The sequence below is a fragment of the Castor canadensis genome, chromosome 2 (genome assembly GCF_047511655.1).
Source record: "Castor canadensis chromosome 2, mCasCan1.hap1v2, whole genome shotgun sequence".
Lineage (NCBI taxonomy): Eukaryota > Metazoa > Chordata > Mammalia > Rodentia > Castoridae > Castor > Castor canadensis.
In genome coordinates this window covers 131901309-131968443 of record NC_133387.1, presented here as the reverse complement: position 1 = coordinate 131968443, position 67135 = coordinate 131901309, and the positions used below count along the sequence as shown (strand labels likewise).

Sequence of the window (67135 nt, the reverse complement as noted above, 5' to 3'; positions counted from 1 at the left end):
CTCCCTGACATGAAGAGAGACCACGCACCTTCGGGGAAAGTCACGTGCGGCCCACCTTGCACATCCCGGCAGGCCAGCATACACTCTTCTTCTCGAAGGTAGTTGTTTTTGTTGCCCAGGCAACCTCCATAAATAAACCTCTTGCAGATCTGCTCTGCAGGATCATAGTACCAGCGCGGGAAGGAGCCCCGGCAGCGGCCCACCTTGCTGGAGGCAAGGCAATAGTCTAGGGGAAAGACAGTTTGTGAGGGGCCTGTGTGGTCCATCACTGGAGTGGGGTGGGCGTGGAGTGCTCCAGGCACCTCCTGCCCACCCCCTCCCTCACCTTCTGTTTGCTTGGTGGACAGCACAGTGATAGTGACGTTGGCTGGGCTCTCTAGCTGGTCTGGACCAGTCTCTGTCATCTGGAACAGGTAGGTGCCTTCCTTGAGTCCCCACAGCTCCACCTGGTCCGGATTTTTCCTCTACACACAGGACTGGCCATAAGGCTTATGTAACGACCTTCCTCCAGACCCCCCAATGCCCTTGGGGTACCCCAGGTCCTCCCAGCCGTCCCCCTGGGAAGAGCACAGGGATTTGGTATTAAATGCACTCTCACCTTCTAGCCACCTGCAGTCACTGGTTGGCCTATGGCCCCAGGGAAGCAGTCCCCAGTAGGCAGAGAGGATAAGGAGTCAGGGAGCCAGCCCAGTGTCTCACCTCTATCCTGACGTCTGTGTCACCCTGCAGTAGGTGCCAGTCTATGTTGTTCACATCCTTCAGCACCAGGGGTTCCTGTGGTTGTACCTTCAAGTCTATGCCCACCCAGGACCTGGGGATCTGGGACCCTGGGGGAAGGTAAGGTCAAGTCAACCCTCAGTGAATGGGCCAGGCTCTCCCGAGGAAGTGTGGGGTGACAATATGCATGACACCTAGGCCAACCTGGGACTCAGCAGCCTGCCTGGGACACAGGGGCTAATGACAACACCAGCACCTTTTTCTCTATTCAAAGACATCATGTCTGTGGTATATGAAGACATTTTTAGCCAGGCACCCATGGCTTACGCCAGTAATCCTAGCTACTCAGGAGGCAGAGATCAGGAGGACTGTGGTTCAAAGCTACCATGGGCAAACAGTTTATGAAACCCTATCTCAAAAATACCCAATACAAGAAAAAAAAAAAAAGGGCTGGTAGAATGGATCAAGATATAGGCCCTGAGTTCAAACCCCAGTACTGCCAAAAAAAAAAAAAAAAGACATTTTTATGCTGTAAAATCCTCTTTCTGAAGCAAATTACTGAACAGCATGTGCTATTTGATCTCACCAAGGAAAAAAGTTTGTATGCGTGTGTGTGCGTGCATGTGCATGTGTAGGAGTGAACTTGTTCTATTTTCTATAAGCAAATACTTGTGCTAATGACTTAAAAATGACAATTTTTAAAACCAAAAAAGGAAATGTGATTAAAACTCATCACCCCTCACTCTGTGGCCTAGATCATGCTGAGAAGCCATCTAGACAGAACCATTAAGCAGTGTCCCCAGGGAATAATGCAGGAGGCCTTGGTGCCCCAGGGTTAGTGGCCACGGAAACAAGGGCATCTCTGTCACCTGCACAGACTCTGCCTCCAGTTACAAGGGGTCCCCAGGGAACCCTGATGGCTAAGGCTTCCTCCATCTGAGGGTTAGGAATCAGGTGAGAGACATAGATACAAAGCAGGATTCCTGCCTGTAGTGGGAAGAATGGTGGCCCTCCCAAAACATGTATCCACGGAACCCCCCTGGAATCTATGAATGTGACCTTATTTGAAATGGGTCTTTGCAGAGTTTATGTAAAGGATTTCCAGAACATGCTGGATTAGGTGGTTAGGCCCTAAATCCAGTGACAAGTGTCCTTGTAAGAAACAGAAGAGGACTGGGGATGTAGCACAGTGGTAGAGCACTGGCCTAGAATGTGCAAGGACCTGGGTTCCATCCCCAGCACTGAAAAAAGTAAAATAAATGAAATAAAATACAAGGAACAGACAGCCAGGCATGGTGGCATACAACTATAATCCTGGCAAATGGGAAGCTGAGGCAGAGGATAAGGAGTCCAAAGTCAGCCTGGGGCTACATAGCAAGACTGTCTCAAAAAACAAAAACAAACAAAATAACAACAGAAGACAGAATGAAAAAGAAAGGCAGAGATTGGAGCCATAGCCAAGGGACACCTTGAGCCCCCAGAAGTTGGAAGAGGTGAAGAAGGATCTTCCCCTGGTGGCACTTTTTTTTCTTTGCAATGCTGAGGTTTGAACTCAGGACTTCAAGATTCCTTTACCACTTGGGCCACACCTCCAGCCCTCCTGGTGACACTTTGATATTGGATTTCTGGCTTCCAGCCCTGGAACAGAATAAAGTTCTGTTGTTCTAAGCTTCCAGTTTGTAGCAGTTATAATTGGAGCCCTGGAAGTGAATACAGAGCCCGGTGGGGATTACAGTCCAGCTGGGCAGAAGCAGTATATGCCCAAGACAAGGCAGAGGGTGCCAAAGAAGGCAGAGGGTGCCAAAGGAGGCAGAGACCACGCATGGCAAGCGAGGGAGGAACGGAAAGCTTTCTGAAGTAGGGAGGAAGATTTTTATGTCATTTTTATTTATTTGGTTTGGGGAAAAATGTGGGGTGTTGCTATGTGTAGACGGTAGAAAACACGGACATAAAATCAAGGATGTAGGGATTTGCAAGGCTAGTTTGGTGCACAGTAAGGAGACTAGCCAGGCTGGGACAAACCTCAAAGCACCCTGGATGCCAGGCCAGAAGGGAGTGTGGACCCAGCGGGAGTGACATTCAATAGTAAATAACTGGTGGTACAGGAAGGAGACAGACAATGGCCATGAGCAGTGGAGCAGAGTCCTGGAGGCTCTGGGCACAGCAGACATTGACCTCGAGATGCTGATCAAGGTCCAGGAGTCCTAAGGGAGAGGCCCAGAGTGCTGCTGTTCCGGGCACAACTGTTTACATTTCTGTTTGGAAGGGTTTCCATTCAGTGAGAGGCTGGCTGGTGGACCAGGGCAGGGATTCAGGGCAGATACAGCAGGAGGGGTCTGAGTCACAGGGAAGCCAAGAGAACAAAAAGGAGGATGTGAGACACACAGGGGGGCAGTGCTCACACTTCTCAGGGGAGGCTCTGGGAACTGGGGAGGAAGAGGCAGAGCAGGGGCAGAAGAGAAACTGGGTTTACAGGGAACATGTGGGTTCTTCACAAGAAGCTGAATTTGAAGCAAGGAACCAGTGGGCAGTGGGAGCCAGATGTAATCACTGTGGAGAGACCAGGGCTGGGGACAAACCAGGACATGTGTTTACTAACAAAGCCTCCACTCTGCTGGGTGCCGTCTGTGTGTGCTAGGCACTACAGTGAGTACTCTGCCTGTGTCATTGACATCAGAGGCCATACCTGCAGTCTGCAGGGTGAATTCAGTCCACCGTCTGGCATATTATTAAGTGGATAGACAAAAACTACACCAAAAAAAAAAAAAAAAAAAAAGCTTTTGGACGGCTAGGCTTGACCCCTAACCCTCCAAAAAAAACCATTTGTGTCTGTAAGTTGGACACAACACCACAGCATCAGTGCTGTGTTCACATAGTATCTGTGCCCACTCTGATGTTACAGTAGTAATACAGTCATGACAGAGACTACGGCACACAAAGCCTAAAATATTTATTATTTCGACCTTTATAGAAAAAGTCTGTGGGCTCTTGCTATCATTTACCTTCATAAGCAGCCTGCCACACCTGCACTCATTTCAGACAAGAAGAAGGGTCATGGTTAAGTTTCTAAACAGCAGAGCTGGGATTTGAACTCAGGCCTATCTGACTCCACAGCTTTCCAAAATACCAAACTGCAGTTTTGTTTTGCTTTTTTGGGTGGGGGGAGCAGTACTGGGGTTTGAACTCAGGGTCTTGTGCTTGGCTAGGCAGCCATGCCCCCAGCCCTACAGGTGTGACTCCAGTTGCTTTTATAATCTTGGGCTTTTTGTTTTTTAGCCTAGGCAATAAATATATGATATAAAATCTGAAAGGGACAAAAGATTAATGAATACCAGGCTACTTGGGAGGCAGAGAAAGAAGGATCATGATTTGAGACCAGCCCAGGCAAAAAAAAAAAAAAAAAAAAAATTAGCAAGACTATCTCAAAAAGGGTGTGGTCTGTATCCCAGCTACTGAGGAGATAGAGGTAGGAGGATCCCAGTCTGAGGTCAGTCTGGTCAAAAGCAGGAGACTCTATCTGAAAAAGTAAAATCGAAAGGACCAGGAACACGGTTCAAGTGATAAGAATGCTTGCGTAGAAAGTGCATGGTCCTGAGTTCAATCCCTAACACTGAGAAAAAAAGTCAAAAAGGGTAGTTCCCACTTCTCTTTTATCACCATGTTCCTTCCCCCAAAAGTATCCACTTTTACCAGTTTGTGTGTGTGTGTGTGTGTGTGTGTGTGTGTGTGTGTATTATCAAGAGACATTTCATGGCATTTGAATTCATGGCATTCCTTCCTTCTTCCCTATACCATGCCACCTTAGGGTTTATTGTCATTAAAACAGCATCCCAGTATTCAGTTAGAGGATTTGTTGATAGACACCAAGATTGTTTCCAGGTCTTCACTGTTAGAAAACTGCTACAGTGAGTAAGTGACTGGTAAGCTGTTGCACACATGGATAAATTGAGCCTCAAGATGAATGAATTCCTACTGCCTTCCATAGATATGGCCCCATTGTCTTCCACGAGGCTCTACAGTTATGGCAAGTGTAAGAGTGAATGCACAGGGTGCTGGTGGCTCACCCCTGTAATCTTAGCTACTCAGGGGTTAAAACCACAGTCCCACCAAAAGCAAAAACAAAAACAAGTATAAGAATGAACACAAAGCAAGAGAAGATAAAGAGGTAAAGGACAGCTGGAAGGAGGCTGAGTCACAGGAGTCCTCTTTGATTAGGCAGAGAAAGTACAACCACTCATGAAGATGCTCACAGAAACCAAGCACTCATGCCTGTAATCCTAGCTCTTCAGGAAGGAGAGACTAGGAGGATCAAGGTTCAAAGCCAGCCTGGGCAAATAGGTCATGAGACCCTATCTCAAAAATATCCAACACAAAAAAGGGCTGGTAGTAGAGTGCCTGCCTAGCAGACATGAAGCCCCAAGTTCAAATCCCAGTACTGCCAAAAAAAAAAAAAAAGAAAAAAGATGATCATAGAGATGAGACCAGGACAGGACACCTGGGACAGCAAAAGGGATGGGAGAGGTGAGGTTTCATAGAGGAATATAGCACAAGGTACAGGGACCTCCAAAACTGAGAAAATGGAAACTGGATTCCAGGAATTTAGGGCAAGGAGGACACGGAAAGCAGGAATGGAAAGCAGTTGTCTGAAAGTGACCATGGCTCAGGGTCTTGCCTGATGATCAGGTGAGGACCGTGAGAGGTGAGCCAAAGGGCAGTAGGCTTGAAGGAGCCTCTTCCTCCCTCCTTGCATTGAAAGGGGGAAAGTGGACAGACTACTTAACAGTCTACCTAGCATACAGACAGTGAGCCCCTCATTCAGCCCCGTAGGTGCAAGTGGTGGACAGGGTGATGCATCAGACCTGGGGCTCAATCAAGATCCCCCTCCCCCCAGCTCTGTCCTCATTAAGCTCCAGGCTCCAGGACCAAGGGGCAGATGCCCTGCCCTACCACACCCTTCATCCTACCCCCAGGAGAGCAAAGGGCTAGAAAGGCAATAAAACCAGCCTCCTCCCCAGGCTGCCAGGACATCTCCAGGGAAACCAACTCCACCTCCTAAACCACTCTGCCATAGGAAGGAGGGGGGAGGGCAGGAACTGGGGGACAGGAGGAACAAGGTGCTTGGCCTCCAGCTGCAGGAATCTAGACTAGACTGGCCTGGCCACAGGCTGAGAAAAGGGAACAAAGCAACCTGGGTAGGATTTCTCTGTCCAACACAAGAATGAAAGGCCACCCACCTAACCTTGCCTGCTCTCCCCAACCCTCATCTGCTAGACTTGACTGAGAGTAGACCCCAACAGATACACACACACACACACACACACACACACACACACACACACGCACGCACGCACACACACACAGCTTCCCCCACTTCCAAAAGCACTGGAGCACCCTGAGATGGCCTAGAATGGCCTGGGGCTCACACGTGGCCTAAGTCCTACCCAGCTCCTTAAATGCCCCAGGAAATCCCCACTCCACCCTATTTTGTGCCAAATGGGCCAGTTCTGGGGGTTTCCAGAAGAGGCAGGCTGGACCCAAGGCCAGGTGGCCCTGATCTAGCTCAGCTCCCTGACCAAAGTCTCAGGGTCTGGCCTGGAGTGGGGCTCCCATGGGGATTCTGTCAGGGCAGGAAGGGCACAAGCAGTCAATTAGAGTCATCACCACCTACACTACCTGCTGTTTCCTTGTAGAACTGGCTCCAGCCCTGGCCCAGCAGGGCTCCTGTGGCCCTGCCTAGCTCACAGACAGCATCCACCACTTTCTAGAATCCCATTCTCACCTCTCCTCAGAGACACCAGAGAGCTACTGGAAGGCTAGGGACAAGAGAGGACCCTTAGTCTGGAAGAAGTACTAGCCCAGGAAAAGGCAGAGAGGAAAGTCTCTTCTCTACTTTACAACCTGAGACCACCAAAGCCCCAGCCAGCTCTGACCCCTGGACTCCTTATGCTTTGCTTCTGTTATTTGCTGGCTGTCTTGGGTCGGACTGCCAGGTTTCTACCAGAATGGTGGTCCTTTTGGAGGCTCCCTCTGTGGTGAGTCTCAGGTTTATCATTTATAATAGGCATTAATCCTGGGCAGATTATTTAACACAGGGGGCTGAGTTTCCTAATTTAAAAAGCAGGTGACTACCAATAGTGTCCTAAGAGACTGCTGACCTGAGGACTGACAGGATGGGTGTGTGGCACAGCAATCAGAAAACTCTAGAGTGCTGGCAGAGGTTTTTTCTTGTGACCCACTCCTACCCTGGAGCCCCACCAGGCCAGAACGGCGGGTAAAGAGAATGAGGGGTAAAGAGAATGAGGTCGAGGCTCTAAGTGGTCCTGATCCCAGCTGACTGCTGGGTCCTAGGAGGAACTAGAAGCCCTCACTTTGGCTTGATCCCTAGAAGTAAACAAAGTGAGCAGACAGCTCAGCTACCAGATCCAAGCAGGGAGAGCCCTGCCTGGCTCACGTGCACTACCTGCGCACCTGTCTGGACAGCTGACATCCCTCACCTACCAGGTACACATACCAGCTGGTTGACTCACCCAGCAACTCTCCTCACCCCCCATCCAGAGCCTCTAGGACTGTGCCCACAACACTGCCCCTCTCCTTGGGGGTCAACCCCATCCTGGGTTTGTGCCTATTATTGTTCTTATTTTTGGTAGGGCTGGTGTTTGAACTTGGGGCCTTGTGCTTGTGAAGCAGGAGCTTCACTGCTTGAGCCACACCACCAGTCCCCCATCCTGGGTTTGATCTGCAGTCTCTGTGGTCTGGCTGTGTCATCATGTGCCCCCCCCACCCCAAACCACACAGGGCCCTGGGCGTTGGGCTGTCTCCCTTCCCTACTCATATCCCCTTTCCTTTGTTTACTGTTCATACTGCCTACCTGGAAGGAGTCGGGTGGAATTTGACTCTTCCCTAACTTCTTTCTGATCCTCTCTCCCCCAACCCCCCGCTCCTCCCACTACCCGCCACCTCCAACCAGCACCATTCATCCCGGCATCCTCCTGCTCACCTCCAAAGCCCTGGGTCCGCAGCTCGCGGTAGGAGTGGTAAACCTCCCGCGTGAGGTAGTTGATGAAGCCATCCCTGGGCGCGAACTTGCACACGAAGTTTTTCTCGTACAGGCAGTTGATGAGGAAGCAGGCGTTGACGGCGTCCTCGCCGCCGTCCGGCTGCAGCTCCACAAGCGCCAGGTTGCAGCTCTGGGTGGTGCAGCAGGCGCGCACGCAGTCCCAGCCGCGGCGCACGGTCGGGGAGCCCAGGAAGGTGGCCCCGTTGCTGACCGACGCCTCGGTGTCCAGTACGAAGGCAGGTACCCCGGTGGTAAAGCGGTCCAGGCAGGCGGCTGCCCCGGGAGGGCCAGGAGGTGGAGGCGGCAACCCGGTCTCGGTGCCCTGGAGACCGAGCGCGCACAGGAGCCACACGGCGACCGCAGGGGTACGGGCTTGGGCGAGGCGGGCGCCGGCCATCGTCCTCCCAGGGCCGTCGCCCTCCTCCCCAGGGGGATCACCTTCACAGTGCGGGCCTCTGGGATCCTATGGTGCTTGTGATCTGAGAGAGGAGGGGTGGGGACAGGGAAGACACACCTGATCAGCCAGGGAGCCTTCGAGGGAGGCGGGCCGACTGGGAGGAAGTGGGGGGGAGGGGAGCACCCCGGAGTGGAAAGGGGCGCGCGGCCGACCCTCCCGGACACACTCTAGTGACTTGGATGAACCGCTAAGGAGCTCACGTACCCGGACACACGCAGGAGCGCAGAACAAACGGCTAAGCATGCTCCAAGGCCTCTCCGCCTAGCGCTCCCGGGCCCCGGTTACCTGCGCAGGTGAATGGGGTGGGGCCGGGCCTGCCAAGGATCCGGCTTGAGCCGCGGTTTCCGCCGGCTGCCGGGTGCGCTGGGGATCTGCCACCTTCTTCCCCCTAGTTTCTGGTGAAACTGAGTCAGCGCGGCCGGGGCGGGACCGACATTAACCCCTGCGCCGCCAGCCCCGCCCACGCCCGCTGCGCCTGCACCCGTCCAGCCCAGCCCAACTTCCGTCCCGCCCCGCCCCGCCGCCGCCGCCGCCGCCGCTGCCGCAGCCTATAGCCCCGGGGCGCTCCGGGGGGTCAGGAGGCGCCAAGCCTCCGCCTAGTGCCCTCCGGGCAACGCTGAGCGGGCTCCGCAGGCTCCGGCCTCCGGGGGGCCCCTGCGCCCCACAGGTGCATCCAGACACGCCAGGTCGGGCGCTCGGCGCCGGCTGCCTCCGGCTTCCCTTTCTGGTTGGAACCAGCATTCCATGCCCCAGGCCCTTGGGAGGGGGTTGGAGAAAGAAGCGAGGGAAAACCTGATGCACGCGATATCAACAGCGATGTCGGTAGCCAGCCCTCTGGACACTTTTTTTTTGTCTCCGCGCGGGAAAAGAACCCAAAAGCTGGGTGGCTACACGTAGGATCTGCCGGCCCTGAGATCTGCTGGCATCTGAGTTGTGCGCCGTAGTGGTGCATTCTGGCAGAGTGAGAAACCGAGGCGATTCCCTCGTGCAGGCTTCCTTTCTGTTTGTATCGGTTTCCTTTCTTAACCTCTCATCGGTGCCCCCGCCCCCTTTCCCTGGAGCTTAGGTTTCTCTCCTCTCCCACAAAGGGAGTGAGTGCTTTTGGTCAGAGGCTGACCACTCTTCCAGTGACATGTCATCCTTGGCCGCTTGGAAGTTCCAGCTCGTGGAAATAGCTCAGTTAATGCCCTGCACACAACCATTGGTGGACTCCGTAAAGACTCTTAGCTCTTCTTGCGTGAAATACTCTTTAAAAGACTATTCTCTACACAGGATTAGTCCCATTAACGCTACCCTCTCCGTCAAGAAAAACGATTCCACTCCTTTTCATGATGTCTTTAAAAAAAAAAAAAAATCCTGATCTCCTGGGGGCAGGTGGCTCACATGCCTGTAATCCTAGCTACTGCAGAGGCAGAGATCAGGAGGATGGCAGTTCAAAGCCAGCCAGGGCGAATAGTTTGTGAGATCCTATCTCGAAAATACCCAACACAAAAAAGGGCTGATGGAGTGGCTAAAGTGGTAGCGTGCCTGCCTAGTAAGTGTGAGTTCAAATCAAACCCCAGTACCACCAAAAAACAAAAAAAAAACCAACCCTGATCCATTGGGAATATCATTCTCCATTTCTCTGCCCCTGGCATAGAGGCAGCCATGATGGCTTGCTGGAAAAAGCACATACTGTCCCAAGTTCCCTCTCCTGCCTTCGCCAAGTGTTTATACATGAATGAACCCTAATACAGGAGAATATCATCTTATGGTGACATTTCATTGCATCCATTATACACCACGTTACAGACACCTGCATTTGTCGGGTATGGGGAATGTCCAGTCCCCCTTCCTAAGCACTTCTACACATGGCCCAATGTAATCAAGTTGGACCAAAGAATAGGTACTGTCCTCATCCCCATGGTACAGGTGAGCCGACTCAAAAGAGGTGAGCTGCAGCAATGAAGTGGCTGAGCAGGCATGGGAGCCCAGGCCGACCAAGGTCATTGCTTCAGGACCTAAACACTGGGCTCCTTGGTACTTGCGGTTCTGACTTCACCTAGAAGTTCCTGTCTCACCTTAGACTCCACTTGCCAGAAACACAAACTCCTTCCCTTGTCCTGGTGCATGCTGTTGTGTTTTGAGTATGGTTTGGGTCCTCTGAAATGCATGTTGAAATTTGATTGTTGTTGTGGCGGTGTTGAGAGGTGGGGCCTTTAAGAAGTGATTAGGTCATTAAGATGGATTAATGCCTTTCTCAGGGACTGGGTTCTTTCTGGAAGGACTGGATTAGTTACCATGAGAGCAGGTTGTTGCAGAATGAGGCTGCCTCTTCTGTACACACCCACTTGCTCTTCTACTTTTCTGCTTTTTTTTTTTTTTTTTGAGGTATTGGGGTTTGAACTCAGGGTCTACACCTTGAGCCACTCCACCAACTCTTTTTGTGATTTTTTTTTTCGAGATAGGGTCTCTTGAACTATTTGCCCAGACTGGCTTCGAACCTCGATTCTCCTGATCTCTGCCTCCTGAGTAGCTAGGATTACAGGTGTGAGCCACCGACACCCAGCTCTGCCATTATTTTGATGCTGTGTGAGGCCCCTCTCAGATGTAGGTGCCAGATCTTGGACTTCCAGTCTCCAGAACCACCAGCTAAATAAACTTTTTAAAAAATTTTTTAAGTTATTTAGTCTCAGGTGATCTGTTATAACAACAAAAATTGCTCTTATCATTTTTTCTTGTCTATTCTCACTGCTGCCCATGCTTAGGTTCTGTGCCAGCTTCCCAGTAGACTTCAGGCCACCTGCACCCAGCCATGAGGTTCCTTCTTCCAGCTCCCCCTTAGTCTGCTCTTCACCTCTTCAGACCCTCAGTGGTCCCCAACAGGCGCCCCTGGCAGAGTGCACAGAGCCAGCCATTGCTGCACAGATTTATGAAGTTAATTTGTGGAGTGGTACAGTGACAGCTGTCAGGGCACCAGTTAAAGTCTTCCTCTTCCATATGGAAAAGTGAGGCCTGGAATGTATTCATTTAGAGACCCAGAGCCAGGGCCAGTCCTGGGGCTTTTCACTGCCAACTGTGGGCCCTTTCCACGATTCTGAGCTGCCTTCCTACAAAGCATGTTCACACCATACTGTTTCCAGTTCCATGTTGCTAACCAAGGGGAGCTGCCCTTGAGTAGGTTTCTCAGGCCATGGAGCCCTCCTTCCCTCGGTGAGCTTTGGGACCAGTGGGGCTGTGTTCTATGTCACAGGCTTCATTCCTATCAGCAGTGGATGGTTTGGTGAGACTATTCCATCCTCAACACCACTCCTAAAGACAAAATACTGACTTCCTTCTATGGAGGAGTTCCTGTAGGAAGGAATGGTCTACAAAAATGGTGGCCAACAGTACCTTGTTCTCCTGTGTGCACACGCTGTTCCTCCCACCTAAAGGTGACTCTGTTTTCCTTCCTTTGAATCTGTAGCTTGCTTTGACCAATAGGATACAGCATAGGGGGTGCCAGGTGACTAACACTTGGCCTTAGACATCTGTGGTTTCCATTTTCCCATCTAGGAGCCAGTTATGATGTAAAGTTTGAGTACCTCACAGCAGAGAAAAGAATCAAGAGAGGAGGGTCGGGAGAAGCCGGTCGTGGTGGCTCACGCCTGTAATCCTATCTGCTCAGGAGGCAGAGGATCATGGTTTGAAGCCAGCATGGGCAAATAGTTTGCAAGACCCTATCTCAAAAAGCTCATCCCCAAAACAGGCAATACGTATATGGGCTGGTCTCCTGGCTCAAGTGAACAGCTCCTGCCTAGCAAGCATGAGGCCCTGAGTTCAAACCCCAGTGCCACCAAAAGAAAAAAAAAAATTTGTGAGCTAAATAAACTTCTCACTTTATAAGTTACCTAGTCTCAGATGTTTTGTTGTAACAACAGAAAATAGGCTAAAATGTGTATGGCAGGTTATGGGGAATTTTTTTTTTTCCAGTACTAGGGTTTGAACTCAGAGCCTACACCATGAGCCACTCCATCAACCCTTTTTGTGATGGGTTTTTTCAAGACAGGGTCTCAATAACTATTTTTCTGGGCTGGCTTTGAACTGTGATCCTCCTGATCTCTGCCTCTGTCACTAAGATTACAGGCGTGAGCCACTGGCTCCCAGGTATGGGGAATTTTTTATGTTTTAAAAAATTTTAAAAAGTTTCTAAACTCTTTTATAATAAAAAAAAAGTTTTAAACATGAAAGAAAAGTCATTTAAAGAAATCCTGGTTCTACTGAGTCTGCCTATTGCATTTGATCCCGGCCCTGGACCTGTGCCAGGCCAGGAAAGCAGGGCAGACACCTCCCCTCCATCCAGTCCTGTGCCCTCCTTGTCTCCCTGCCCTGATGTGGCCCTATGGTTCTGGTGGCTTTTTCCTTCCATCTTATCTCAGGTCTTGGGCAAATTTACTGATAGATGGTGACATGCAAGGGCAGGGAGGAGATGTGTGTCAGCACTGAGGTGGAGGAATGCCAGTAAGGAACCTGACGGCCACAACTTCATTTGCAGGCCATTGGGCTTTCCAGCATCCGTGCCAAGAGCTCCTGAAGACTCTCTCTGTCCCTAGTTTACAGGTGAAAAGCTTGGGGCAGGAGTCACACTTCTTGATGTGGGCAGCACCACCTCTCCAGGTAAGCACTTTAGCAATGGCTGCCTACCTGGTCTCTTCCAACCCTCCTATGCCCTCCGATTCTCTGTCCATACGACAGCCAGGGAATTGCTTGGAATCTAAATCCTAACATGCCAACCCACCCATCCACCAAGGTTAAGACTCTTCAGTGACTGCTCAGTGCCTTAGGATGGAGACAAAACTCCTCAACAAGGCTCACACAGGTCTCCACCTGGGTACGTCCACCTCTTCTGCCTCGTGGCTTGCTCCTCTCTCTGTTCCAGCTCCATTAACCTTCTTTTAGTCCCCTGTACTCAGCCACAGGGCCTTTGCATATGCTCTGGCTCCTTTCTTTTTTTGTTTTTTCTTTTTAGCATAGACATAGGAAAGTTTATTAAGGAAAAGAAGGAACACTTTTGTGGGAAGGAAGGGTTCTGAGTAGGTTGTCCTGCTCTGCCTTCTGACAGGCTCTTTCCTGCTGACCCCTGTGCCTAGTTACTCTGACTAAACCTTCAGAATTCAACTCAAATATTTTCATTCACTAGGAAACACCCTCATTAGACATTGTTAGACAACTCCCTACCTTTTCTTCAAATCGCTACATGTATTTGTAGCTTTACATTTACTCCCACGGTAGACTATAAATTTCATGATGGCAGAGACTATCTTGCCCTCTTGTCATTTTTGTTCTTACAGTACTGGGATTTGAACTCAAGGTCTCATGCTTGTTAGACAGGTACTCTACCACTTGAGCTGCTCTGCCAGCCTTTTTTTTTTTTGCATTGGTAGTTTTTGGGATGGGGCGCTTGAACTGTTTGCCCAGGCTGGCCTAGAACCTCAATCCTCCTGAACTCTGCCTCCTGAGTAGCTAGAATTACTGAAGTCAGTAATGCCTAGCATATCACCTCATTTAATTCTGCCAGTGACCCCATTTTCCAGATGAGAAGTAAGACCCAAAGTGATCATGGAACTTAGCAAAGATTACAGAACCAATGCAGAGCAAAGCTGAATTTCAGCTCAATCCTGTGAGTCTGGGCTTTTTAAGGCTACCACCCTGGCCTCTGGCCCTCAAGCACCTGACCTCTCTTGTCAACCTGGGACCTAAAATTCCATTATCAAAGACTCCTGGGACTAAGGACTTCCCTAGCCTTTTTTTCTTTCTTTTTTTCTTTGAGACAGGGCCTCTCTCTGTAGCCTAGACTGCCCGGGAACTCAGAATTCTCCTGCTTCTGGTGCTGGGACTACAGTTCTGTATCACCTCACCCAGCGCTAGCTGTTTTTTGCTCTTTTTCTTTCTTTCATTGTTTTTTTTGTGTGTGGGGGTGTCAGGTTTTACTGTGCAGCCCAGGCTAGCCTGGAACTTACTATGTGGCCCAGGCTGGCCCTCAAACTCATGATCTTTGTCCTTAGCTCCAGGTGCTGGGAATACAGATGTGCACCACCACACCTGGCTTACACTGACCTTTTTCTACAGTTAGGAATTAACATTGCATGCTGAAACTCGACTTCTTAAAGGGAACCACTACAAGACCTAAAGGGAAATATATAAACAAGAATTGGGATGTGGAAAGGGAAGGGAACAAGGAAGTTAGTGCTAGATTTTTTTCCTTTTCTTTTCTTTTCTTTTTTTTTTTTTTAGCATTACTCAGGTCCTATACCTTGAGCCACTCCACCAGCCGTCTTTTTTTGTGATTGCTTTTTTTTTTTTTCTAGATAGGGTCTCACAAACTGTTTGCCCGAACTAGCTTCAAACCATCATCCTCCTGATCTCTGCCTCTTGAGTAGCTAGGTATGACCCACTGATCTAAACCAGATTGTTCTCCTGGCTTCCTCCCTTTTCCCCTTCATTAAGCTAACTGGAACAGCAAGGTTTTCATCAGAGCAAAACAGTAATCTTCCTACCCTAATCTCTAGGATGGAACAGAGAATCTGTTGTGGAATTGAATTTGAAAGATGCCCAGCTAAAAAATTTAGAAATTTTTGTATAACAGACTAAAAAAACAATAAAAGCTGGGTGTGGTGGTGCATGCCTGTAATCCCAGCACTGGGGAGACAGCAGAGACCAAGGCCAGCTTGAGCTACAGTGAAACACTGTCATGAAAAAAAAATTAAAAATTAAAAAAAATATAAATAAATTAAAATGCCAAACCAAAAAAAAATCCATCCTCCCTTTAGAATGCAAGTATGCTCACACCTAGGTTAATTTAAGTTGGGTGGACAGGTTTCCTCAGTGTCAGGAAAGAGCTGAATCAGAGCAGGGTCATGTGACAATAAACATGGCTTCCTGAGCACTTGGCTGTGGGGACCAGGCACTGTGGAGCAGGCTTGATAAATTTGCCTTTACAAGCACGCAGGCCAGGCTGATGGCCGCTCCCATTCAGACACTAGGGGCACCTAGGCATCATAGGTAACCAGCCTCCAACCACCGACCATGTCACGCTCTGAGGAGGAACCCTGCCAGCCAGGGACCTGCACCTGCTCCAGGGAGGTGGGATGCAGGAGGGCCTCAGGTGAGTACTTCAGTCTGTTTTGGAGCTGGCCATGGGACACGATGGGAGCCCCACACCTCTCAGGACTCAGGGCTCCCATCCTTCCTCTTCCTGGGGCCATGGCAGCCTCTTGACCTTTGCTTGTCTGCAATTTATGTCCCTGTGGGCCCCAGCAGCTGCTGAAAGGGCGGTTGGGGCATGGCTCTGGAGTGCCACTCTCTGGCTAAGAAAAACCAGGGGACTGGCATTTCCCAGCAGTAGACAAAGGCCTGTTGATCTTTGACCCTCACCCCTCCCAGGGAGCCCTGGCCCTCCCACCTCCCTTCTCCCTGCTGGCCTCTCCCTCTGTTCTCTGTCCCCTCTGCTCTTGCCTGCTCCTTGCCCGCACCGATCCTTCCATGCTGTCCCCAAGCCCTACTCCCTGCCCACCTCCCAGCCCCGACACAGAGAGCCCAGGCAAGAAGGTCCAGTGGGCTTCTGAGAAGAGAAGGAGGACGTCATCCATAGACTCAGAGTCAAGGGCACATGCCGACCCCTCCAAGGTTCCCAGGTCCCGGAGACCCATCCGGCTGACAGTGAAGTATGACCGGAGTCAGCTCCAGCGCTGGCTGGAGATGGAGCAGTGGGTGGATGCCCAGGTGCAGGAGCTCTTCCAGGTAAGTAGCACAGGGTGGGGAGCGAAGAAGGGATCTGGGGCCCAGCTGGGTACTGGGAGCCTCCTGGACACGCTCCCCCAGGGAGAGATCTTTTCCTGTAGGTGGAAGGGAGAAGGTCTTGACTGTGCCTCTAACTCTCTTTGTAATCTGGGCAAGGCCTTTTAACATTCTCAGACTCAGTTTCCTCATCAGTAAAATGGGGCTACCAATGCCTGTTATATCTCTTTGGTAGGACTTTGTAAAGCTCAAATGACACAGGCTCCTTTGCTTTATCTTATGTGTTTATTTTATTGAGACAGGGTTTTATTATTTAGCCCATGCTGGCCTTGAACTCTCAATCCTCCTGCCTCAGTCTCCCAAGTGCTGGGATTATAAGTATGTGCCACCACATTTGGCATTTTATGTCTTAATTAACTCTTTTCAACACACATACAGGTATAGAACTACATTGTCCAAAACTGTACTTATCAGCTATGTGTAGCTATTAACTTTAAATGAATTAAAATTAAATGAAAAAAAAATCCAGGTCCCCAGTCATACTAGCCACATTTCAAATGCTAACTAGCCCTGTGTACCATTTGTCTGCATAGATGTGGACCATCTCCACCCTCTTGGAATGGTCAGTGCTGGGCCAGAGAGTAAGAACAACACTGGTGAACACTAGTACCATAATCCCACCTGGCTTTGACCCTGGCTCTGATTGACTCTTCCTATCCCCTACCCTGGGAAAAGGATGGGACCCCTGGCCCTTGGAAGTATCACTTCCTTACTTAGATACCTCCAACTCTGGATCCAAGAGTTTTAGCAACCACTGCTTTCAACAGAATAACATTCTGCTGGGTGCCAGTGGCCATGCCTGTAATCCTAGCTACTTGGGAGACTGAGATCCAGAGGATTGCAGTTCCAGGCCAGTCTGGGCAAATAGTTCAGGAGACCCCATCTCCAAAATAACCAGACCAAAATGGACTGGAGGTGTGGCTCAAGCGGTAGAGCACCTACTTTGTGAAGCTCTGAGTTCAAACTTCAGTCCCACCAACAAATAAACAAAAATACCCATTTTGAGCTCTTTGCTATATACTAGGCACAACACCAAGCGCAGACTGCATTATTTCATTGAGGTTTCTCCAACTCCTCTAGATATGTACTTTTTTTTTTTCAGTACTGGGGCTTGAACTCAGGACCTACACCTTGGACCACTCCACCAGCTGTTTTTTGTGATTTGTTTTTTTTAAAGATAAGATCTTTTGAACTATTTTCCTGGGCTGGCTTCAAACCTCGATCCTCCTCATCTCTGCCTCCTAAGTAGCAATGATTATAGGTGTGAGCCACCAACACCTGGCTAAGTGTATATTGTTTTTACAGCTGTGGAATAGAAGCTTAGATGTTGGTGACTTGTCCAAGGTCACACAACTAGGAAGCCATGGGACCAGGAGCTCAGCTGTACCTTTGGCTTCAGAGCTTGGGCACTATGAGGGCAGTCAATGGTTCTCGACACCTGAAATACTTAAGAAAAAGCCCCCTATGCCCTGCTCCACCCCAAGTGGAGCCCAGGCACTGAACAGGGGTTTTTGTTGTTGCTGTTACTTGTTTTGGGTTTTTTTCTTTTTTTTTGCTGGGGTACTGGGGGTTTGAACTCAGGGCCTCCTGCTAGCTAGGCAAGTGATCTACCATTTAAGCCACATCCCCAGTCCCAGCTCAGTTGTTAAAAGCTCCACACTTGTTTCTAATGAGTGGCTGGGCTGAGAACCATAGACCAGGAAGAGGATCATACCTTATCCTGCAAGATGTGGTGTTTGGTTTTCTTCCTTCTTGACTCAGGCTGTATCTTTTCTTTTGAGGCAGCAAGGGCCTGTGATGCCTGTAGGTGAGGGCTGTCAGCCATCCTGTGGTCAGGGAGTGAAGAATGATAGATGGGGCCCAGTCAGTCTTGAAGCTCACGGGTCAGTTTGGTCTGGGTGTTGATCCTATCCCCTGAAGCCCTCTAAGTCCAGTTGTGGAGGGTAGAGAGCTGTTGCCCAAGCTAGAGAGGTAAACTCTCTGGCCTCTGTCTGATCTGACCTTGCAGGGAACCTCTGCCACCCTTCATGACTTCCAGCACTTTCCAAAAGTTCAGTTTCAATTTCAGGTTGTTTGTTGTGCACTTGTACAAACAGTCTCATATTTCAAACTCCTCAGTGAAAATTCTGCCAGACACCAAAGAAAGACAGTAGCCAAAGAACTTAGTTTTGCAAGATGAAGGTGAAAGTGGGGGAAAACGTACAATAATGAGCTCATAACACTGAAAAAAAACAAGACATGTGGGAGGACCACTCCCAGGCAATGACCAGAATCAAATGCCTGGCCTGTAGTTGCCATGGAAATTGTCCAAAGGTGCCAGGTAGCAGTTCCTCTCCCAATTCCTGCTCTTTTCAACAGGAAGCAGCTAAGTGCCTGGGAAACCCAGGTGGCTGGACATCTTGGGCAGAAGTCAAGGCTGTGGAGTGTCCAGCTCCCCCTCATAGAGGCTCCTACCCACCAGGACACTATCCCACATGCTGCCTTGGAGGGCACTAGGAATGGGTGTAGGTTATAGGGTTGTGTCACTTGTTTGGTTTAATGCAACTCAGTCTGCCTTTGTTGCATGACCTTTCTTCCTGGGTGTGCAGCCTGGCTTGGGGTCTTTGGAGGAACCAAGTCTGGGGATACAAACAGGGCTCTAGAGCTCCCTTTTCCAGCTGTAGCTTGTGGATTTGGCTTCTAGGCAGGACTTAAGCACCCATGCATCTTTCTAATCTTAAGGAGACCCTTACTTAACAAGGTCCTTCCTCTACTTACTGCTCCTGTTTCTTATCTCCCCCTAGCCAAACACCTCAAAGGATTTGTCCACACTTACTTCTTTTTCTTTTTCTTTTTTTGTAGTACTGGGGTTTGAACTCAGGACTTTGTGCTTGCTAGGTAGACGCTCTACCACTTTGGCCCTCATCCCTTTTTACTTTCATTATTTTTATGACTGGACTTCAATTCTCCTATTTATACTTCCCATGTAGCTGGGATGACAGGTATGCACAACCACACTAGGCTTTTTATTGGTCAAAATAGGGTCCCCCAACTTTTCACCCGGGCTGACCTTAAACCTTGATCCACGCCCCCAGACCCCCATCTCAGTGACCTCAGTAGCTAGGATTATAAGCCTGAGCCACTGAGTGCCTGGCTCTCACTTTTTTTTAAGCTGAAATCTGGCTTCTGCTCCTACACTCTGTCAAGAGCACTCGCTGAGGTCCCCAATCACAACCTTGGGGCTAAATGTAATGTACATTTCAGCAGGGGGCATTATTGACTACTCCAGAATTTTGAAACATTCTTTTCCTGGGGGCAGCTGGCATTTTGACATAGCCATTTTAATATGGTGACATATTTATTTATTTATTTTTGCAGGGCTTGAACTCAGGGCCTACACCCTGAGCCACTCCACCAGCTCTTTTTTGTGAAGGGTTTTTTTCGAGATAGGGTCTCAAAAACTGTTTGCCTGGGCTGGCTTCAAACCCCTATCCTCCTGATCTCTGCCTCCTGAGTAGCTAGGATCACAGGCGTGAGCCACCGGTGCCCGGCTTTCTTCTTATTATTTAAATTGAGACAGGGTCTTGCTATATAGCCAGAACTGGCCTTGAACTCCTGATCCTTCTGCCTCAGCTTCCTACTGCTGGGACTACAGGTGTGAACCACCATGCTTAACCTTTATTTAGCTCTTTCTTGTCTTCCATTTCTCTCATTACTGCGTTCATGTTTTCCTTATCTGCTAATTCCATCATCTCTGATTCTGCTTCTATCGACTGACTTTTTCTCCTGGGTAAGGTCTTCTGCTTTTTAGCATGATTAATGACTTATTTTTGATTTTGGGAACTGAATCCAGGGAAAGCAATGTACCACTGAGCTACACCCCCAGCCCAACTAGAGTTATGTTGTTGTTTTCAATACTGGAGCTTGAACTCAGGGCCACACACTTGCTGGGCAAGTGCTCCTAACTACTTGAGCTGTGCCCCAGTCCATTGGCCTTTTAGTTTGTTTTGCAGATACGATCTCCCATTAACTTTGCCCAGGCAGGCCTCAAACTGTAATCCTCCTATCTTTGCCTTTTGGGAAGCTGGGATTACAGGCATGTGACATCATGGCTGGCCCCAATTAGAGATTTTTTCCTTTGGATGATACTGGGGTTTTTGAACTCAGGTCCTCACATTTGCTAGGCAGGTGCTCTACCACTTGAGCCACTCCACCAGCTCTGTTTTGTGTAGACTATTTTCGAGATAGGGTCTCACAAACTATTTTGAACCATGACCCTCCTGATCGCTCCCTTCTGAGTAGCTAGGATTACAGGTATGAGCCATCAGTGCCAGGCCAAATTAGAGATTTTTGACTGGATACTGGACATTGTGAATTTTATGTTTAGTAACTAGACTTTAAAAATCTTCCTTTAGCCGGGCGCTGGTTATAGCCTCTTAAAGTTAACGATGCTAATTTAGCAATATATATTTAAGGTTCCTCCATGTCTTTTCATGGCTTGAAGCTCATGTTGTTAGCATTCTGAGGAAAATATCATTGTCTGGATGTACCAAAGTTTAGTCATTCACCTGCTAAAATTTAGTTGCTTCCAAGAATTGGCAAAACTATTATAAAAAGCTATAATAAAATACCTGTGTGCAATTTTTTTGTTTGAGACATGTCCAGGCTGGCTTCAAACTTGGGATTCTCTTGCCTCTGCCTCTCAAGAAGCTGAGACTACAGGTGTACACCACAGTACCTGGCTATATTCAGGTTTTGGTGTGGATGTTTTCAGCTCATTTGTGTAGAAACCAAGGATTTTATGCTATCTATTCAGTTTTGTGAGAACCTGTCAAGTTGTCTTCCCACATGGTTGTACTACATCCCTGTTGGGGTGGGTGAGAGCTCATTTCTTCACATTCTCCCTGGCATTTTGTTTGGATTTCTTGCCAGGCTAGTAGGTGTAGCTGTGCTACATTGTTTTAATTTGTGGTTCCCTAATGACATATGGTGCTGAGTGTCTTTTCAGATGCTTACTTGCCATCTGTAGATCTCCGGTGGCAAGGTGTTTGTTCATATCTTTTGCCTATTGTTTTAACTGCAATGTTCATCTTTTTTGGTGGGGTGGGCTGTACTGGGGTTTGAACTCAGGGCCTCATGCTTGCTGGCAGGCGTTCTACAGTTTGAGCCACTCTGCCAGCCCATTTCTGTGTTGGGTTTTTTTGAGATAGGGTCTCTTGAACAATTTGCCCAGGCTGGGTTCAAACCTCGATCCTCCTGACCTTTGCCTCCCAAGTACTAGGATTGTAGGCATGAGCCACTGGTGCCTGGCTAATGTTCATCTACTTTTTGTCTTTTTTTTTTTTTTTTTGCAGTACTGGGGTTTGAACTCAGGGCCTACACTTTAAGCCACTGAACCAGCCCTATTTTTGTGAGGGGTTCCTCACAACCCTATTTTTGAGATAGGGTCTCGAGAACTATTTGCCCAGGCTGGCTTTGAACCATGATCCTGAACTCTGCCTCCTGAGTAGCTAGGATTTCAGGTGTGAGTCATTGGTGCCCAGCTACCTCTTCTTATTGTTGACTTTCTTTGAGCTGAGTGTGGTGGTACACACCTGTAATCCCACACTGGGGAAACTGATGTAGGAGGACTGAGAGTTTGCAGCCAGCCTGGGCTATATAAAAACTGTCAACAACAACAAAAATATTTTTTTGTACATTTTGAATAACAGCTACTTATCACAAACGTTTATCAGAGAAATCCTTAAGAAATACTTTTTCCCAGGCTGGGCTTTAACTTGCTATCCTGAGTCTCTGCCTCCCAAGTACAGGGATCACAGGCGTGTACTACCAGGCCTGGCTTTCAAAACAGCTTTATTGAGATATGATTCACATATCATACAATTCACCCACCTAAAGTGTACAACTCAGTATTTTTCAGTACCTTACAGGCTTGTGCAACCATTACCACAGTCTAACTTTTGAACATTTTATTCCCCCCAAAATACCATACAGACTTAGAGTCATATCATATCCTACGTCCACCACCACCACTTCTAGCCCCAGGCAACCACTAAACTTCACTCTCTACAGATTTACTCATTCTGGGTGCTCACACATTGACTTATGGACAATATGTGGTCTTTCATAACTGACTTCTTTCACTAACAGATTTTCAAGGTGAATCCATGTTGTATGAGAGTTGGTCCTTCATTCCTGTTTCCTGTTTATTGCTGGATAATATTGTATGGCTATATAACATTTTATTTGTTCATTTCATCAGCTGACACACATTTGTTTTCACTCTTTGTTGTGAATAATGTTGCCATGAACATTCGTGTGTAAGACTTTCGTTTTGTCTCTTGGGAGTAGACCTAGATGTGGAATTGCTGGTTCAGATGGTAACTCTACGTTTAACATTTTAAGGATCTGCCAAATTAACATTTTAAGAATCTGTGTTCCAGCTGCACCAATTTACATTCCTAACAAATATGTGAATACATACGCACGCACATACCACACACATATAAAGCCTTGACATTAAAGTTTTTTGTGTTTTTTTTTCAGCACTGGGGTTTGAACTCAGGGCCTTGTGCTTGCTAAGCAGGTATGCTACCATTTGAACCATACCTGTAGTTCACAGATACTCTTTTTAAAGAACTCTAACACTTTCAGGTAGAACATAGTTTAGTAAATGTCTGTCAAATAGAAAAATGAATGAGCATTCTGAGTAGGCTGAGAAAGACTGAACATGGGAAATGAGAAGAGGTTGGAGATAGGCATGTCCCTGACAGGTACCTTTCCTCTAGCGCTAGTGGGTCAGACCCATCTGAACCCCATGTTATTGCCAATAGGATCAACCAACCCCCTCTGAGCCTGAGATTGACCTGGAGGCTCTCATGGAACTGTCCACAGAGGAACAGAAGACTCAGCTGGAGGTAGGATGGAGGCTGGGCATAGGGCTTGGGAATTGGAAGTTCGACTTGGACCAAGAGGAATCCAGGAACCTGGGATCTGTCTCTTTGGGTGCTATGGGAAGAACCAACTCAGAGGGGTGAATTCTTGGGAGACTGAATGGGGCTTGTGGGCAAGTGCTACGGCTCAGGGAATCCACTCTCTGCTCTTTTTTACCTAGGCCATTCTCCAAAACTGCCCCCGCCCCACAGAGGTAAGGAATGTTCTGATGGGCTGGGGGTAAGAGGATCCCAGAGCAGGAGACCATTAATGAAGAGGGTATTAGAAAGGAACCAATGGCCCTGAATCCTTCTAGGCTGGCTCTGGGAGGGTGGGATCAGAGGAAGATTAGGGAGGGCAGAATGGTGGGTGGGCCGACATCATGCCTTGACCTCATTTCTGTGTCTCCCTCAGCCTTTTATCTCTGAGCTGCTCAGTCAACTGAAGAAACTCCGGAGACTCAGCAGGCCTCAGAAATAAGCCTGGAGAGACTCTTCAGCAGCCTCGGCACTGCCAGGCCTCCCTGACCCCTGGATCCTGGCTGAGAGGGAAACAGCTCCTTGGAACAGAGACAAGGAATGCGGAGATGAGGAAGGACATTTATATATCCCTAGTTTATGTTCAGTGACAGCTAGGTCCTTTCAGCTGGGCTCTCTGGGAGCCAGTCATGGCTGATGCCCGATGTTTTCCTTGGCAGCCAAGTGGATAAAATTTTTAGGAGCCCCGGCTAAGTAGAGTGTGGAGCATATCTGTGTCGAGGGATAGGGGGAGGGAGAGGGCGAAATGATACCCTGGAAGATCAACATCCTAAGTCACTGGGCTGTACCCACATACATCACCCATCCATCCATCATCCATCCATCCAACTATCTGAACAGATACTGGTAATTCAAAGATGAAGGTTGCTAAGGCTCAGAGGCCATCTGGCTAACACACATAGCATTCTGGCATCACAAACAAGAGGGGCCCAAGTGGCAAAGAATAGTTTTGAATCCCTAAGAGGAGGTAGTAGGAAACATAATAGGATCTGGAGGCATCTGGGGTTAATTCCCTCTCCACTCACACCTGATGCAGGTATCATCAGGTGGTGATCGGGAGTTGATTCCAGTTAGGGACAAGAGAAAAAAGCAGGTTATGCAGAGAAGTATAAGGGATATAGGCTGAGAGGCCCAGGGTCTGGTCAGAGGAAGTTGTTAGAAGAGGCTGGGTCTGAATGGTGGGCAGGTTGGGACAGGCCCTGGGAGAAGGTGTCCTTTGTGAGTAAGGCAGGAAGTTGAGTATGCATGGTTTTTTCATGTATCATCAGAGTACTAGAGAGGCTGTGAAATTCAACATGGAGGAGTCCAGTGGTTCAGCTGGGTTGAACGGGAAGCATGGTTCAGCTGAATGAATATTCATGTTTACTGTGTATGAGGCTACGAGGATGGGTGTAACTGTTCCTGTTTAGAAAAGCTTACAGGATAGCTACCTGTCTCCTCTTTCCACAGGACTGTGCTTATAGCCTACTCTGCTCTTACCACTTGTCACAGAGCCCAGGCTCAGGGATCATAGGGTTCTAGAACTAACAGATGATGGGGATCTGGGGTTAATATACACAAAGACCCAGGCTCAATTTCTAGCACTGCCAAAGAGACAGAGAGAGTGACAGATGCTGTGGCTCAATGAATCAACATACTTTATTAGATCCACTACTGTCAGGGGACGACCCTGGGCCCTGGAGCCAGCCTGCAGAGCTCATCCTTAGATTCCTTCTGGTCTTCTCCATGTTGCCTGTCACTTTCAGTCTGGGCCTATCAGAAGGACCCCCTACTACTTCCATCCTGGCTCCTCTGGTCATCCTCTGGAAAGGAATCTTTTCTCCTTTCAGGGACACTGAGGCTCAGGAAGTGGGGGGATCCATCACCATGAGAGCCTGATCTGCTGTCCCACTGGATGCCCTGAGATTAAATCCAGAGATGGGAGTCTCATCCTGAAGGTTCTGTCTTCCCAGGAAGACTACAGTTTCTTCAGTGCTCTCGGCCAGCCCATGGCGGGTGGTAAGCCAATGTTTGGTGCTCTTTAAGTTCAAAGGCATCATGGCCTTCCCTATGGAGCAAAGAGAAACAGGTCAGGAATCCCAGGCAGTCCTTGAACTCTCCCACAGAACGTTCTACCTGCACGCACTGGAAGCACCGGGCACAGTAGAGGTCTCCATCGCAGCCAGCACAGCGCAGGGAGGCATCCTCATTGCAGATGCAGCACCAAGGAAGCTCCTCATCCTCAGCCTCAAGCCTGGGAGCCACAGCTTGGGCCTTCAGGAGCACAGAGGAATGCAGGAAGTAAAGTATCTCCCAGGCAGGAAGGAAGGCTGGGGGAAGTCTGGGGCTGTGAATCTGGGGCTTTTCTTACCACAGGCTCTGCCCTGCAGGGTTGGGCCCTGGGTGGGGGAGCTGGCTCCACAGGGATGTTAAAGCCACTTGCCTCATCCAGGGCAGCTTCTTCAGTGAGCTGTGGACAGGAAGAAAAGATACCACTCCCTGCTCTAATCCCAGGCTTCCTTCTCCAGTATTTCTGTGCTTTGTGGCCTCAGCATTTCACCTTTTCTTTCTTTACCCTGCTGGTAGCTGCAGATTACCCATCTCAAGGGACCAGGGGGCACTTCTGGGACACAGGGATAGTGGGGCCCCAACTAGAACAGGAGCTACAGAATAACTGCCCATCCAGCCCTAGAGTAGAGACCAGGTGAACAGAGCCAGGCAGGTATACAGCAATTAGGCAGAGGCAGGACAAGGGTGGATGGTGGGTAACCCAGGCTCACCTGCTGCATGACTCTCTGGATGGCTGCCTCTTCATCCTCATCATCATCACTGTCTGGGAGACAATAATCCTGTAGAGTCACTTGAATGAGGGACAGATGGGAACAGGGGAAGGAGGAGTGAGAGTGAGAGATTTCACTGAATGCTGTCCTCTTTTCTCCCATAATGGTTCATTTCCCAGGAGTGCTTGTTCAGATCTGAGAAGCCTCATTAGCCACTCTGATAGGCCCTGCTGCTCCCTGCCCCAATTCTACCAGAATGGGCCATCACTGAAGCAGCCCTGAGGAGCAGAGGGCAGGAAAAGAAGCCTCAGACTGGGGACTGAAGGTCCCCTGCCTCGTGATGGCTGCCTCTGATTGCTCTTCCACTGCTTTGCTCATGCCTCAGGGTTCTGGGCAGGGCTTGACAGATCTCTAGACCCAGTGGCTCCCACCAATTCACTCAGCCTTGGCAAGGAGAATGTGGCCTGGTGTGGGGGAGGCCCTTGCCAATGGACATGAACAAGCCAGTGGCTCCACATTTACCTGTGTTGGGGTCCTGTCCACGCAGCACGGCCAGTTGCTTGGCGAGGGCCAGAATCCGTTCTTGCCTGGTGTTTTCCTCCTGTAGCTGGACTGCTGCCTCAGCTAGCAGCCTGCTCTTCTCCTCCTCCAGGGACTGGCTGGCCTGCCTCTGGGAATTCCTATGCTGATTCCCTGTACCACCCTGGTTGAGGTCATTCTGAGGGGAGGCAGCTGGAAGGAAAAAAGCAGTCAGGAAAGCAGAGGCATTCCAAGATCTTACCCCAGATGCTGCTGAGCCCATTTCTCAACTTTTTTTTTTTTTGGGAGGGAATGACAATGATGACTGGGGTTTGATCTTTGGGCTTTGCGCTTACAGAGCAGGTGCTGTGCTCCATTGCTTGAGCCACATCTTGTCCACTTTGGTCTTTTTTTTTTTTTGCGGTAGTGGAGTTTGAACTCAGAGCCTACACCTTGAGCCACTCCACCAGCCCTTTTTTGTGATTTTTTTTTTGAGATAGGGTCTCTTGAACTATTCGCGTGAGCTGGCTTCAAACCATGATCCTCTTGATCTCTGCCTCCTGAGTTGCTAGGATTACAGGTGTGAGCCACTGGTGCCCGGCAATTGTTTTTAATTAAATTAATTATTTTTTGGCAGTACTGGGATTTGAACTCAGGGCCTCACACTTGCTAGGTAGGTACTCTTACCGCTTGAGCCACTCCACCAGCCCTTATTTGTGACGGGGTTTTTTGAGATAGGGTCTCCTGAACTATTTGCCCTGGGCTGGCTTCGAACCACAATCCTCCTGATCTCTGACTCCTGAGTAGCTAGGATTCTGCCTGGTTGTTTTAAAATTTTAAATAGCCTCTTCTTCCTTGCCATCATCATCACTGCAGAGAACATTCACAGGCACAGTCCCAAGCGCTTATGGGATTAATTCATTTACTCCTCATGACTTCCCCATGAGGTAGGTTTTACCATATATACCTCCATTTTACACATGAGAAAAGTGACATTTAGACAGGTCAAGTAACTTGCCCAGGTCATACAGCTAGGACATGGTAGAACTGAGAATCACCCATCTGGTTCTCAAGCCAATGCACTTAACCACTAGGCCTACACTAGCTCCCTTTGGAGTAAGCACTCAGTAGATGGTGGCTCTTTAATATTGACCATTCTCTGACTTATATTCAGCTCCCCAAAGGGTAGACAGTGGAGCCTCTATTACTGGAGTAGTGAAATGGAGTGATTACCTGGGCGTTCTGATTCCAAGCTTTCATCAATAGCCACCTCAGCTGTCAGCTCTGTTAGCAGATCCTGTGTCTGCTGAGCCATGGTCCTGTTGTCTGGTGTCTGGGGTGCCTGTCCAGAGAGGGAACCTCAGGGGGAGTAGGGGTGTGGGGAAGGCCACAGAGTAAGTCCAGGAGCAGTTTGGGTCAGGGGTAGATGCTGAGGAAGTCTCAGAGCCCAGGGAAAGGAATGAATTCAAGGTCCATATAATCAAGTGGGTCTGGGAACCCCAACAGGACTGAGTGACCATTCTTTTCTGTCCCACTCAGTCTTGCAGCTTGCCACTTGTTCCTTGCCTGGCAGCAGGCCTAAGGCTCAGGAGAGAAGAGTGGGAGGTTTTATAAACTCCTGCTAAGTACATGGCAATGTACGTATCTGGGCTCTGTCAGATCCTGCCCTAGTAATCCCTTTCCTCTCAAGTTATAGCACTCACCAGCCTGCAAGTCTGGGAAGGTGGAGCTCTGCCCTGCAAGGCAGCAAGCCGAGTCTCTATCTCCTGCATAGAAGGGATGGAGCCCTGGGATTCAGCCTTCAGTGCAGCCAGTCGTGCTTCTATCTCTGCTTGTGATAGCACTGACTCTACAATTGGTATGGGGTGGGGGTAGGAGGCTTGTGAGGACTGGAGGAATTTCAGTCCCAGAAGCTTTCAACAGTGTCCTTTAGGCCACCCTGCCTGCCCCAACTCACTGGGCTTATTCTCCTGGCGGAGCCGTGCTAGGCGCTCAGCGATGACTTGGTCTTGTTGGGTTGATCCTTGGCTCCAGGGAGTGTTGGGCTTCTGTTTGGCTTCCAAGGCTGCCACACGCCTGGCAAGGTATAACGTAGAGGAGGACATAAGGCAGAAGGTAGGATGAAGGCATCCACTCACTGTTTCCGTTCAAATCATCCTGGGCATCCAGAGGCCTCCACTGGACAGTCTTTGGTGGCCCTTGTTCCATGAGGCTGAGGAGCTGCTTTCAGAGCCCAAGAGGGCAGTCAGGAGCCTGAGAGGTGGGTATTCTGACCTTGTGTTCATTTGATCTAGAGACTGGGAGGAGGGCTGGAAACATGGCTCAAGTGGTAGAGCGCCTGCCTAGCAAGTGCAAGGCCCTGAGTTCAAACTGAAGTACCATCACACACACACACACACACACACACACACACACACACACACACTCACACTGGGAGGAGAGTCCTACTATGGCTCCCTTATCTTTCTTCCATTCCTATTTGTCTTTCTCTCTTCAATACTTACTTCTTATAGTTCTGAGGTGGTGACCACTTAGAGGCCTTGGCAGAAGACCCTCTATGGAGAAAAAATCTGCTGTTAGAAGTCCTGCCATAGCTGGGGATGTGCAGTGGCAGACCACCTGCCTAGCAGGTGCAAGGACCTGGGTTAGACCCAGCACCACACACAAAAAAAAAAAAAGTCTGGCTATCTGCCATCCCACCAGTCAGTGACCCACCCACCCCATCCCAAGGCTACAAAGGCTGGCCAGATGCCTGCTGCCATGCTTGGCTGAACCCTTGCCAGTGCCAGCCTCTCACCTGGTCAGGACCTCATGACACTGCTTGCAGACTTTCTGTTGGGTATTGCTAGCCTGAGGCACCACTGCACTGAAGCTGAGGCAGCTGGAACAGAAGGCCCGGCCACAATTCTTACAGCCATACTACAAGAAACATGAAGAAGAACAATTCACATCTCACCCGCCCCTGTGGGCTCCTCCCTGGGACTGTCCAAGCACAATAGAAAGAAGACACTAAAGTTGTGACCAGCTGCTGGGAGAAGGAATAGTGGGGCCCCTAGGGTCTAGGGAGAGACGGGCTAAAGCCTATCTTGGTTTCCAGTCTCTTACTCAAATCAAACAAAGCTTCTTGCAAAACTCCTACGCTTTCTGACATCTTCGGTTCCCTGACATGGTGGTGTAGAAGGCAGCCAGGCAAAGCCCTGTTGTTCTGGTCACTGACTCTTCAACAAAATAAAGGCGAATCAGAGAACAGACCCATGCTTTCTCTGCTCTGGCAGAGATAAAGGGGGTTTGGCTCGGGAGGGGATAACAACAGCCTCCATTTATTAAGTTATTTAGTGTTAAGTTTTAGAGTTTAGCGTTCCAGGCACTAAACTCAGTACTTAAAATTCATCATCTGACTTCATCCTCATTATCTTATTTAATCCTGATGTCCACTATTATTATCCCCATTTTATCGGGGACAGGAGAAGGTTCATGACTTGCATAAGCCAGGTCACCAGGGCTAAGAACAGCAGAGCTCAAATTTGAACCCTGACTCCAAGACCCAGGCTTCTAAGTGTTTCGTGGTCCTGTCTCTCTCTGTGCCATTAATTCACCCCATCTGGTTCGCATTATCTCCTCGTCAGAGAAAGTCTGCAGTTCAGACAGGCAGGTGCTGAGGACAAGAAAACATTTGCCATTGTGCGCTGAGGACAGACGCAGTAATCCAACTCCAGACACCAGGGTAAGGGCAGGGTACGGGATGGAGAAGGCTTCCGAGCAGAGAGAGTAACGGACATGGGGTGAGGGACAGTGTTTATGGAGTGTAAAACACGCGATGGGAGGAGCAGAGTGGGGAGAAGGCAAGGGCCCGATGCTACATATGGGATGGCAAAAAAGCGTAGCTTTCTAAAACTAACAGCAGCGTGCTTTACAATTTATAGGGCACTCCCACCTCCAGCACCTCACCCTAAAGGCGAAGTAGCCCCACTTTACAGGAATGGAAACGGAGGGTCAATGACATCATCAAAACCACCCCGCTGAAAAGAAGCCGTAAAACCTGGTCTTTGGACTGCCAGTGCCGAGCTTTTCCCTCGCCCCGTATCCTCCCTTGGCCCTCCAGCCCGCTGGGAGAACACTCGCCTCCTTCTTGAAGAGGGTAAACTTGACAGCACAGCCGTAGCACCTACTCTCCATTGCGGCTACCGGCGCGCTTAGATCCACACGGCTGCTTCCAGCTGGCGGGCTCCAGGCCCCTCCGACTCTCACCCAGCTCTGCCCTGCCCCACACGCCCATTCGCACGGCCGCCTCGGGGCGGGGAAATCCGGATTTGCCCACACCCGACACAGCGCGGGAACGGTGGGCGCGGGGATTCCTGGGAGTTGTAGTTCATCCCTGGCAGCGCAGTTCCCCGTGTCAGACAAGACTGACCGGAAAACACCAATTCCCAGGGGGCTAAGCGCCATTTGGATGGCTCGCAGCAGGCAGTCCCCGCACGTGCTAGGACTCTTGGGAGTTGTAGTACAAATTCAGTCAGGGCTGGAATCATGGCGGTGACCAAGGAGCTCTTACAGATGGACCTGTACGCGCTGCTAGGCATTGAGGAAAAGGCAGCGGACAAAGAGGTGAGCAAGGTGGCGAAGAATCCTGAGCGGTCTGGCGGCACTTCCTGTCCCGGCGGTGACTGGCACCCGCTCTCCAGGTTAGGGTCCTGGGGCGGGGAGCAAGGGGCGACCCGACGGCCTCAGAAAGTGGGCTTCCAGAACCTTCCTGGACGACTAGAAGGCCTCACGAGGAAGAGGGGCTCTGAGGGCGCCTGGCGCTGGGTGGCTGTGCTCTCCCTGTGTCCACTGCTTGGGAGAGGACCCGGTGAACCTGAGAGGGAAGCGGGTTTCCTCTCTGCGCCTGCGCACCATCAGCCTTTGCTTCAGCCTCCCCAATACTGGGATTACAGACGTACTCCATCACATCGGGCTCATTTCAGTCTCTTTTGCAGGCTGATTTAATTCCACTTAGAGCCTGGGGCGGAAGAAAAGTCAGGTCTCAAGCATCCCCTGCCCCCGGCTTTGGCAGAGTGACCTGTGTCGGCTGTCTGTTTTCTTTTCCAATCTAGTCTCTTGACTCTTCAAGTAGCACATGCGCGGTGTTCAACATGTACTAGTTAGTGGCCCAAACCCAGAGGATCAGAAGGTTAAGGCAGAAGGCCTAGTGTTCTACCTGCCTTAGGTGTTGATCAAGGTGCTGGGGCCGGGGGAGGCCCTGATCAAGCTGGATGCAAGGTGTCCGTCATTTCCTTCTGGGTCGTGGTGGTAGTTGTAACATTATAAGCGGGAGAGGCTGATAGGTAATTCATTGGATAAAAATGAATGCCTGCAAATGGCCCTGTACTTTTAGGATGCCTGTTCAGGTACCAAGGGAGCTTTTGAGAAGAGGAGGCTCTGGGGCAGAAAGTCAGGGATACTCAGGGTTCTTTAGAAAAGATGCAGCCAACCTGCACAGAATGTCCCCTCAGGTACAATTGAAGTCAGAAGTGGCCAGAGTGGCTATCTATGAAGCACCAAAAACATCTCTCATACGTCTTAATTCTTAAGTTTTTGGTATTGGTAATGCTGAACACCTATGTGTCAGAAATATCTTTAGGATATTGGGGTGTCACAAGACAGACGGCACTACTCAGAAGTCAATAGGGAAGGCAAAATTACTGCTGCAGAAGGGTGCACAGCAGAAAGTCTGGGCTGAAAATCTGCAGAAGTTTTATCTGACTCCAGCTGCCCCTCCACTGCCCCTGGCTGGGCAGGTTTTGGGTTCACAGTCTACCCAGTTGGCTAATTAGAAAGAGGACAGGTTGGGAGGTGGCTTTTTTTTTTTTTTTTTTTTGTGGTACTGGAGCTTAAACCTGGGGCCTACAGCTTGAGCCACTCCACCAGCCCTTTTTTATGATGGGTCTTTCCAAGATAGGGTCTCATGAACTATTTGCCCAGGCTGGCTTTGAACCTCGATCCTCCTGATCTCTGCCTCCTGAGTAGCTAGGATTACAGGCGTGAGCCACTGGTGCCCAGCTAATAACTGTTTTTGGTTATCAGCTCCAGAACCAGGGGATCTAATGGAATTTTTTTCTTTTATTAACAACCCTTTTTCCTGGAGCCAGGAATCAGGAACAGCCGGGGGCTGACATGGACCCAAATCCTCTAACAACCCTGGAGCGCCAGCAGCTCCGCCTTCGGGAAAGGCAGAAATTCTTTGAGGACATTTTACAACCAGAGATAGAGTTTGTCTTCCCCCTGTCCCACCTGCATCTTGAGTCACAAAGACCCCCATGGGTAGTATCTCATCCATGGAAGTGAACATGGACACACTGGAGCAAGTAGAACTTATTGACCTTGGGGATCAGATGGAGCAGATGTGTTCTTGCCTTGTGAGGATCCTCCAGCAACCCCCCAGACGTCTGGTATGCCCCTCTGCTTTGGGGACTCGGCACCAGTCAATCAGAGCCAGATGTCGGAGCTCTGAAATGAGGCTACAAGACTGAGCTGGGGAAGAATACAAGTACAGGCTGGAAGTGGGTGTTTTGCCAGCAAAATAACTGTCCATTCTGATTTTAGGGAATTGTTTCTGGGGGCAACAGATCCCTTGTCCAAAATTCTAGGAATGGCCATTTCCTTTGTCTTTTTAATTTCATATTTGTGAAATTACTATAATTATAAAATGTAAAATACAGTGTTTACATTAGACAACTTAAAAAAAAAACAACCCTTTGTTCTTAATAAAACTTTTATCAGATTAAGTTGAGTCCATGAAGTGAGTGGAGTTAGTAAGGCAGCTATTACTGATTAAATTCTTTGACAGAAAAGACCTGACCGAAGCTGGTTCTTACCTATGTAATGTGTACTATGTGCTAGACATTCTAAGTGCTTTACATTTGTAAGTTGTTTAATTAGCTTTTTATTGTTGGCAAGAAATTAGTTGGCTCATTTTACAGAAGATCTAGCGGGTATGAAAGGGCTCAGAAATTGAGAATTCCTGAGGAAGCAATTGAGAGCCTGTGATGTGTGTTTGTATGTGTATGTGTATTGGTATTGTTTATGAGACATGTTATGTAGCCCAGGATGGCCATCCTCCTGCTTCCGTCTCCCAAATGCTGGGATTATAGGTCTGTACCACCATGTTCAATTTGATGTATATATTAATCAGAGAAATGACATAGTGGATTTTAAAGAAGATACTCAACATCAGTGTGCAGAGTGGACACTTGTAATCCTAGCTGCTTAGGAGATAGAGATTAGGAGGATCAAGGTTTGAAGCCAGCCCTGGGCAAATAGTTCATGAGACCCTATCTCAAAAAAAAAAAAAAAAAATCACAAAAATAGGGCTAGTGGAGTGGCTCAAGATGGGCCCTTAGTTCAAATCCCAGCACTACAAAAAAAAAAAAAAAAACGGCTGGTGGTGGAATGAATCTCGTGGTAGAACACCTGCCTAGCAAGCATGAGGCCCTTAGTTCAAACCTCAGTACCACCAACCAAAAAAAAAAAGAGAGAGAGACCAAGGCCTGAGCTAGGCTTGGTGGCTAGGATCCAGTTCTTCCTTGGGAGGAGTGAGAAAGGTCTTTATAGAGGAAACAGGTATCATTCCTGCCTTTTAGTAAGAGGTAAGAATCATGCACAACTATGACACAAGAGAGACATGATGAGTTCCCTAAGTGGGGTACAGACAATACTGTACATGTTCAGAGTAGGCTGAGGTTGCTTCTTTTTTTAGTTTATTAAAATAATAAGTTTATTTCATATAGATACATAATTTGGGGGAGCAGAACTGGAGTCTGAACTCAGGGTCTTGCACTTGGCTAGACAGGTATTCACACAGGTATTCCTGAGGTTTCTTCTAACTTGGCAGAAGGGGTGGAGAAATAGAGAAGGCATTGAGGCCTTGAAAAATGAGTAAAGTTTGGACATGCAAAGGTAGAGGAAGGGCATTCCAAGAGCTGGGAAGTATGTGTAGTTCAGGTTGTCAGAATATAAGCTAACAGAAAGAGTAAAAGAAGTTAAACTTTGAAAAGTAGGTGGCTCCCTCAGAGATGCCTTAGCTGTTAACAGCAGCCTGGACTGGTGGAGGGGCTCAATTGGTAGAGTGCCTGCCTAGCAAGTGTGAGGCCCTGAGTTCAGACCCCACTACTGCCAAAGCAAAACAAAATTTCACCCTCCTTCATGGCAGCCAGTTCTCTCCCTTTCCAGCTCATTTCCATTGGCATTGTGGATACACTGGCTAGCTTCATGGTAATGGATACTTTTTGGTAGAAAGCAAGGGATACCTAGGTCCTGGTGTCCTCTCTTCTTGGTGTAATACCTGTCATGTTCTCTAGAGGAACCTAAAGACCACCAAATATTGAAAGTGTCTATGAGGAAGGCCTAAACTTTAACTGTCTGTCCATATAGCCGTGGAGTTGTTTTTCTTCTTAGGGGCACATGTAAGTGAGCTCATGCAGCATTTGCTCTTTTTGTGTCTGGCTTACTTCACTCAGCATAATGTCCTCAAGGTTCATCCTTGTTACCTTAAGTGACAGAATTTTCTTCGTTTTATGGGTGAGTAAAATTCTATTGTGTGTGCACATGTACCAGTGTCAGTGGACACTTTGGTTAGTTCCATGTCTTGTTTGTTGTGAATAATGTATGCGCATATCTGCAGGAGATGGTGATTTCCTACCTAGGCATTCTTAATTTGGGCTTCGCAAAAGGCTCCAGGAACTGGGTGATCCACCAAAATCACGTGTAATGATTTTTATATATTTATCTTTAAGGGGGAGGTAATTGTTAACAAAAAAAGTTTAAAAGGCCCTGATCGAGGCCAGCCTCCTTGCATTACTGTGAAGCAGAAGCTCAGAGAGGGTGGGTTAGTGATGAATTGAATGGGTGTAGAACCCAGAGGCCCTGATGCCCAATTCAGGTCTGTGCTCCTTCCACTGTGTTTTTTGGGGCCTGTCGTGCACAGTTCAGTGGTAGTGATGAGCACCAACACCAAATCTGACTTTTGTTCAGGCCACTTCTCTTAATCCCAGACCTATATACCCATCTGCCTGTTTTAACCCTCCATTTGGATGCTTCACAGGAGTCTTAATCTCACTACATCTGAAACTGAATTTGTGGTTGGGAGGCATGGCTCAAGTGGTAGAGCACCTGCCTAAGGCCCTGGTTTCAAACCCCACTGCATTTTTCTTTTTTATTCTTATGTGCATACAATGCTTGGGTCATTTCTCCCCCCTCCCCCACCCACTGCATTTAAAAAAAAAGTATTTGCAAAATTGAAGTCAAACTTTTGTCTGCAAACCTGCTCCCTCCTTGAACTTGTTCATCTCAGTAAATGGCACCACTGTCCATCCACTCAAGTTAGCATTTTGTTGTTGTTGTTTTGCAGTGCTGGGGGTTGAACACAGGGTCTTGTACCTGCTAGACAAGTACTCTACCATGAGCTATACCCCCACTCAAGTTAGGAATCTGAGTCATTCTTTTTGTTTTTTTTTTTTTGGGTGGGACTGGGGTTTGAACTCAGGGCTTCACATTTGCAAAGCAGGTGCTATACCACTTGAGCCACTCCCCCAGTCCATTTTGCTCTGGTTATTTTAGAGATAGGGTCTCTAAAACTATTTCCCCAGCTAGGCTTGATCATCCCAATCTTAGCCTCCCAAGTAGCTAGGATTATAGGTGTGGGCCATTGGTGCCGGGTTCTGAATTATTCTTGATACCTCCCTTTCCTTTCACCACTGTCATCTAATTCACCACCAGGTCCTAATGATTCAGCCTCCCAAATGATTCTCAAACCTGCTCACGACCTCCATCTCTTCTATTACCAGTCTAGCCCACTTATATCCCTGCTTCCAGTCTATTCTATTCTATTGTGCCTCTCTAATCTATTCTCCTCACAGAGAAGGAAATGACCTTGGTACTCCCCTAAAAATCCTAATAAAATACTCAGTAGAATTTCTTACCCTCTTCTACATGTTTTTCCCTCTGCCAGGAATGCTCTTCCTCCCCTTCTCTTAATCCAGGTTGTTTTTACTTATCCTTTAGAACTCAGTTTAAATGGTATCCTCAGAGAACTGCGGCCTGTTACTGTCTCTCACAGCAGCTGGTTCTCCTCCTTTCAAAACTTTTTTTAGTTTGCCAGTATGTTTTCAGCTCTTTATCATTTGCCTTATGCCTTACTCTCATCCACACTCTTACTTCTGAGAAGATCTGAGTGATCAGTTCATTTCTATAGCAGCGTCTTACCTGGTGACTGGCATATAGTAAGCTCTCAATAAATATTTGTGGGTGGAATGAAGGAGGAACTACAGAGACTACTACTGTTAACAGCAAATGGTGTTTTCAGAAGACCTTGGTTCTTGCGTTCCAGTGTGGAAGAATCCAAGCAGAACTTGTGGGTGTAAATGGGGTTTATTAAAAGTTAGGGAAAGGGAAGTACAAAGGGGGCATGGTGGGTGCAGGTGGAGTCTGCTGGCAGAGAGCTCATGCTTTTCTTTTTCAGGTGCTTTTAAAACCTACACTGACCCATAGGGAGGACAGACCTGGGAGATTCCCACTCAATAATGAACAAGTGGTGGGGAATGGACAGTTCCCAGCCAGGTGTGGGTAGTCTGGGCCATCCCTAGGTAACCTACATGAGCCCCAAACTTTTCCAACTTATAGCCTGCCTCACTACAACAACTTGACTTGAGAATCAAGAGACCTAGGGCAGTCCCTACCTCTCTCAGTTTTCCCCAAATGTAAAATCAAAGAGTAGGGAACACTAGTTTCTGGAGTCAAATGGCCATGACTTTTTTTTTTTAATGACCCATGTATTCAAAATGTCTTCTACATGTTTAAAAGGTTGTAACAAGCAAATAAAACATAATTCAACAACACACAAAACCCAAACAACTCAATTAAATAATGGGCCAAGAGCTATAATCCTAGCTATTAAGGAGGCAGAGATCAGGAGGATCAAGGTTTGAAGCCAGCTGGGCAAATAGTTCTAGAGACCCTATTTTGAAAATACCTGACACAAAAAAGGACTGGCAGAGAGGCTCAAGTGGTAGAGCACCTGCTTAGCCAGCCTGAGGCCCTTAGTTCAAAAAAACCCCCAGGTCCTCCCCACCCAAGAGACCAAGAACTACAATGGACAACTAAATGGTCAATAAACATATAAAATGAAGCTAAACTTCATTCGTGACTGTGTCACTGTTCATTGAAATCAGGGTGAGATACTACTTCACACCCACTAGGATAGCGATTATGAGAAAACAAACAAAAAACCCAAGTATGGGCAAACGCATAGATTAATTGAAACCCTTGCACATTGCTGGTGGTGTAGCCACTGTGAAAATGGTATAGTGATTCCTCAAAAAATTAAACATAGAATTACCGTATGATCCAGCAATTATCATGGGATCCATATGGTAATGAAACAATTTAATCTGATGATCATCAACCAAAACGAAACAAAACCACCAAAAAACATGTCCCAAAGAAAATATGTGACCTCCTACAAGTGTTACTCTGTCCCTTTATATAACCATTTGCTAATTCCATTAGGGAACAGTCCAACTCTAGCTTCCTGTATGCAGAAGGAGTCCTTCTGCAAATTCTTCCCTCTACTCACTACAAACCTGTGAGGCCCACAGGTGAGCTGAACACTACTATTCACAGGAATCACAAGTTGTTGTTTTCCTGTAGGAAGCCTTGAATTGACCTAGGTTTGCTCCTGGGAAGAAGGCCAATCTCTTGCTAGTGACTAAAGCAGTCAGCCCTAATTTCTCACACATTCCTGGGGTTGGGTACCAAGAAAAGCCTGCCAAGATGAGACTAGGTTGGGAATTAATGCCATCTGCTACTCTCCTGAGTGATTCCACAGTAATCTCAGGAGTTACCTTGGTGACTGCCTTGGGCTTCTAACCCTTCTGCTGTTTCTGGTCTTTCCCCTTGATCCTTTTCACACAGCAGCCAGAGTGAGGCTTTAAAGTGGTAGTTAGATTTTGTCACCTCTTGTCACAGAGTGGCTTTCATTGATGTTAAGATGAACTCTGAAGACACTAATTGCTTGTTCTGCACATTCCCTACCAATCTGCCCTTGCTCAACTCCATGAACCTTCCTCTTTTTTCCTTTCGTTTCCTTTTTTTTTTTTTTTGTCTTTTCTTTTTTGGTGCTGGGATCGAACCCAGGGCCACACTCATGCTAGGTAAGCGCTGTACCACCGAGCTACATCCCAGCCCCCCTTTTGTTTTGTTTTTTAAGTTATGATAAACATACATATGTAACAAAATATACATTTTACTCCTTTTTAAGTAAGATTTTCAATGGCAATAGCACATTTACATTGTAATGGAACTGCCCCCACCATTCATCTTCAGAAGTTCCCATCATTCCAAACTGAAACCCCATACCAAATAAATGTCACTCCCTATTAACCCTTTCCTGCCTCCAGCCTCTCGCAACCACTATTCTGTTTTCCATTTATGAATTTGACTATTTTGTGTACCTCATATAAGTGGAATGATTGATATATGATTCCTTTTTATCTGGCTGATTTCACTTGACTTAATGATTTTAAGATTCAACCTTGTTGTAGCATGTGTCAGAATTTCCTTCCTTTTGAAGACTGATAATATTCCATTTTATGCACATGCCACCTTTTGTTTATTCATTAATCTGTTGATGGATATTTGGATTGTTTCACCTTTTGGCTATTGTGAACAATGCTGATATGAATATAGGCATACACATCTGTTTGAGTCCCTACTTTCAATTATTTTGTGGGGCTGGGAATAACTCGGTGGTAGTGCTCATCAAGCATGCACAAGACTGTGAATTCAGTCCCTAGTACTGAAAAAAAAATTGGGGTATAAACCCAGAAGTGGAATTGCTAGATAATAATACTATGTATAATAGTTTAAGAAACTACCATACTGTCTTCCATAGCAGCTGCAACATTTAACCTTCCCACCAGCCATATACAAAGGTTCCATTTTCTCCTCTTCCTTACCAAAACTTGTTCTTTTTCTTTTTTGTTTTTTTTGTTGTTGTTGTTACTTTTTTGGTGGGAGTGGGGTTTGAACTCAGGGCTTGCAGGCAGCCTTGAGTCATGCTCCAGTCCATTTTGGTGGTGGTGGTGGGGGGTATCTCATGAACTGTTTGCCTCGTGTGGCCTCAAACCACACTTCTTCCAATCTCAGCCTCCCAAGTAGGTAGGATTACAGGTGTGAGCCACTAGTGCCCAGCCTCCTTTGAGTTTATGTTTGTTTGTTTCAAACTCACCTAACAGTCCTGCTTTAGGGCTTTTTATACTTTATGGTTCTTCTGCTGGCTCAGTCTTACACTGGGCAGTTGTATATCTCACTCAGATACCTTACTCAGGTTTTCATTCAAGTATCCCCCCTCATCGAGGCTTCCCTTGATCAGCTGATTAAATTAACTGCTCCACACTTATTCTGCTTTGAGTTTCTAAGTATTAGCTCTCACCACTACATACTATATTACATACCCATTTGTTTACCATTGGTTTTTCCCATTAGCATGTAAAAAATCCAGGAAGGCACTTCTGTTTTGCTTAATGCTAGGTCTCTAGCACCTTGAATGATGCCTAGCCCTTGATGCATTCTTTTCTTTCTTTTTTTTTTTTTTTTTTTTGTGGTACTGGGGTTTGAACTCAGGGCCTACACCTTGAGCCATTCCACCAGCCCTTTTTTGTAAAGGTTTTTTTTGACATAGGGTGTCAGGAACTATTTTCCTGGGCTGGCCTCAAACCACAATCCTCCTGATCTCTGCCTCCTGTATAATTACAAGTGTAATCCTAGGTGCTCAGCAAGTTTATAATTAATATTAGGTGAGATCAAGACTTGTTGCTTGTTGCTGGGCCCTGCCGGTGGCTCACACCTGTAATCCTAGTGACTCAGGAGGCAGATATCAGGAGGATTACGGTTCGAAGCCAGCCCAGGCAAATAGTTCACAAGACCCTATTTTGAAAACACCCATCACAAAAAAAGGGCTGGTGGAGTGGCTCAAGGTGTAGGCCCCGAGTTCAAGTCCCAGTACTGCAAAAAAAAAAAAAAGAATTGTTGCTTGTCTCATCTTCCACATGTTGAAAATGAATGGGAATCCTAACACTGAGCGATGCTGAGGGCTGTAAGTGTGCCTTTATAATCACCTTTGTACAACTAGCAGTTACAGCTAAGAATGTGAACTTTGGAGTCAGACTACCTGGATACTGGCTTCATGACTTACCTAGTTGGTGACCTTGAGCAAATATTTAACTTCTTCTGCCTTGGTTTCCCTATCTGCATCTGCAAAATAAAAAGGATGACTTCCTTCCTTCATTGCATTCTTGTGAGGCTTGATCTACCTAAAGTACTTAGCACAATGCTTGGCACAGAGTGAGCCTCACTACAAGGTAGTTCTTGCTATTTTAATTGATATTGGTTGGTTTTTGTTAGTTTGTTTCTTTTGAGATAGAAACATAGTCTCACCAAGTAGCCCAGGCTGGTCTCAAGTTTAACCAAGTACTAGGATTACAGGCCTGTGCCACCATGTCTGGCTTCTTTGCAAATTTTAAAGTCATAGAGAAATCACCTTTAATTCATGGTCAAGGTTGGCCTCTACCCTTCCTCTGTTTCTCATTCCAGTCCTGACAGGTCAGTGCTGATTCACTAACAACAAGTAATTCTCAATTGAGGCAGGAGTCAGGGGAGAAAGGAGATGGGGAATCAAGTGGAACAAAATTGAGGGTCACCAGAGTTCAGTGTTTCATTGAAATCAGCGTTCATGGAGTTTCATCACTGTGGACAGGGTTCTGCGTGGACAGGGTTCTGCATTGGCAGGGTGGGGCCTGAGTGCTGAGTAAGATAGCGCTTTTGATCTCTGGCAGCTCACACAGGGTAGTAAGCAGTGAGCTCTGAGACAGAATGAAAAAGGTTCAATAAAAGTATACAAGGAAAATTCTGTAGGAACAAAGAGAAAGACATGATTCAGATGATTGGCAGACTTGGGGATGGCTTCCCTTAGGAGATGTTTTTGTGCAGGACTGTAGGGAAGAAAAGAATCTATCACAGCAGAGTTAGGAGGGAATCTTCATGGTCATTTACCCTTTCATTGGTCCAGAGAGGTTAGGAAAGGCATCTAAGACCATACAAAGAGTGAGCATCAGACCCAGACTGGAGCTCAGTGTGATATTCTTACTCATCTAAATCTGTCTTTCTCTTGTCTGTAGCAGCCTTGCTCTTCATTTGAAGCCCCCCCCCTTTTTTTTTTTTTGCAGTACTGGGACTTGAACTCAGGGCCTACACCTTGAGCCACTCCATCAGCCCTTTTTTTTTTGTGATTTTTTTTTTTTTTTGAGATAGAGGGTCTCATGAACTATTTACCTGGCTCGCTTCGAACAGCGGTCCTCCTGATCTCTGCCTCCTGAGTAGCGAGGATTACAGGAATGAGACACTGGCACCTAGCTTATTTTGTTTTTTGAGCCAGGGTCTTGCTATGTATCCTAGGCTGGTCTTGAATTTTCTGATTCTTCTGCTTCAGACTCCTGAATACTGGGATTATAGGCTTGTGCCACCATATCCTCCTGCTCTTTAAAGACCCAAATTTTAAGTCTGTGGATCAGGAAAACTACCAGGGAAACTTCATATTGACATTTTCAGAGAGGGAGGTTATAATTTTTATCTGTATGTTAGTTAATACATTTATTTAAACTATATATTTCTCTTATATCTTAGAATGTGACGCATCAACATAGTTTCTTAAAAACTTAGGAAGAATCACTTTGAGGACAGCAGAACAGGGCTTGAGGGAGCAATGTGGGGTGAAGGTACAGCAGTGATAGTGCTTGACAGGACAAGGAATGGGCACTGCCTACAGTTTGTTGAGGATGTTGCAGGAGATGAATCTGGCAAGTGTTTGGGCCTCTAGGTCATAGGATGGTTAGACTTGATCCTGAAGGCACCGGGGGCCATTTGTACATTTGAGGTATGCCTGAAAGCCCTTGTCTTCCAGGGGGATCCCTCCCAAAGCCTCTTCCCTCCAGCCAGGTGCTGAGACTGAGGTTGAACACTGAGCTTGGTTTCCCTGCAAGACACAGGCTCCTTCACCCAGGGCCTTATCAGGCAATCCTAGCACCCAGTCCAAGTCCTCTGTATCTCTGTGATGTTTAACTCACCACTAGTTGAAGCTGTCTGGCCGAAGCTCTGGAATTTTGAAGTTACTTGGCTGTCTGTTAAGTCAAAGGAATGATTCATTTCTGTTTGTAAGCTGTAACCCATTCATTAGCATTCAAGATAATGCCTCACTTTTATATGATACCAAAGTGCTTTCACATAAATTCTCTCATTTGATGTGACTTTCAAAACAAGGCTGTGAGGTAGGCAAGAAGTATTACTCCAATTTATAGATGAGAAAACTAAGACTCAAAGAGTTTAATTGATTGGCTCAGCTAAAGAGGCAGTAAATGAAGAGCCCTTGCCCAAACCTGAACTTTCTGCTCCTCTTTCAGTTTTTTCCATGACCTACACCTCACGAGTAATTAGGGCAACTAGAGACTGTGGGCCCCAGAGAGCCAGTGACACAAATAGAGGTTGCCTTGCCTTGGTAAACTTAGCAGGAGTGAACTGAGCTGGAAAGGTTGAGGAAGTGCATTGCAATGTGTGTTCAAACTGTGCAGTGCACCTTCCATCTTAGCTCAGGCAGCATTCAAAGATTTTCCATTTTGGGCATTGTGACGCATGCCTGTCATCTTAGCTCTGGGGAAGGGAATGGTAGGCGAATCACAGTTCAAGCCAGCCCAGACATAAAGCGAGACCCTATCCCAAAAATAACCAATGAAAAAAGGGCTGGAGGCATGCCTGAAGTAGTAGAGAGCCTGCCTAGCGAGCACAAGGCTCACAGTTAGACCCCAGTAGTTTTCCGCTCACATAGCCACTTTCCCCATCTTTGCAGTTCCTGAGTACTGTTACTTAAGTTTAATTTATACACTTCCCTTTACTAATATTAATTTGTTTATAAAGGAAACTGGTGAATAGGGCGTGTGGGCTAGGGGAGAAATGAATGAGCTGTAGGAAACACCAGGTACTTGGATGAGGTCAGAGACTGGACAGAGAGTCACTCTGGGGGCTGGGACCCAAGTCTCTACAGGTTGAGGTCAACAGCTGCAGTGGGGAGACTGGGAGCAGCCAGACCTAGGTTGTCTGGCAGATCTGGGGGTTGGGAATCTCCAGTCTGAGAGTGATGGTGGGAAAGTGTTTGGGGGTCTGAGCCTGAGATAGAGGTTCTTAGGGAGAGAGTGGGAAGGAGGAGTTAAGGCCTGAGAAAAGGGTGGCAGCTGAGGAGGGCTGTGGACTGGGTTCCAGGGGATAGCTGGTTTGAGGAGGGCAGATCAGGGATAGGCTGAGGACCCAGATCTTAAGTGCCATAGGCCAGGCTTTGGGAGAAATGGACCAGGCTTTTTACATAATCTCAGTTGTTTCGGGTGGCACAGCTCTCTGTCCTGAGTCTGGGCAATGAGCCATTTTTAGCAGCTTGAGAGAGATGTTGGTGTGAGGTCCAAGTTCTCCCAGAATCATCTCAGTACCACCAGAGGCTCACATTTTGGGGCATTGAGCTCAGGAGGCTGCTGGAGATCAGGGAGGTGGCTGCCTCCCTGTTTTGTGTACAGCCTTGGGAGCAGCCACAGTCTCTGAAGTGGTCAGGTATTCCTGGACTTCTTCATGGTACTGTTCAGTGTGGGCCACAGGTTGTAAGGAGTAAGTAAAACTGACCAATCTTCCAGGCCGAGGGTACTCTTAGGTAAGTTCACAGAGCTCTGTCTGTGTTCACTTCCTGCCTATGATATCAGTCACATTACCTCTGGTGTTCCTGCTAGTGAGGGAAGGTGATGACTGCCCAGGCTGTGATTACAGACTGTTCCCCTTTCTGAACTGGGCCTGGTAATGGATTTCTAGCTGATTCACCTGGATGGTTTGTTCATTTTGTCCCTGTGGTCACATAGAACTGCCTCCCAGTGTGTCCTTATCTGAGAACTGGGCCTAATTACTTGTACCTGTTACTTACCTGGCTCCAAGTTTTATTATAAGAAAGAACAGCAACCTTTTAAAAAATAATGATCTCTTCTTTGTAGGGCACCTTTCTTTTAAGTTAATGATGGCTATTTTCTATTTATTGGGTCCCCCAGCCCTTGCTTTTCTGGGTGAGTCAGTAGTTCCTTCCCCTCAAGAGATGAAACTGGAGGCAGGAGGTAGTCAGAGGCCCTGTGGGATGTCTGGGGCAAAGCCCAGTGGAGGTTGCGGGAGACCCAGTTCTCAGCCCGCCCCTACCCCCTTTGCTGGGCTCAGGTTGCTTAAAGTGGTAGAACTAGTTCTGGAGCTTCCGGGGAAAGGGAAAAGGGCAAGGGCCAGTGGTGGCCAGTTCTTCACTCATTCTTCCCTTCTGTGATGTGAGTCACTGTTGGGAAATAGCTTTTAGTTCCCACTGTGGTTGTCCTGGCAGTCTGCTTTAGTAAGTTCTTCCCTTTTCCAGAACTTGTTTTCTCAAGAGAGGTGTTAGCAGGTAGAAAGGGAAATTGTGAAGTAGAAGTAAGGTCTCCTAGGGTCAGGGTGCACACACTTCTTCTACTCAGTGGGCCTGAAGCAAGTGACATAGTTGTGGCCTTGTACTTGTATTTTGTGTGCCTACTTAAGTACCAGGTGTTGTTCAGTGCACCGTCCTGGGCCCTGCCCCCGAAGCACATTTGCTGTATTTATGAGGTCCCCCCCCACCTCCCGTCCCCCCTCCCCTCCCCTCCCCCTCCCCCCGCCCCGTAGCCCTATGCTGTCATTTGAGCTACAGCTCAATGGTTTTTCCAGACCATACCAGAAAAGAAACTGTAGATTAGGAGCCCATCTAGGAAAGTTCTAGCACCTGGCAATCACTGTGTGGAGAGGTGAGTAGCAGAGGAAGTCTGAAAGAAGTGGAATTTCATGTCATTGCCATCCCTGGAAGGTTGACAAAAGCATGGCTTTGGTCTCAGTGGCCCTGGAATAGTTGATGTTCCGATGTGAACCTGAGGTATGGAAGATAAATGAAACTCAACTAGTGTCCTACACAGAAAAAGGGAGGAGACTGGCAGTAAGATTTTAGAAAGATGTTAGGAGAAAGAGCAAACTTCTAGAAGCAAATTGTAAAGTCATTGCAGGGCTTACCTTGAAGAGACCTTTGTCATTCTCAGGCTGTGCCTTGAAGACACAGGGGTGGGAACTTCTTAACTGTTGCCCAACTCTTTTTGTGAAGTCTCTGGAGTGCTGGAGAGACCATGGGAATGAGGGGAACGTATAGGAGAAGAGGGAGAGCTGCAAGTGCTGGAGAGAGTCTGGGAGCCCTGAGCAGCTTGCAGTAGCTACTCCAACCTCTCCACCTAAGGGACCCAGCACCTGTAGCTTCCTAGAGGAGCTTCTAGCCTGGGGTCCCACTTTTATCCAGCCTTGTTACATGGGTAGGAATTCTTTGTTTTCTCCAGTTTTTGTCACACCTTTTTACCCTGAATCCAACCTCTTGACCTGCTCATAAGGTAAAGTTATTTTCCAGTAAACAATACTGAACAGGAAGCTTTTTCAAAGGCCTACTCTGGGAGAGTTGTCTTTATCTGATGAGAAATTCTTCTGGCAGCAGTCACTTGAGGACTGGATGAAGCTGGAAAGCCAGTTTATAACACAAAGCACCAAACTCCAGGCCAACTGGTTCAAAGTCAAAATTGGCCTTCCAAGCTCAAACCAAGGAATGGGCCCTGCCCAGGGCAGACTTAGCAGCTAAATATACCAACTAGTTAATCAAGACAGACATACTTGACCAACATTCTTAACCAACGGGGTTTTGGTTTGTGGTACTCTGGAAAATCTCAGGCTACTGACCCATGCCCTCTACTCTGAATGAGCATATTTCTGAGATCCTGGGGACTAACCAAGGTTTGAATTTTAGGATTGTCTCTAGCAAACTTGAAATCAGCTCTGTCCACCAAGAGAATTCAAACTGGGTTCACCTGTGCCCACTGTGACTGAAGTTCCTGACAGGTTGGCAATCCTGCTGGTCTGGTGTTGGGGCTTACACCACCCCCTTCCAGGAGTGGGTGAGGGACAGGTTTTTTTGTAGGGTGTCACACTATTTTCTTTGATCCTTCCAACAGCTTCTTGGGTGTAGGGTTTATTTTTCTCACTTGCCCAAGGTCATGTCATTAGTATGTGGAAGAATCTGGATTTGAAAATGCATTTCTCAGGCCTGGTGTGGTGCCTTATGGCTATAATCCAGCCCTTGGGAGGCAGACCCAGTAGGATCTCAAGTCTGAGGGCAGCCTGTGCTGCACAGTGAGACCCTGTCTCAAAAATAGTAATAAAGTAATACCAGCTCGTTGTAGAAGATGAATATCAACTGTAGCCCTCTTTAAGGATTTTATTTCCATTTGGCAGGGATGGAAGTCCCAGCTCCCTAGTTGGCCTTCTCTGATGCCACCTTGGTGGCAGTTTGAGGTGCTTCCTTACAGCCTGGTGAGGGCAGAAGCCTGGGCTCTCCATTCCGCCTGTGATGATATGGTTCGGGGGCACTTTTGTTTCTGTGGTATTCAGCTGGAGTAAAATGGTTTCTATTTGAAACAATGATTACAAAGGTTTTTTTTATTGAATTGGTTTTCACTATCATAATTAAGCCCTCATTATGTCAGTTTCCTTATTTTTTATTTTTGTGGTAGTACTGGGGTTTTGAACTCATGGACTTGCATACTACCTCTTGAGCCACGCCTCCAGCCTTTTGCTTTTAGGTTATTTTTCAGATAGGGTCTCATGTTTCTGCTGGGGGTGGATTTCAGACCTCAATCCTCCTACCCATGTCTCCTGCATAGCTGGGATTATAGTGTGAACCACCACACCCACCCAGCTTGTTTATTGGAATGGGAGCTCACTAACTTTTTGCCCAGACTGACCTCGAATCAAGATCTTCCTGAGATCCAGCTCCTGAATAACAGATTACAGATGTGAGCTACCATGCCTGGCTCCTTGTTTGTTAAATGAGTATAATAACTATCTACCTCACTGAGCACTGAAGGCTCACTCCTGTAAATCCTAGCTACTTGGAGACTATACTGAACAGGAGGATTGAGGTTAGAGACCAGCCCTGGACCTTGATCCTCCCATTTATACCTCTTTTCTAGCTGGGATGACTGTCATTGCCCTTGAACTCAGGAAGCTACCCCATCTGGGCCTGCTCAGAATGAGCACCACAGAGCTTTCTCTTCTAATTGTTCTACTCTCTGTCTTATGACTCTTGTAAACTTTGTGCGTGTTCATTGTCATTCCTGAGTTAACGTTACCATCTTTTAGTCTTGTCTTCTCTTCTGCTTGGCACCAGTTTCATTTATTTGGTTACATTCCAAGTCTCACTAAAATTTAGTTACATCAATCTATTTTTGTCGTACAGTCTTCTTCCATTACTTTTGATTGTAGCTTAAAACACTTCTCTTCCTCCACATATTAATAGGGAAGCAAATTGATACATAGATAAATTTCCCCTTGTAACATAATTTTTTTAGTTTGAACAGTTTTGCTTCTCTATTGAAGTGAAAAGTAAATTTTCTGATATTTTTCCAAAATGGATTATAAAACAGAAAACATTCCTTGAAAATAAAATCCATAAAGTACTGTCTCAAAAACAAAGGAAAAGAAAAAGGAAGTGCAGTGGTGCTGTAGTGGTGACATAGCTGCCTTCCCAGCCCACCACACCCTGCTCTCTCTCTCTCTCTCTCTCTCTCTCTCTCTCTCTGTCTCTCTGTCTCTCTCGCTCTCCTCTCTCCCTTTTCCTTCCCCTCTCAGGTTTATCAAAAGAGAACACAAGAACTGCTTTAAAAGAGCCCCAGGATACAAAAGTGAAAATCTTGTACAACATCCCCATATATCAGGAGGGCAGGCCTACTAATCCTATGCCCAGGAGGCTCACCTCAGGGCAGCGTTGCCCGTGAGGCCATAGACACTGGGCGGACTGCTGGAAGACTCCGGGCCTCTCCCCTCACCTCTTCCCTTACCATCTCAGAGAAGCCACAGTGCCCCACACTCCGTGAGTGTGTTCCCTGTGTGCTTCCGTGTATGGTGTGGTCCAGAGGACGAGTTGGAAGGACCCCCCCACTGTCCAGTAAATCTTGGAGAGAGGAGATGGGAAAAGAACAGTTGTTTTTTAACTTTACATATAATTTATTTTTTTTGCGGCACAGGGGTTTGAACTCAGGGCCTCGTGTTTGCTAGGCAGGTGCTCTACTGCATGAGCCACTCCATTTTATATATTTATATATATATATATATATTTTTTTTTTAAAAACAGAAGAGCACAAATTCACTTTATTTACTTTTCTTTAGTTTAAATCCTTGAGGGGTACAGCATCACACGGATCCTGTGTCCAATAGCCTTAGCAGGAAGGTTGCTTCGAAACTTGGCCCGAACCATGCCACTGTTTCCATGGGCACGAGTTACCTTTCCCCAGATCACTCTGGTTTTGTTTGGTTTGCCACCAGGAGTCACTGTGTTGTTTTTTGCTTTGTACACATAAGCACATCTCTTGCCCAAGTAGAATTCGGTTTCATCTCGGGCATAAACGCCTTCAATTTTAAGAAGAGCCGTGTGCTCCCTCTGGTTCCGGAGACCCCGCTTATAGCCAGCAAAAATGGCCTTGCACCATAGCCTTCCAGACATATTTGCCTTTTAGAAGTCCTGTTCCCAGCAGGCCCTCCACAGGCTCCAAGATGGCAGAAAAAGGTTTTTTTATATTGTTTTACTTAAAAAAGCAAAAGGTCCTAGAATATAAAAAATGTTCAATAAAGGTTTGGCTTAAAATGAAAAGGAAATCTACCTGGGGACACAGTAGAAGCAGTGACAGGGAGAAAAGACAAGTGATACACAGCCTAGAGAGTAAAGATGACATTGCAAATAGAAGACTGTCTAGAAAGCTGTCACCTCCCCTTCCCTTATCATTGTCATTTTTCAATAGTAAAATCAGGGGTAGGGCAGTAAGCAGGCAGGCCAGGTGTGCATAGACAAGAAGGCACATTATACACTCACGAGCACTACGCCAGGCCTGTGCTGGGAGCCAGCCATTCTTGCCTGTTTGAACCCCATCTGGAGAGACAAACTAGCTTGAGGTTGCCCTGGCAGGTGCAGGTATGCCCCAGCAGGTGGCAGCACAACCTCAAAGATCCTGGGCTAGGAGGTAGGCCTTGAGTCAGGCCCTGACCGGTGGGCTCTCCCTTCGTGGATGCTGGCTGCCTGCCTGGGAAGGTTCTTATTTAGCACACTTGGGTGTAAAAGTATTTATTAGTTCCATCTGAACTTGTAGTTAGCTGTGCCTCTCAGGAGCTTCAGCAGCTGGTAACCTGTATAGAACAGGAGGGACAGAGGCAGATTTTATGATTTGTACCCTATTTTTACTTATACTAGCTCGGTAGGTCATAGGTGAAAAAGAATCTTGGTAGCTATGTTTGTTTTTTTGCTAATATAAGAAATTTACTAAGGCAAGATCACTAGTTCAAGGTTAGTAGGCTATCCAGAACCTGTTTCAAAAAACAAAAATAAAAAAATAAATATTAGAACTGGGCATGGTGGTGGAACCTTATAATTCCAGCTACCTGGAAAGCTGAGAAAGGAGGATCTCGAGTCCAAGGGCCAGCCTGGGCTACATCGTGAGACCCTGTCTCAAAGGGAAAAATTGTGTCTGTGTGTGTACACGCACACATGCATCTTAGGGAATATTAGAGACATACAAAGATGGAACTAAAAGTAGGCCAGCAAGCACTCTATCACTTGAGCCACACTCCAATACATTTTGCTCTGGTTATTTTGGAGATGGAGTCTTACTATTTACCTGGGTGGCCTCGAACTGCGATCCTCCTGATCTTAGCCTCCCAGCTAGCCAAACTTACAGGCATGAGCCATGGCACCCAGCTGAGTATTGTTTTTTTCACTCACATTACCCTAAAGGTTTCTTTCTAAGTCAGTATCAGAGACCTCTGTCTATCATAATTTTTTTTTTTTTTGAGACAGGGTCTCATTATGTAACCCAGGCTGGCATTAAACTTGAAATCCTCCTGCTTCCACTTCCTGAGTGCAGGGATTACAGCTGTCATAATGTTTTTAATGGGTCTGGCTGTCGGACATTTGGCTGGTTCTGGTGGGTACCTAGTATAAATAGTGCTTCAGTGTGCATCCTTGTATATTTATTTTGGCATACTTCTACAAGTCCAAATTCCAAGGGTTTGCTAAAGGGAGAGTGCATTTTAAAAGATGATGCCTAAATTTTCCTTCAGAAAGTTGGCCCCAGCTTCCATGCCTACCATGAGTGTGTAGAGCTGTTTGCAAGTGGCTACAGAGAGACCAGGATTCAGTGCTCTTTCCCCTTCCAGGAGCCTGTTGATAGTGGCATTTGTGAAATCGAGCACTTAGCAGGAAGTAGGCTGCCCCTCTGATGGGTGGCCTTTGCCTCTTTCGGGCACATCTCCATGGTGGCTGTGAAGAGGGAGCCAGAGCCTCTCTTTTAGGGGGGCCTGAGATTTCTCTCACTGCTTCAGCAAGGTTTTTCTGTAAGTTCCTGGGGTGAGGTGAATGACCACATCTTCTGACTCTTCCAGGTGAAGAAAGCATACAGGCAGAAGGCCCTCTCCTGCCACCCAGACAAGAATCCAGATAACCCCAGAGCAGGTGAGAGTCTCCCAAGGGCACTGGGAGAAGAGATCTGCTCTCCTGGCCATTGTGTCTTGCTGACCTGAGCTGTGTGTGAGCGCTGTGGGGTGCAGGGCTCACCTCACATGTTAGGGGCATCTGACACACATATTTTCCTTCCATTCTGTCATCTGATGTTGGTTCTCTGCCCTCTGTGGCTTCTCTGCAGTGCTTTTTTGGGGAAGCACATCGTCACCAAGTCTAACTTAATTTTTCTTCTCTTGTTTTTTTGGTCCTTATGTTTAGCTGAACTTTTCCACCAGCTTTCCCAGGCTTTGGAAGTATTGACTGATGCTGCAGCCAGGGTAAGCACCCCCTCCTTTAACTGAATTGTCCCTTTGATTAGAGATCCAGTGGTTTGCCTTCAACTGTGGCACACTCTGCCTGTCTGCATGTGGCACAGTTCTTGCTGTCTAAGCTTGGAGATCCAGTCACTAGGCTGCCACCCTGATGGCTCTGGGCTAGTAGGCAGGAGCTAGGAAGATTGCTGGGGCTCTGTCCTTTTTCTCTGGCTGACCTTCTGCATTTCGTTCCTTTCTCCTGCTAGGCTGCATATGACAAGGTCAGGAAAGCCAAGAAGCAGGCAGCAGAGAGGACCCAGAAACTTGATGAGAAAAGGAAGAAGGTGAAGCTTGGTAGGTGATCTCGAAGTGCTGTCTGGCTTGTACTTCCCTGGCCATTTTCTTTCTTTCTTTTTTTTTTTTTTTATTATTCATATGTACATACAAGGCTTGGGTCATTTCTCCCCCCTGCCCCCACCCCCTCCCTTACCACCCACTCCGCCCCCTCCCTCTTCCCCCCACCCCCTCAATACCCAGCAGAAACTATTTTGCCCTTATTTCTAATTTTGTTGAAGAGAGAGTATAAGCCATAATAGGAAGGAACAAGGGTTTTTGCTGGTTGAGATAAGGATAGCTATACAGAGAGTTGACTCACATTAATTTCCTGTGCGTGTGTGTTACCTTCTAGGTTAATTCTTTTTGATCTCACCTTTTCTCTAGTTCCTGGTCCCCTTTTCCTGTTGGCCTCAGTTGCTTTTAAGGTATCTGCTTTAGTTTCTCTGCGTTAAGAGCAACAAATGCTAACTAATTTTTTAGGTGTCTTACCTATCCTCACCCCTCCCTTGTGTGCTCTCGCTTTTATCATATGTTCAAAGTCCAATCCCCTTGTTGTGTTTGCCCTTGATCTAATGTCCACATATGAGGGAGAACATACGATTTTTGGTCTTTTGGGCCAGGCTAACCTCACTCAGAATGATGTTCTCCAATTCCATCCATGGCCATTTTCTTTCTTTCCTTTTTTTTTTTTTTCTTTTTTGATGCTGAGGTTTGGACTTAGGACCTTGTACTTGCTAGGCAGGTGCTCTACTACTTGAACCATGTCCCCCCTCCCCCCAGCTTTTTTTTCTTTATTTTTCAGATAGGGTCTTGTGTTTTACCCCAGGTCAGCCTAGACTGCGTTCCTCCTCCTTATGCCTCCCTTGCAGCTGGGATGACAGGCATATGCTACCATGCCTGGTTTATTGATTGAGATGGGGGTCTCACTAACTTTTTGTTTAGGCTGGCCTTGAATTGTGATGCTCTGGATCTCCACCTCCCGAGTAACTGAGAATGCACGTGTGAGCCACTGTGCCTGGCCCCTGGCCATTTTCATTAGTCTCTCTCACCTTTCTTTCTGTTGCTTCACTTTGAGCAACTCAAAGCCTTTTGGCCCAGGCTCTGGGCGAAACCATTCTGAGACACTGGGTCCTAAAGATGCTCTTAGGAATAATAGCAGTTACAAGATTTACTGTTAAAGCGTAGAAACTTGCTGGAGTTGGGATTTAAACTCACACAGAGTGAGTAAAATTGGTGCTCTTATTCCCTATTCCAGGCTGTGTCTTTTTGTATTTATCCCAGCCTCATCCCTGCCCAGAGCTTTCACTGTGAGAAGCTCCCTCAGAAGGATTCCAAGAGGTCAGACTCTTTTTGAACAGTTTTGTTTTGAGATGTTCTTGCACATTATAATGTCTGTCCATTTCAAGTATATGAAGGCATTTTTATTCAGTTTACCAGCTGGCGCCACTATGACTGTAAACCAATTTAAAAACATTTTCATCAATTCAGTAAGATCGATCCAAGCACTCTCTACTCAGTTTTTCTCCCCTTCTTGCCTATAATATACATCATAACCTGTGCTTATTCTATCCCAATGCATCCATTTCTCTACCCAGAAATAAAGGGGCAGAGGACTGGGGTGTAGCTCAGTGGTAGAGAACTTGCTTAGCATGTGTGAGGTCCTAGGTTTGATCCCCAGCACCTGAAGAAAGAGAGAGAGAGAGAGAAGGTTGTAGGTAAGTAAAGTATGCACAAAGGAAAGAAAGCAGCAAGTCCTAGGCCTAAGAGAAGGGTTTGTTACAGCAATGTCCATCACAAGGCCACCAGCCTTGAGAGGTAGGCAAGGCTCCAGGACCTGGGGTGATGACTTTCTCCATCTGCCTATCTCTGGAGGAGCCTCAGTAGCCAGGGCCACAGTGAGGAGCAGGGCAGGGGGACAGTGAGAACTGGATCTCAGTGGTGGGAAATGAATCAAAGCAGAGAACAGGCCCATGTTAGGCTATAGCGCTAAACCACAGGAAGAGAGGCCAGCAGTTCCACCCACAGGGATCCCTAACACACAACCCTGGGCTGCTGACATAAGCACCCACTTGCACCCTGTTTGCTGTGTGGAGAGAACCAGCTTGGTCAGTGTGAGCTGTCTTAACTCTTCAGACTCTTGGCTACTTGGCTAGGGCCCACACTTTTTTGTCCCATACTTTTTTTTTACCTTTGTCATGGAAAGTGACTTGTGGACCTGTGGGCACGGTTGGGAGGGTGTGGGAGTTACTGTATGGTGTTGTCATGTTTGACACTTTGGGGAAGCAGCCAGAGCTGGGGTGGACTAAGGCCATACAGTGACTGCATTGGACCATTCAACCCTTATGCTAGACCTGGAGGCCCGGGAACGGCAAGCCCAAGCCCAGGGAAGTGAGGAGGAAGAAGAGAGCTGGAGCACCAGTGCGTTGGAACAGGAGGTGAGCATTCAGGCCCACCACCCCAGGGCGTCTGCAGGAGGAGGAGGAGGAAGAAGGGGGGGGGCCCAGGTGGTCATGATGGTGTGTGTAGGGGGGTGGGGGGAAGATGCGCTTTTCATCTTCTTCTGTAGGAGCTGGGTGATTTGTTCCACCCACAGGTTGCTGAGCCATAGCTTGCAGGTGGAACCTGTCAGGGACCTTTGCAAGTTAAGACAACTTTGAATTGGATTTGCATAGAGTTGTCACCCCTCCGCCCCCTGCTCTGCAGATTGCACGCCTACGAGAAGAGGGTTCCCGGCAGTTGGAAGAACAGCAGAGGCTGATCCAGGAGCAAATCCGACAGGACCGTGAGCAGAGGCTGAGAGGTGAGAGTCCTGCACTCTTCTGTGTCCCTCCAGGGCAACAATACCTCTTCCATGTTGGCTGCTTGGTGGAATGACTGTGCTGGCTTCCATCTGCCAGAATCCTGTGGGTACACCACTCCAACACATGCCACCTACCCCTTCTTCCTACCGAGTCTTGGGGTCCTATGTGCTTTTTACTCCTCCTGGCTGCATTGGTCTTTGTCTTAGTCCCAAGCAGAGGAAGTTCTCATTTGTTGGGGGGGGTGTTAGGGGGAGGGAAAGGGGTGCTTTGATTCACTGAGCCCCTATGGTTTATGTCTCTGCTTCTGGCCCCTAGGAAGCATTCCCAGCTCTTGGAGAGAGTTCCCAGGTAACCTGCAGGAGGTGGCTGGGCAGGCCACACTGTGGTGCGCTGGGATTGCATCTACTTTTTCCACCAGGCCCCTCACTAGGGCAGGGTAGACATTACCTTTTGTCAGGAGTCCTCTGGCTGAGAGGTGTCTTTCCTTTGGGAAAACCTTGGACTCCCTCTCTCTGCCATCTTTTCCCAATCTTTCTAGAAAAGGAAGAAAATACTGAAGGCAGAGGAACCCCCAAACTAAAGGTGAGTCTGGGGGGATCCATGGGCCACCTTATAACATCTCCTCTCAGTCAGAACAGATGCTTCCTGCAACTCTAGGGCTCTGCAGGGATGCTGATATCCAAAGGAGCCAGCATTGCTCTCACATCCTCTCTATCCTTCTGTTGCCTAGAAACCAGGCTGCTTCTTAGAGCCTGTCCTGAAAGATAGCTGTAGTGCTGGCCATTGCAGGGCAGACATTTCCAGAGGCCCTCTGAGGAGAGTATCTTACTAGGCAAGAAGAGTCACTGAGGAGTCACAGGAAGAGTAGCTGAGCTTTCCTCTCAGCTACCATGGGGAAATCCCATTTTGTGTGGTGCTCCCTAGATCACAGGTGCTTGGAGACTAGGAAGGCATCTGCTCAGACTGTCAAGCTCAGTTCTGGGGCCTGGCACTGTTCAGCAGAAGCCAATGTTTGGTGATGCTGTCTTTTCAGCTGAAATGGAAGTGCAAGAAGGAGGATGAGTCCCAAGGCGGCTACTCCCAAGCTGTTCTCCTGCGACTTTTGCAAAAGGTCTGGTCTGCTGGCTTCCTCCCTTTCCTGTTACCTCAGCCCATGGCTCAGCTCAAATGCCAGAAAGAACTTCCTTAGCATCTCTACCTGGATTTTTATTTTTTCTTTTTTCCCCTCTTCCTGCTGCCTCACAGACTATGGTACAGCCTAGAGACTTCTCCCTGGCCCATGGTCCTCCTATCTCTTGGGTTGCCTTGTGCCTTTTCCAGCCTGGTCTGTCCTTGGCTGAATGTGCTGAGAGAGGAGGTGGGTGTCTGACACGAAAGCCCCATCCTCTTCCCTGCCTTCAACCATCTTAGGCAGCCGAGGCCCCCAGTGCTTTGCTCATCTCTCTTGTCATGCTTTCCTAGGAAAAACTTTCTTATCTTTGATCTCACTTCTCTGGGCCCCTAGCAATAAGAAGTTATCCGCAGACTGAAAATGCCCCAGTAGGCCTTGTGGCAACCCAGGCTGGTCTCTAGCACAAGCTGGGCCATGCTGATAGCCCCACCATGGTTACTGGAACATCTTCTTTCCACAGTATGGTGAAGTTCTCAACCTGGTGCTTTCCAGGAAGAAGGCAGGCACTGCTATAGTGGAGTTTGCAACTGTCAAGGCTGCGGTGAGTGCTGCAAAGCACGTGGGAACTACTGGCAGCCCTGTCATTCTAGGCAGGGACCCAATATTGTGGGCCAAATTCTATGACCTGCACTCCCAGGTGATCTCTTGACCATCTCAGAGTCAAGGCTTCCGGAAAGGTCCGTGAATCCCAGGGTGAATGGGAGAATACTCTGACTTGATTTCACACTAGCTGGCTCTATTCCACACCCTCCCTCCTGCGCCCTTCTAGGTTATGAACTCAGCACTGCCTTCCTACCCTTTGTGCTCCTCCTTGCTACCAAGAGGACAAGGTGGGGATGTGTCCTTGCTACCAAATCAGAGGACACATCCCCACCACTCTCCCATGGCAAGGGCTAGAGCTTCAGCACACCATCAAGTATGCTGGCTCCATTCTTTGAGGGGTAGAGAGAGACCTCTTTTAGTTGATGGGATGGATGGGACCAGGACTGGGTGCTCTGTTTGGCAGGAGTTGGCTGTCCAGAATGAAGTAGGCCTGGTGGAAAACCCTCTGAAGATTTCCTGGTTGGAGGGACAGCCCCATGGCATCATGGGCCCCAGCCACCCAGGACTGTCAAAGGTAAGACCCCAGTTCCCCCCCGCTCCCCCGGGCCCTGCTCAGGGTCCTCTTCCTGTTTGCAGTCCTCTGAGTCTCTTGGTTGGCAGGAGTAGAGTGAGATTGCAGGCCCATCAGTCCAAGCAGGAGGGCTGCAATTCCCTGGTGACCTTTGTTCCTCTTGAGGGCCAGAGGGACCCTATCCTATGTATTCTGGGTTTTTTGTTTGTTTGTTTCCTGGAGCTGGGGATTGAACCAAGGGCCTCACACAGGCTAACTGCACACTGTACCACCGTTCATGCCCTCAGCCCTTCACAGTATCCTTAGGCCTTGCTTACCCTCCGGGTGTGTCTCCTGTTGGGGGTCACGTTCCCACTCAGAGGACTCTCCCTGCCACTGGTTGCTTGTTTGTGCATGAAGCATCCAGTGCTGTAGGAAGGAGCAGGTGCCCAGGACAGCTGTGTCCTTTCCTGGCTCTTCAGATTTCCATATGTGTCTCTGGCTTCCCATGCAGGGACTGACTGAAGAGGCAACCTCTCCTCTAGAAATAACACTAGCCCCCCGCTGACCCTGGGGTGCATCTGCCATGTCTGGGCATCCTGTTCTTGGTGAAGTGTACACCTTCTAGCTGGTGCTGGCCCAGTGCTGCCTCCTATAATTTGTGGCTCCACAATGGCCCTGGTGTTTTCTGGCCTGGATATAGATGCTAGGGCCACAGGGCTCCTGGGCCACCTGCCCCACCTTGGTGGGACTGATTGCTTTGGGGGCAGGAGTAAGCAGCCTGGTTCTTCCCTTTTCTGAAATGGCCTGGGCAACTGTTCAGTGTGTCCATAGCCCTTCAGTGGGTTAGCAGGAGCTCTGCTCACCTACCTGTCCCTCCACTTGCCTGAGGGAGGAACAAGAAGTGGTCTACCCCCAACTCAGGACCCTGATTTAGAAAAGACCTCATTATCCCACCTTAAGTCCAGCATTTTACAGTCCCAGGTGATGCTCCATAGATTGTATCAGAAAGAACTTTATTATGTCCTCTATATACAGCTTGGCACCCCTACACAGGGGAGGAAAAGGGAGGCCACAGATTTGGGTCATGGAGGCAGTGTGTTGAATCTCTCCTGTCCCCCTCTTTCTTGCCTGGAGAGCTTGCCTGGGTCAGAAGTACATGGTCCAGTCGAGTTCTATGGGCTCTGGTTTCAGATTTTCTAGCCAGGCCACAGGACAGGGCAGAAACACATCTGGACATGGGCTGGACATGGTTGGCAGCTCCATCGTCAGAGGTATGGGCAAGGCAGAACTCTCCAGTCCTGGCAGAGGATTCTGGAGACCACCTTTGTCTCTTCATAGTTCAGTGGCCATCCACTGAACCAGTCCTCCCCTCTTCTGAACAGGAAGTTTACCACTGTTTTTGCAGCATTTCCCAAAGGCTTCCATCACTAGTAGTTCTGGACAGTCCCCAAAGCATCCCTTTGCAGGTTACGTCCTGCTGGTGGCTGGCACTTCCTGGAGGAGCTGCTTCCTCAAGCACAGGGACTGTTCCCAGCAGCTCTGTGGGCAGGTTTAGTCTCTCATGGCCTCTTTTCTGCTAATGGTTTGATTGGCCTTTTCCCTGCATTTGCCTTTGGATCTCTACCTCCCTCTCCTGCTCTGTCAGCCCCACACTGCCTTCACAGACCGTGGAGCCTTCCCTTACCCTGCCTGTGCTGCTGATGGCTGTGGGCCAGTGTCTAGCCAGCACTGTCCCTGGACCTTGGTCCAGTGGTTTCAGTGCTCATGCTGTTCTGTCCAGCATGGTAGCCATTAATTAGGTGTGGCTACTGAACATTTAAATTTGGTAGTGTGACGAGGAGCTGAATTTTCTACTTTGTTTTGCTTCAATGAATTGAAATTTAAATAGCCTTTGTAGCAAATGGCTACCAGATTGAACTCTCTCCCCTTTCCTCTCAGGCCTCCCCACTTTCCTTTGCAGTCTGGGTTGGATCAGTTCTTCCTAAATGTGTCCTATGACCTCTGTTGATGGAGGCTTTGGAGGAGGCTGGTTCAGGGCATGGTATGTTCTGCTCAGCCTGTGTCCTCCCACACCCTGTCTGCTCCTGTGCCACCCTGTAGCCTTCTGGCCTCTGCCTAGTTCCTGTGGTTGCAGGGTGTGGTCTTCCTTTCCTGGCCTCACCAGCTTCCTTCAGGGTTCCTGTCAAAAAATGACCCCCAATGTTCCCAGCTGGCCTCTGTCCCTCCATTCTGGGGTGACTTGAAGAGCTCTGGATTCCTACCCCTGCCTGTTCCTTAATCCATGGCTGTTCCTTACTTCCCTGAGTCCCCAAGCTCTACTCCTCCTGTCACCCCAGCTATGCTCACCCTCACCCCGCTCAGCAGTGGGGCTCACTGGGGAATTGCTCCCGCAGCATCTGTAGAACTTCCTCCAGAAGTGAAATCCCCAGGTCCACTTTGAAGGAGAAGAAAGGATCACTGAGGTCTGGACTAGGTGTCCTCGGGAAGGGGGAAGTGGCTGAAAGGTCCTCTTCTGAGAACTGGTGGAGGGGGCCTGCCAGGGAGAGTGCAGAGGGCAGGGTTGCTGAGTAGGTGGTGGTGTAGGTGGCTGGGGGCTCCAGGATGTTGGGGCAGCTGGAGCTCTCTCGGTAAAGACGTGGGGGTTTAGGTGGGGCCAGCAGAGTGGCCCGTGGCTGCTCATCCCCCCACAGGGGCAGTCGCCGGCCATCCGCCCTCCCTTGCAGTTCTCGGATGACCTCTCGATTGCTATACTCCTCATGGTCACCACCAGCAGTGCTGGCCTGGCTAAGTTCACTGCCCTGTCGCCGCAGTCGCCTTGGCCGCCCCAGGGTCAGCCGCTTGAAGAAGGAGGCATTGCGGAAGGAGCCTTTCCGCCAGGTCTCCATGGGGCCTAGGAAGCCAGCAGACAGGCCTGGCACCTCAGAAGCTCCACAGAGATGTTCAAGAGCAGCTAGTGACCATTTGGTCCCTGCCAGAGCAGTGACTGCCAGGAATCAGAGACAGCTCTAGTGGGCTGGAAGTAGAGGCTCTGGTTTCTGCTCAGCACAGTCTTTTGGACTGCATCTCAGGTGGTGTGATGAGGCTCAGGAAGAGGGTGTTTTTTGTCCAGGAGAGGAGAGAGCTGGGAGATCCTGGCAGAAAGCTCCCACAGGGACACAAGTGGCCTAGTTACTTCATAGGGATGTGGGAAAAACCCCAGAGGAAGACAGCACTTACAGAGCTGGAGCAAGAGCAGCCCGGGTAGCAGAGCTGGATCTTCTCAGCTGGGTGAGGGCTCTGTGTGCTCCTTTCACAGGCAGGAGGTAGGTGCGCCCCAGCTGGCCTTCTCTCTGGTGGCTCCCAGCCCCGTGGCTCTCTGGGCCAGTGTAGGGCTGAGCCTTCCCTGCCGGCAGCTGAGGGACTCTGATTAGTGGCTTGGCTGTTTTTGCCAGCTTGTGGCAGAGATGTTTTGTTTTCAGCTGACTCAGGCAGGTGGGAAGCCGGGTTTCATGCTCTGAGGTAATTGCAGCATCCACAGGCCTGGATTGGGGCAGCTGTGACCAACACCCCACAACAGTGGGGAGCTTTGGATTCCTCGGGACTGGTCTGGGGGCAGCCCTGCTTACTGTGTCACCTCACTGCTTCCTTTCTCACCCCAGCCCCACCACCCTAGCCCAGCAGGCGGGCCCCAGTGTGTCTGGGAGGAGCCCAGGGAGGCGGGCGCTAACTGAAAGGCAGGAGTGTGGAGCACTTGTTGGGAAGGAAGATGGACCTGTTGCAGGGTGCTGGGTCAGGTGACTCAGCCCTGGGGCCAGTGACAGGGCTCATTAGCAGGGCCTGGTGGAATGGGGGGAGGGAGGCAGAAGGGTGTGTTAACGGGGAGCAACCCCACGCCTATAAAGGGCTCACTCCTCCCAGGGCTGGTGGGGGCATGCCAAGGGTGACTCCAAGTTTTCTTGGCAGAGCAGTATTAATTTGAGGTAGTGCTACCTCCCTGGCCTGACATCTAGTCTGGCCGCTCAGTTTCCTCCTCCATCCTCTCCCTGAGGGCCTCCTGGGAGGAGAACAGTTGAGGGCCAGAGTCCTGCTGCTTCCATCTCCTCTGCTCTGGCCGCTGGATCTCATGTGGGGCCCTCTTCTGTGGAGAGGGTTGAGCTGTAAATTATCAGCAAGGCCCCCAGGGTCTGGCTGAGAGGGTACAAGGAGACATGCTGGGGCTGCGGAGGGCTAGGAGCTGAGTATCGCCTCCTGTTGCTCTGCACCCCTTACTCCAAACCAATTGGCCAGGGCCTGGCTGCTTACCTTCAGCTCCACCCTTCCTAATCCCCGGGTCACTGAACTCCAGTCCTTCCTCCCAGCCTGTTCCATGTCAGCATGTGCATTTGAAAGCACCTAATGGCTGGTTTACTCCTGTGCCAACTCAGGTGACTTCACTCTCTAAGCTGCTGTTGAACCACAAGAAGGTCTCCCAGCCTCAGCTACACTGAGGGAGGATGCGATCTCATCCATACTGCAGCCCTTATCAGCACGTGGGGGTGGCAGCTCAGGGCTCTGCTGTGGGGCTTCTCCACCCCTCAGCCTTGGCCATTGGAGCACTTGTTTATTAGTCTTATGGTCAGTAAAATATAGCCCTCCTTAATCCCCCCACTGTGCTGGCAAGATCATAAAAGAAAGCATGGGCCTGCCTCCAGGAGCCTGGGTGTGTAGCTTTAGAAGGCAAGCTGGCCTCATGCTCACTTCTCTTACCTATATTTTTGGTGGTACTAGAGTTTGAACTCGGGGCCTCACACTTGCTAGAGTAAGGGCCTTACTCACCTTCTAGAGTAAGGCCACTTGAGGCCGTTGGAAGGCAGGGCTCCCTTCCCCTGCATCCTCAGCAAGAGTCAGCCACAGAGAATCCAGGCAGCTACCAGGGTAGTGCTCTGGTCTCTGTGCCCAGCAGAGCTGGTGGATTGCTGCACCTCACACTTCCTCTGCTGGAAATTTGCCAGGCAGAAGCCACAGGCGGAGAGAATGAGTGTCAGATAAATGGCAAAGAGGAAATGAAGGGAGATAGGGCCTGGTGAGGCCAGGGGAAGTGATTCATTCACAAGGAAGGGCTGAACCTGAACTTACTGTAGATGTGAGGAGCATGGTAAAGGGAGCTGTGGGGGAGACTGCCGAGATGGGCTGGAGGGAGCCAGTCAAGGAGGGCCCGCCTAGGGAGCAAGGCCTGCTTGCTGTCAAGGACCATGGGTGAATTGAGATGCCTGAGGATGTTCCCAGTCCTTCCTGTCCTCTTTTTTTTTTTTGTGGTACCGGGGCTTGAACTCAGGGCCTACACCTTGAGTCACTCCACCAGCCCTTTTTTATGTTAGGTATTTTTGAGATAGGGTCTGGCGGAATTAATTGCCCGGGGGTGGCTTCGAACCAGCCCTGAGTAGTTAGGATTATAGGCGTGAGCCACCGGCGCCCGGCTCTGACAGACTGTAGCTCTGTCTGGGCTCCATCCTCTGAGTCTGGGCTGACCCCTCCTTGTCCTTTCTGTCTCCCAGGGCTCAGTGCTGTCGGAGAGGGACTATGAGAGCCTCGTCATGATGCGCATGCGCCAGGCTGCTGAGCGCCAACAGCTGATTGCCCGGATGCAGCAGGAAGATGAGCGGCAGCCCACGTAGCCCGCGGCTCTAGCTCTCCATCCCACACCCCTCTTCTCAGCACCAATAAACTTAAAAAAATCATCCACCCCACCTCTGTGTGCCTAGGTGCCTAGGGTGCTGAACTCTGCTTCCGAAGACTCCACCCAGGCCCAGGGCCCTCTTCCGGGCGGGGACAGACCCTCCCTGCAAATGCCATACTTCTTAGGTTCCTGCACAAGCGAACACAGGAGTGACCACTCATCAGACCCCTTTATTGGCTTAGACTAACTGCAGGACCCACCTGACCCAGGCCAGGGGCAGATTTAGTCAGAAGGCAGATGGGAGCACTGGGCAAGGGCCTGCACTCCCCACCCACTGAGGCAGGGTTTCCAATGCCCTTCATTGCTCATTGGTGCTGGACCAAGGAGAGTGACAATTTGGGAAGTGATAGGCAGGGCAGTCAGTGAGGCAGGACTTGGACAGGGCCCACAGTAGCCACTCCAAAGAACGGGTGCCCCTTCCACGAGTCAGCATGCCAATCACTCCTTGTGCAGGCACCACACCAGCGTCTGGCCCACTCCTGTCATGCTCAAAACACGGAAGCCCCTGCGTTCTAACTTGTCCAGGACAATGCGAGGAGGGTCGTTGACGTAGTACTCACAGCTGCAAAGAGATCAGAATGACAGTGAGGGGACAGGGCAAAGCGTGTACTTTCCGGGCACTGATGGCTCTCATGCCTACAATCCTGGCTACCTCGGAGGCTGAGATCAAGAGGACTGTGGTTCAAGGACAGCCTGGGCAAATAGTTCTGGAGACCCCATCTCCAAAATAACCAGAGCAAAATGAGCTGGAGGTGTGGCTCAAGCAGTAGAGCAACTGCTTCGCAAGCACAAAGCCCTGAGTTCAAACCCCAGTCCCACCAAAAAAATCCAGTGTCTGCTGAGGGCCATACCTGGCCAGGGGCTCTCATTGGAATAACTCATATTTGCTGGCACTTCCTGGGTGCCAGGCTAAGTGCACAGTGTCTGTCTCCCCCACCCCCCAACCCCACTAAGCACTTCCCATGCCAAAGGAAGGTACCGTCCTTGTTCCCATTTATACAGCTTTCTCGTGTCACAGACAGGTCCATGTTAGACAGGCAGCAGCCTCCATGAGCACCCGCTCTGCTCTCCATGGGGCTAGCGCCTCAGCTCGGCCTACGGGTCCCTCCTGTCCTGGAGCAAAAGTTGGCCCCAATAGCTCCTGGCTCTGCCACTCTGGCGTTGGAGGATGCTTGGTTTTCCTTCTTTTAGATTTAATTGGTACTGAAGGGCCATGAGACATAAGGGGCTTGAGCCCCAAGCTGGCGTCTTGAGGCAAGTACCTCATGGCAAAATGATCGGTTGGCTTCTGCCCTCCAACCTGACCCAAGGGCCTGGAACTGGAACTCTGACAACTCTCCTCGAGTCCTGAGCCTGTGTGGTCAGGGTTCTCCCCCACTGCTGGGCAGGAAGGTGAGGGAGCAGAAAAGAAGCAGCGGCCTCAGTTTGGAGTGTGTTACAGATGCCGAGGGAAGTGGTCAAGTGCCCAGGCAGTGGCAAGCTGGAAGTAGGACCTGGGTGACCTGCTCTATTTCTGGGGCTGAGCTCTGTTACTCAGCCAGCCCTTCAAGGCAGAAGCCTCTGCCTATCTGTTGACAAGGTCAAGAGGGCAGGCCAAGGACCAGTCCATTTGCAGACCTGGGGATGAGCTGCCTTGGGAATGTGCTGGCTGGTGTGAGGCTTTTTGACCAAGCCTCAGAGGCTGGATGTGGGGAAGGTGCCGCAGATGGGATTAGCCCTACAGAGGGCAGAGCCCCGGATGCAGGTAGGAGGCTCAGAGTGACTTCGCCTCTGGGTTTGGTAGTTGTGTAAAGGGGACAGGCAGAACTAGGGGCTGCCAGGGAGATGGTGCTGAGGAATGCCACTACTTACAAGTTGTTTCCCAGAACACTTCTCTTGGAGGCCCCCAGATGCTGCATCAGCTCTGGATCCGAGTGCTCATCGCCCACCATGGTGGGGCCCACCTCCTGCAAGGCAAGCCACAGTGGCTGCTGGCTGGCTGCCAGGTAGTAAATGTGTCCCTCGCCTTCCCTGCCTCCTGGCTCTGAGCAAGCTTCAGGTAAAAGTGGAGGCAGTGATGAGGCTCTGTGGAGGCTGGAAGGGGAGCAGTGGGGCCTCCCTGACCTCTCTAAGCAGAGTTGGACATTGCATGGCTATTGTCGCCCTCCTGCCAGGCATCACCACCTACGTCTGTGTGTGTCATCACCCAGAAAACAGGAAAAATGAAAATGCGTGTCCACCTAAAAACATACAGAGCCAGGTGCTGGTGGCTCATGTCTGTAATCCTAGCTACTTAGGAGGCAGAGATCAGGAGGATCACAGTTGGAAGCCAGCTGGGGCAAATAGTTTGTGAGACCCTATCTTTAAAAAAACTCATCACAAAAAAAAGGGCTGGCAGAGTGGCTCAACGTGTAGACCCTGATTTCAAACCCCAGTACCACAAAAAAAAAAAAAAAAACCCAAAAAACAACGAAAGCCAGTCAGGGAAACTCCCTGAGATCTATTCCCCCCAAAAAGAACACCTTGTGCACACACATTCATATCATCATTATTCATAACGGCCAAAATGTGGGAACAACCCAAATGTTCATCAGATGAAGAAAACGTGACTTGCTGGCTCAGGCCTGTAATTCCCGCACTCCAGAGGCTGAGGCCAGTCTGGGCTACATGAAACCCTGCTCTAAAAAAAAAAAAAAAAAGGTGGTATAGCCTTATAATGGAATCTTAGTTGGCAATAAAAAGGAATGGCCCGATATGAATGAAACCAGACTCATAAGACCACATGGACCACAGAAAGTAGGTTAGAGCTTCACGTGGGGCTGAGGAAGGTGGGGAACTGAGGATCACTTCCTGTGTGGGTAGGGTTTCTTTGGGAAATTTTCTAAAATTGCTTCTTGTGATAGTTGCCCAACTCTTGACTATATAAGAACGCTCGCATTATTTTAACCTGTAAAGGCTTTGGCATGTTTTTATATACCAATCAAGCTATAATTTTTTTTTTAAAAGAATCACTTGAGGACATTTCCAAGTAGGAATTTTTAAGCCTGAACAGTTCTGCAAGTTGGAAAAGGGCCCAGGAATCCATAGTTTAACAACTGCTCAGGGGAGTGGTTCTGGCGAGACCTCTCCTATCAGACGGTGAACCCACCGCTCTTTCCTTCACCCCAAGGGAGTCAGGTGTCCACTGCTGGATCAGTGGGGAGCAGGAAGCTGGAGAGGGGGCCCGTTCATGTCAGTCAAAAGATAAAAGAGGGGGTTTGGGGGTGGGGGTGAGAAATGGCCCAAACAATGTATGCATGTATGAATAAAAAAGATAAAAGAGGATAACGAGAACCTCTTTTTTTTGGGGGGGGGCCCTGAGATTTGAACTCAGGGCTTCGTGCTTGCAATGCAGGCTCCCTGCCGCTTGAGCCACACCTCCAGTCCCAGAACCTTCTTGATGAGGAAGCCGCCCAGAGAAAGGGCTTTGAGGTCTGACTCCTGGGTGGTGGTCTCCCACGCTACCCCACCGCCCACCTATCTGTCCTTTCTTCCCCACCCGCGGGGAGTTCTTCCTTTTCCTTGACTTCGGACTCCCAGGAAGCGCGGCTGCGCACGACCAGCGACTTGGCACAGGGGTGTGGGCGACTTCGCGTGCGTTTCTTTCCCGCGGGTTACTCCACTCACGCCGCTCAGCGGCTGGGCGGAGGGCACTGGGCGCAGCGGGTGCGGAGCGGCTCTCCGATGCCCCGTGGCGGGGACGCACGCACCTGGCCCTCCCCAGCCGCGCCCGCTTCCCCTGCTCCTTGTAGGGCGGATTGCGGGTCCCGCGCCCCGCGGCGCTGCCCGGGCCCTAAGGAGGCGCGAAGCGGCGGCCGTAGCCTCGTGGGCCAAAGTCCCCGGCGGCGGCTACTCACCATGCGGATCTGGGTGCTGATGAGCAGGTATGGCATGGCGCGCGTCCCGGCCCGATCCCACCTGCCACCCGCCGCCGGAGTCCCGTTACTCCGGCTCGGTCCACGGGCGGTGCCAATGCCTGGGGCCGCCACCGCGCGCGGCCAATCAGGAGCACGCGGCGGTGACGCGCGGCGCTCTCGGTCCCGCCCGCCCCTGCTCGGGGACAGCGGACTTGGACCCAGGTCCAGCCGCCAGGAGCGGGGCGTGCGGGCTGCGGCGCTCGCGGGGACAGGAGGCGGGGGCCCCGGCGGTGGCGTCGAGAGCGCGGATTGACCCTGCGCCCTCCTCCTGCAGTACCTCCGGGTTCAGATGCCAAAGTCCAGCAGGTCCCCGCCTGTCCTTGTTGCAGAGCAGAGCGCAGACGGCGCCCCGGTCAGGCTCCAGCTCCCCCACCCCAGGGGACGCCCAACAGTGTCGGCGGACCCCACCTCCCGGGTCCTGTAACTCCCAGGGCAGCAGGTCACTCCCGTGACCCTGCAGGTTCAGTCTGTACAGGAGCTGCGCGCTGGGCTGGGTGCCAGTCCGGTGACTGTAAACGGATGGAATCCAGCCCTTCTTTGGGGAGGCGGGGCGCATGCGCAGATCACACGGCAACACCTGGGGCAACACCTGCCCCCACACCACCTACCAGAGTTCATGGCCAGCGTCCACACCCAGGTATCAAAATCTCACAGCTCAACATTCTTTGTCTGCCGTGTTCTGATTGGTTCTCCAAAAAGCAAAGCAAAACAAAAACCATCCTGTCACCTTCCCTCCCCTGCCTGGAAGCAGCTACGTTTCTGTCAGGGACAGAGGACAGCTCTGCCTCCAGCCCATCCACAGACATGGGGAGAGTCTCAATCCTTCCTTAACGGGTC

At 49.1% G+C, this 67135-nt stretch overlaps 7 protein-coding genes and 1 pseudogene across 13 annotated transcripts in view; 3 read left to right on the top strand and 5 right to left on the bottom strand.

Moving 5' to 3' along the window:
• Positions 1–8677, bottom strand: part of Spint1 (serine peptidase inhibitor, Kunitz type 1) — a 12401-nt gene extending 3724 nt beyond the window's left edge. Inside the window, exons 1-5 of one of the 3 annotated variants that reach the window (XM_020176020.2) lie at positions 8436–8677; positions 7715–8253; positions 700–827; positions 326–464; positions 56–226 (exon numbers count right to left, since the gene is read on the bottom strand). In XM_020176020.2, coding sequence (XP_020031609.1) covers positions 56–226; positions 326–464; positions 700–827; positions 7715–8171 — 895 coding nt within the window. In that variant the 5' untranslated portion in view covers positions 8172–8253; positions 8436–8677. Of the gene's footprint in view, positions 1–28; positions 227–325; positions 465–699; positions 828–7714; positions 8254–8435 lie in introns of all 3 variants that reach the window. The other 2 variants (XM_074065686.1, XM_074065687.1) reach the window with 2 other exon arrangements.
• Positions 8678–12423: 3746 nt separating this feature from the next.
• On the top strand, positions 12424–23689 carry Ppp1r14d (protein phosphatase 1 regulatory inhibitor subunit 14D). Of its 3 annotated transcripts, none has more exons than XM_074065688.1 (5): positions 12424–12866; positions 15226–15989; positions 22859–22942; positions 23140–23172; positions 23373–23689. In XM_074065688.1, the coding sequence occupies exons 2-5, from the start codon at positions 15732–15734 to the stop codon at positions 23436–23438; spliced, it is 441 nt and encodes a 146-aa protein (XP_073921789.1). In that variant the 5' UTR covers positions 12424–12866; positions 15226–15731; the 3' UTR covers positions 23439–23689. The 3 variants fall into 3 exon arrangements, with proteins under 3 accessions (XP_073921789.1, XP_073921791.1, XP_073921790.1); XM_074065689.1 differs by lacking the exon at positions 12424–12866 and having other exon boundaries at positions 14460–15354; positions 15633–15989; XM_074065690.1 differs by lacking the exons at positions 12424–12866; positions 23140–23172 and having other exon boundaries at positions 13198–15989.
• A 921-nt stretch (positions 23690–24610) lies between these two features.
• Zfyve19 (zinc finger FYVE-type containing 19) lies at positions 24611–30585 on the bottom strand. 2 transcript variants are annotated; one of them, XM_020176092.2, is made up of 11 exons: positions 30397–30585; positions 29072–29193; positions 28779–28829; positions 28232–28350; positions 27978–28123; positions 27508–27616; positions 26278–26487; positions 25756–25808; positions 25347–25445; positions 25122–25249; positions 24611–25043 (listed from the first exon to the last, which is right to left on the bottom strand). In XM_020176092.2, exons 1-11 carry the CDS (start codon positions 30448–30450, stop codon positions 24965–24967), a joined length of 1170 nt encoding a protein of 389 aa, XP_020031681.1. In that variant the 5' UTR covers positions 30451–30585; the 3' UTR covers positions 24611–24964. The 2 variants fall into 2 exon arrangements, with proteins under 2 accessions (XP_020031681.1, XP_020031673.1); XM_020176084.2 differs by having other exon boundaries at positions 25756–25835; positions 30397–30583.
• Positions 30586–30682: 97 nt separating this feature from the next.
• Dnajc17 (DnaJ heat shock protein family (Hsp40) member C17) lies at positions 30683–62364 on the top strand. 2 transcript variants are annotated; one of them, XM_020176103.2, is made up of 12 exons: positions 30683–30879; positions 50893–50962; positions 51230–51288; positions 51531–51618; positions 52882–52938; positions 53950–54035; positions 54304–54400; positions 54940–54983; positions 55435–55512; positions 56033–56113; positions 56579–56689; positions 62182–62364. In XM_020176103.2, the coding sequence occupies exons 1-12, from the start codon at positions 30802–30804 to the stop codon at positions 62299–62301; spliced, it is 969 nt and encodes a 322-aa protein (XP_020031692.1). In that variant the 5' UTR covers positions 30683–30801; the 3' UTR covers positions 62302–62364. The 2 variants fall into 2 exon arrangements, with proteins under 2 accessions (XP_020031692.1, XP_020031700.1); XM_020176111.2 differs by lacking the exon at positions 52882–52938 and having other exon boundaries at positions 30696–30879.
• LOC141420786 (dysbindin domain-containing protein 2 pseudogene) lies at positions 30969–33783 on the top strand (annotated as a pseudogene).
• Positions 48595–49045, bottom strand: LOC109694287 (large ribosomal subunit protein eL33). The gene has a single exon (XM_020176136.2). The coding sequence runs from the start codon at positions 48962–48964 to the stop codon at positions 48632–48634; it is 333 nt and encodes a 110-aa protein (XP_020031725.1). The 5' UTR covers positions 48965–49045; the 3' UTR covers positions 48595–48631.
• On the bottom strand, positions 57682–62186 carry C2H15orf62 (chromosome 2 C15orf62 homolog). The gene has a single exon (XM_020176123.2). It carries the CDS (start codon positions 59551–59553, stop codon positions 59026–59028), a length of 528 nt encoding a protein of 175 aa, XP_020031712.1. The 5' UTR covers positions 59554–62186; the 3' UTR covers positions 57682–59025.
• Positions 62365–62513: 149 nt separating the features above from the next.
• Gchfr (GTP cyclohydrolase I feedback regulator) lies at positions 62514–66371 on the bottom strand. Its single transcript, XM_020176143.2, has 3 exons — positions 66239–66371; positions 64215–64309; positions 62514–62925 (listed from the first exon to the last, which is right to left on the bottom strand). Exons 1-3 carry the CDS (start codon positions 66272–66274, stop codon positions 62802–62804), a joined length of 255 nt encoding a protein of 84 aa, XP_020031732.1. The 5' UTR covers positions 66275–66371; the 3' UTR covers positions 62514–62801.
• Positions 66372–67135: the final 764 nt, after the last annotated feature.

What these genes read in the sequence shown, in the direction of transcription:
- Ppp1r14d (XM_074065688.1), top strand. Translation starts at nt 15,732, where the DNA reads ATGCTGTCCCCAAGCCCTACTCCCTGCCCACCTCCCAGCCCCGACACA. An exon ending in AGGTGCAGGAGCTCTTCCAG is followed by an intron (nt 15,990 to 22,858) that starts GTAAGTAGCACA and finishes TATTGCCAATAG; the next exon opens with GATCAACCAACCCCCTCTGA. An exon ending in AACAGAAGACTCAGCTGGAG is followed by an intron (nt 22,943 to 23,139) that starts GTAGGATGGAGG and finishes TTTTTTACCTAG; the next exon opens with GCCATTCTCCAAAACTGCCC.
- Zfyve19 (XM_020176084.2), bottom strand. Translation starts at nt 30,450, where the DNA reads ATGGAGAGTAGGTGCTACGGCTGTGCTGTCAAGTTTACCCTCTTCAAG. An exon ending in CCACCTCAGAACTATAAGAA is followed by an intron (nt 28,351 to 28,778) that starts GTAAGTATTGAA and finishes ATACCTTGCCAG; the next exon opens with GCGTGTGGCAGCCTTGGAAG. An exon ending in CTTCCCAGACTTGCAGGCTG is followed by an intron (nt 27,617 to 27,977) that starts GTGAGTGCTATA and finishes CTCTCTGGACAG; the next exon opens with GCACCCCAGACACCAGACAA.
- Dnajc17 (XM_020176103.2), top strand. Translation starts at nt 30,802, where the DNA reads ATGGCGGTGACCAAGGAGCTCTTACAGATGGACCTGTACGCGCTGCTA. An exon ending in AAGGAAGAAGGTGAAGCTTG is followed by an intron (nt 51,619 to 52,881) that starts GTAGGTGATCTC and finishes TATTTATCCCAG; the next exon opens with CCTCATCCCTGCCCAGAGCT. An exon ending in TCCTGCGACTTTTGCAAAAG is followed by an intron (nt 55,513 to 56,032) that starts GTCTGGTCTGCT and finishes TTCTTTCCACAG; the next exon opens with TATGGTGAAGTTCTCAACCT.
- LOC109694287 (XM_020176136.2), bottom strand. Translation starts at nt 48,964, where the DNA reads ATGTCTGGAAGGCTATGGTGCAAGGCCATTTTTGCTGGCTATAAGCGG.
- C2H15orf62 (XM_020176123.2), bottom strand. Translation starts at nt 59,553, where the DNA reads ATGGAGACCTGGCGGAAAGGCTCCTTCCGCAATGCCTCCTTCTTCAAG.
- Gchfr (XM_020176143.2), bottom strand. Translation starts at nt 66,274, where the DNA reads ATGCCATACCTGCTCATCAGCACCCAGATCCGCATG. An exon ending in TCAGCACCCAGATCCGCATG is followed by an intron (nt 64,310 to 66,238) that starts GTGAGTAGCCGC and finishes CTTGCCTTGCAG; the next exon opens with GAGGTGGGCCCCACCATGGT. An exon ending in AGTGTTCTGGGAAACAACTT is followed by an intron (nt 62,926 to 64,214) that starts GTAAGTAGTGGC and finishes ATCTCTTTGCAG; the next exon opens with CTGTGAGTACTACGTCAACG.